This window comes from Crinia signifera, chromosome 6 (assembly GCF_055691185.1).
Source record: "Crinia signifera chromosome 6, ASM5569118v1, whole genome shotgun sequence".
Classification (NCBI taxonomy): Eukaryota; Metazoa; Chordata; class Amphibia; order Anura; family Myobatrachidae; genus Crinia; species Crinia signifera.
In genome coordinates, this window is record NC_139222.1 from 88,976,787 (window position 1) to 89,048,875 (window position 72,089).

At 45.0% G+C, this 72,089-nt stretch overlaps 1 protein-coding gene across 1 annotated transcript; it reads left to right on the forward strand.

Moving 5' to 3' along the window:
* Positions 1 to 2,324: 2,324 nt before the first annotated feature.
* On the forward strand, positions 2,325 to 46,464 carry PTGIS (prostaglandin I2 synthase). The gene is made up of 10 exons (XM_083146406.1): positions 2,325 to 2,405; positions 9,034 to 9,157; positions 17,428 to 17,606; positions 19,613 to 19,753; positions 19,861 to 19,997; positions 24,530 to 24,711; positions 31,587 to 31,749; positions 34,602 to 34,783; positions 41,874 to 42,025; positions 42,588 to 46,464. Exons 1-10 carry the CDS (start codon positions 2,335 to 2,337, stop codon positions 42,742 to 42,744), a joined length of 1,488 nt encoding a protein of 495 aa, XP_083002532.1. The 5' UTR covers positions 2,325 to 2,334; the 3' UTR covers positions 42,745 to 46,464.
* Positions 46,465 to 72,089: the final 25,625 nt, after the last annotated feature.

A 72,089-nucleotide genomic window follows, 5' to 3' on the forward strand; every position in this document is an offset into this window, starting at 1 on the left:
AGAAGCAAGAAACTGTTCTGACCCTCGTTACGAGTGTGTAACTAATCAGACAGCTTAACTAAGAACATCTTCTCTTTGTCCATATAATATAGCCTTTAATTCTCCAGGGTACATCCATGTTCATGTACAACAAGATATGAGTACATAATACTGTATATATGTTTGTTGGTAAGATGATATAAGCCTGTAGGGCACAGGTCTTCAACCTGTAGCCCTCCAGATGTTGTGGAACTACATGTCCCAGCATGCCCTGACCGTTTTGGCATGCTCTTATAGGAAAAAATGTGGCAATTCATGTTGGAACCCATGCTGTAGGGTAAGCAGCCCTGTATTAACACAGCATCTCAACATATGATTCCAGATTAACTTAGCAGTAAGTAAAATGGAGGACATCACCCTTTGACCTGTCACCTGGCAAAAAGCAGCTAAGCATAGGAAAACAAATATAGATCTACACAGAATAAAGTAGACTTTGGCAGCAAAGTGCAGAACATGACTCAAATAAATCACTAACAAGATAATATGATATGTAAAAATGCTGTGGATACAGTACAGAAACACTCGGTGACCAACTGGCCATTTGCTTGTTTGGAGGATAAAGAATTGGGAAGTAAATGCTGGGTCACAGAGAATTTTTGGAAATCCCAGATCAAAGATGTAAACAATGAGTTTAGGTCTCCTACAGCTGGGTGGATGTTAGAAAACACCACCTAGCCCTGTCGCAGGGATAACAAGTGGTGGAGGAACCGCTGATTACTCTCTTAGTGGACTCAAGGGGAGACCCAAGGGAAGACTTAATGGATTGTCCCAATGGGGACACTCAAAGGTTGAGTAATTTAAGGTACAGTTGTCCCTTCTGTTTACTCGCTATTGTTTAAAAGTGAAAAGTGAACTGATTGAGACCTGATTGAGATCTGGAGAAAGTGGCAGGCCAGTCTGAAAGATAAGACACTCTTTGCTAAATTGTGAGAGAAATGTGAATTGATCGCTATTTGGTTACCACTAGCCATGTCACATATTGCGATCCAGCGAATGATTTTCCGTATTACTTGGTGTGACTTTTCCACACAATGCTCATCATGTTCAATGCTTTGCAACTACCAAGTCCCAGAGACTCCAGCTGACAAAATGTGAGAGAACTAGTGCACCAAGTAGATGTAGCAAACAGTCAAGGACACATCGCAACCAAGAATCACAATCCAAATACATACTCCGAAGCCAAAAGTCAAACTAAGCAATAAGGTAAGTAGAATCTGTTTGTGGTTGTCGCTATTTAGCACATTTTCAACCCTCTTCCCTAAGGGCACCATTGGGCATGGATTCCATATTTAGGAATACAGGTAATCTACCAGGACCGTTGTTACCATGCAGTATTATGAATGCATCACCTGATTGAACTGTCTGTGCAGCTGTTCAGTGGCATCATAACTAACCTCCACACTCCAATATCATAGCCACTAATAAAGATGTACCAGTAGATCGGACATATCCCAGGGGAGATGCCGTCAAAGATTTCTATTGGCGCATCACATTACATTGTGGCCCTTATTCTGATCGCTTTGCTCGCACCCGAATTTGGCCAGTGTGCCGATGTTGTGCATATACGCATGCACAGAACCATTTCTGCGCATGTCTGTACGCAGGGAGCGAGCGAACTCAAGAGAAGTCCGATTGCCGAGTGCTCGCTCCTGGCCTTCCGAGCAGGGGGTGGAGAGGGGCGTTGCGGCCTGATCAGGGTCATTACCATTTGCGCAAGCCCTGCGTTTCATGGGCGTCCCTATTAAAACGCAGGGTGTGCATATGGAAATGTGGTTGTGACGTGCGCGCGCGGGGGGGGGGGGGGCGGACAGCTGACAACTGGATGTCAGCTGTCTGCCCATATCCCTGCTTTTCTTCGCTCATGTGTATGAATGGATGTTTACATAAAACATTCGTTCGCATGCCGACCGGCCAAATTCGGCGTGCGACTGGGCGTCGCCGGCATCCATTCACTAGACGGGGTTTGGTACATTCACTTCGGTCCAAGCAAAGCGATCAGAATAAGGGCCTCTGAGTAAACAGGAGAAAATTTCTTCTCTTCTAATGATTTCATGTTTCATGGAGGTGGGGAAGTAATTTGCTAATCTCACTGGTGGTGTGAGCCATATGAAAGTACCTTCTGGAATTTGGAATACAATGTACTACTTAGAGTTTCGAAGGTTCACTTTAAGCAAGTGTGACTTAGACCCCAATGTTGAAATGTGCATAGATATGTCCACGCCCCTCTCCTAATCCAGTATATACAAAGGATGTAACGCTGTTCACTCTCACATTCATCCTCACTCTTCCAGCACAATGATAGCTGCAGTATTACTCTGTGTTATCCTCACAGTACTCATCTGGGTGGCCTTTCTCAGGAGGTGCAGGTGAGTCACTATGTTTTACCCCTATATCCCAGCCAGAATGTACTGCAAGATAAGAGAGAGAGAAAGAGAGAGAGAGAGACAGAGAGAGGGGAGAGAGAGAGAGGAAGAGAGAGAGACATTAGGTCTCAGCTTCTCCTCTGTAGATGGACTCAAGATACTGGCCCTTATTCAGATCTGATCGCAGTACAAATTTATTCTCAAAATGGGCAAAACCATGTGCACTGCAGGTGGGGCAGATGTAACATGTATAGAGAGAGTTAGATTTGGGTGAGTTATTTTGTTTCTGTGCAGGGTAAATACTGGCTGCATTATTTTTACACTGCAATTTAGATTTCTGCTTCAAGACCCCCCAACCAAATTGAATTCTCTCTGCACATGTTACATCTGCCCCACCTGCAGTGCACATAGTTTTGCCCATTTGAAGAACAAATTTGTACTGCGATCAGATCTGAATAAGGGCCACTGTACGTACACATCTAGGGACTAACTGCAGGAATACAGCAATTTAAACAACTGTTTGGTACAGTATTTGTGGGTTTTTTCCTGCACACATTTATATTAGGTTTACAATGTATATTTTTAATGTATAAGAGATAAGACTGTGTGCACAGAGATATGTATTGATTTCACATATGTCTACATATATTAGGATAACTATTATCAATTGTATTATTGTTATTGTATAAGAAATGATAATATTGAGTACATTTAGCCATATAAATGTACCCGCATATGGTTATATGTTGTGTGACAAAATGTCAAAGCTTTTTAGCAGGTGTGTGCGGATGAAGGATGTGATAAATCAGGTTATAAATATATTAATACATAAAATGTCACTGATCCAACATACAAGAGATTCAAAATATAGGGACTAGTTCAGCATGGTTCACTAATTTGGGAAAACGTATATCGAGTGATTATCGTCTGACTGCGTACATATTGGGCCTTATTTTGATTCATTCGAACGCACGGAGGACCCCGATAACGGGGTTTTTACTGCATTTCTGTTTTAGAGAATCTCCCCCCTAAAGGATATAAAGCACCAGCCAATCAACTCCCAACTGTCATTTTTAATCAGAGTTCATTGGCTGGTGCTTTATCTCCTTTTACTTTATCTCCAGTTTATCTCTTCTCCAGGCTTAATATTCTGCCCCATTGTATGTTTTATCCATGGAAAAGTTCCTATACAACATTCTAGTGTAATCTTTTCTTATATAGATTACTAGTAAGCCCGTTTGAAGCAAGTGCTTCGAAAGCTAGATGTAGTTTCACTTGCGGGCTCGCTACGCTAACCACCTATTCTATTCTCCCTCTATGAGGGTCGTGGACCCCCACGAGGGAGAATAGCCGGTGGCCGTCGGGAACTCGTGTGTCTGTATTGTAACAGTCGGGATCCCGATGTCAGGTACAGTAAATGACTGTCGGGATCCCGACTGTCGAGACCCTGTCCGGCACCCATATTAAGTGCAGGTGCTTTTTGACATATGGTGTGCACTTAAGCATTTATTCATTTATTTATCACAAATGTAGTGCCAGTGGGTACCTGGTCAAGTATTCATGTAGTTTTTGTGGCCTCCATTCTGAGATGGCATTAACAGAACAGGGGTTTTGTGGACATGAATCTGTGCTTCCCGGACACAGGTGAGGGGGGTCGGTGCGGTTCGGCAGGGGTCTGTGCGGGGTGGCGGTGGGTCGGCCTCTATGGGGCATCGTCAGATTTTTCTGGCGATGCCCCCCGCCGCGGTAACCCGGCAGGGGATGCTTAAAGCATCCCAAAATGCGGTAAAAACACAGATAACGGGGTTTTTACCGCATTTTTAATTTATAGAGAATCTCCCCCTTAAGATGGAAAGACACTGGACAATATATCTTTAACGATATGGTCGATATCGATATCGTTGATGATATTGCGTATATATATCGTCCAGTCTGTACAGTCAATATCATTATCCATGCCTGCGTACTTGGGTCGTTAACGCCCCTATCATCTGTACATGCAGTTAAATCTGACAATATCATCAGCAACTGCATATATGGAGTAAGGGGTGGGTGACCTCACTGACCGATATAATGAATTATATTGGCCAGTGTTTACGCTCAAAATCACTCTCTTGCGGTATCGCCAATATGGTTAACTATATATATATATGGGCTGCCATGGGACCCCTTTAGTGTGTACCCTGCATTAAGCCAGTGAGAGGCATCATGAAGTGGGTGTGGCTTCATGTCCCGACCCCTGTTTTTTGTCACTAAAGGAGTCCGAGAGATGTGGGCTGCCTCCTGCTCGCCTGTGCTTCCCGGCTCCTACACGTGACAGGAGCTGTGTACTGCATGTGATGTTACAGTGCAGCACCTGACTACTGTTACTGAGCAGGAGACGGCTTTTTGGTGTCACTCTCCTGCACCCCCTGTACTAGTGACACCATTGGAGCTTTTGGAGGGGACACTGTAGGGACTTTTCCTATTTGTCAAGCTCCAATTCACTGGTATTGCTGGCGTGCTGGCAATCGGAGCTTAAAGTGGTCCTGGAGAGGTGGTGGAACTAATTTCTCCTGTCAATGAAAGCCCACAGGAGCCTGGGCCAGTTCCAGGGTTTTTGGCATCCCTGCAAACTACAATACCCTATCTCCCATATTTTATATAAAGACGGTGGTCTCCAATGGCGGCTGGTACCTTTTTGGCACATGTACAGGCACTGGGACCAGCACATGCGCAGTACAGACGTGGGTACTGCGCATGGGCAGACTCTGGATTTTATTGGCTGCTGAATGGCAGCCCATAGAGAGACGTCCAGGAGGTAGGGAATACCTCCCAAAGGGACTGGCTTGGTGACTGGCAGGTTGGACTTCCAATTGGAAGTCACTGCCAATCATAGTGAAGCCAGAGCAGTCTCACGGGCTGCATCTGGCTTCACTACAGTGGCGGGTTTTACCTGGGGGGCTGCAGCCCTGCAGCCCATAGGTAGAAACCACCACTGGTGGTCTCACAATAATATCCGCAATGCACAATCATATTCACATTTCACATTACACCACATGTAGTGACCCTAAATCATATTACACCACATAGTAGTGCCGCTTATTCACATTATGACACACATTAGTTCCCCTTATTCAAGTTATGCTACACAGTAGTACTCCTTATACATGTATACCACACAGTAGTGTCGCTAACACATAATACCCACAGCAGTATTGCTTATATACATAATACCAAAAGCAGTAGTATCAGTTATACATACAGTACCTTTCTCTGTCCGTCGAGCAGTTTCCTCTCCTGTATTGTTCACTTAAGCAGTGGGGATGGCATGACATAACAGATGACTGTGAGAAAAGAGAGCCACTGGGACAGGATTTCTGGTGGAATTATTGTGCATGGCTGTGGTGGAGGTGTAACTGAGTTCACCCCTACCATTAGAGGCAGTGGAACTCAGTCCCCCCCCCACCACCACCACCACCACCACCACCACCACCACCACACACACACACACACACACACACACACACACACACACACACACACACACACACACACACACACACTTTAACCCCTGCTGGCGATAGACCTTGCTGGCTGCCTTTGACCATATTTCAGAAATATCAAGGCGTTCCATGTATATATCATTAACTTCAGATAAATCTGCTTTTATTAGCCCAAGTCCTGTTATCCATTGCAGTATGCATGAGTGACGCAGCAGCGACAGATCACACCTGCAAACTTTTATTGATAAATTGCAGCATCACAGATTTTCTATCACTGCTGATAGGCAGCAGTACAAAACCTCTTCTATTGCCACATTGCCGCAGTGCACTTTAACCGGTGTCCATGTTGACGGTGTCGACATTCAGGTAAAAAAAAACAGTAAAAAAACCCATGTCGACCTTTTGACTGTTGAAAGGTTGGGATTTTAATGAATAATATCTGACTCCATTATCTCAATTCTATGGATCATACGAGATCATTTATTCATCAAAGACAGAAATAATACATAAGGTTATGGAGGCATGGGGAGCCAGGCTGATGGGGATCGCTCCTCATCATGGATTACTCTGGGAAGACTGGTTGCATCGTCTCAGCTGCAGGTCTTCAGCCCAGCCCCCTTGCCCTTCAAGATATGGCATCCGACCACCCAGCCAAAGCTGTCACAATGGTGGTGATGGCTTAGGGTTTGTTACAGTTATATACCTGAAAACCTGCTGACTGTTACATATAAGGAATCACCCTAACTAACCAGTTAAAAATACATAGACATATATAGATGATTGACAAGTCTCCTGTAGGGTTTCTCTTTAAATCCACTGAGGTAATAGGTTTCCACTGTCGCAATGCAATGTATACTGGGATATCTTTGGATCGCCATATGACTTCTGACAGGAATAGAAAATGTCCTTGATAGTCTTAGAAGAAATGTTTTACAACTGATGCACAATTAATATAATCGAAATCCATTTTATCACTGTCGACCTAACCCATGTTGAAATAATGACCCTGTCAACCTAACCCATGTCGACCTAGACTCATGTTAACCTTCCTGCATGTCGACCTAGACAAATGTCGACCTAAATGCATGTTGACCTAATGGTGTCGACCTAACAACTTGCTGGTGACCCAATGACCGTATCTCTCCTGTACAATGTTGGAGCTTCTGTTTAGCGTATGTTTATACTGAGAGCAGTCTGTGATGTATCTGTATAGCGCTCCCGCCAACTCATTTATTATGGACTGCTAGAAATAGCTCATGTGTTTACGCACTGTATACAGTCACATTTCACAGAGTACACAACTGTAAGGGCACATTATCAGCAAACTCTTCCTATGGTGCTGTCAGCAAGTCACTTGTTACAAATATGAGCTTCATTGTAGACTAAACAGGCTGTGACCGAGGAGTGGGAGCAATGGTACGGAGTTACCCTCATGGATTGATAGGTCTACAGGGTGAGATTTAATAGGATGGGAGATTCAGAAAGTGAGAGATTTGGTAAGAAATCTCCAGTTGTTTTAAAACGGCAATCATTTACACTGCAAAATCAAACTAGTTTTGCAGTGTAAATGGTTGCCACTTTAAGACAGTCAGTAGGTCGACAGCAAAAGGTCAGCATGCAGCTGGTTGACAGGGTAAAAAGGTCAACATTCAAAAGATTGACATGAGTCATAGGGTCGCACTGGGAGGCCCCTGCCCTCATGGTTGAGGTTTCCACATGTGCATCTGCCTGGGCGATTTATAATGTTGCCAGGCCGTTCACAGTGGGAGGGAGGGATGGGGGCGGATGGGGCGTTGGCTGCACTGGGACATGTGCGTCCCCATTAAAACGCTGGGCGTTCCCATGGGTATGTGGGAAGGCCGATGCCTACCGTGGGCAGGCGGCTGATGTCACATGAAGTCAGCCGCCCGCCCGGTCTCTGTCCCGGTGGCCATAAATATAAGAGACTGACATATTTGGGAAGTCAGGGGAAATCATTGAATGTGCTGCGGGCACATGCGAGGTGATGTGGCTTTGGAACATATCCCTTTGCATGGTTGCGAGGGGAAATGGCGGCGAGGAGGGGGGGGGGTATTTGTAGCGGCGTCATCACATGGAAGTGATAAGCTGCGAGCTTTGCAGCTTACTGAGTCCATTAGAATGACCCCCTGGGTGTCATAGTGGTGAGTGATGCTCCTGTCCTCACTGATATAAAAAGGGAAATAGAGCACTCACCAAAAATACTACTTTATCACATTTACTGAAGAAAAAAAACATTATCACAATTATTTCACTAAATTATCGCGTTGATTTATTCGAGTTATCACTTCCAGTTTCCCCGGAAGTGATGCTGTGCACTCCATCAGGCAGGAAATGCTGATGGGCATGCTATTGACTAATTGTTAAGGGTATTTATACCGGGGCCCGGTGACTGTGATGTGGGCTCCTGCTCTCTAAAGGTGGGTATACACGGATAGATTTGGCAAAAGATCTGGGCGTTCCCAATCGATCGAAAAGACCAATCGTTCAAATCGTTTCGTGTTTAGGAACGATATGGCCAGCGATGCGCGCACCCGCCAGTCGTTAGTAGAGGTCACTGATCTTTCCTGCATGCAGAAAGATCAGCGACCAATCGTTAACGATGTGTACCAATCGTTTCATGTGTATGCACGATGAACGATTTGGTAAGGCTAATTGACTGGCTCCCTCTCCCTCCAAAATCGTTAAAGATCAATCTTTCATGTGTAATCGTTTGCTCAATCGTTCATCATTTGTCACCAAATCGTTTGTGCAGGAGGTTCAGAGGAAATCGTTAACGAGATTGAATCGTTGGACAAATCTATCCGTGTGTACGCACCTTAACACTAGAGAGTCTATTTGACATCAATGTTGTATGTTGGATCGTTGGATTAAGCTTAATATTGATATTGGAATTTCCTTGACAAACCGTCCATGAATATAGGATCGAAACTTTTGAGTGATATTCAATTTATTGACAGCATCACTGTTTTTTTTCTTCAATAGATGTGAAAAAGTTTTATTTCTGGTGAATGCTCTATTTCCATTTTTTAAGGGATCCCTATGGACTATATATTTATATATGTGTATATACATTTATTTATTTTTACTGCAGTCGCACTAAACAATATATTTTTCTATCATTGCAGACGGCGGAATGAGCCCCCCCTGGACCGTGGATTTATTCCCTGGCTTGGACATGCACTGGAGTTTGGGAAAGACGCAGCCACTTTTCTTACACGTATGAAAACAAAATATGGCAACATATTCACAGTATGTAACAGCTGATTGGCCAGCATTATACACTTTTTATTGTCAGATACAACCATCACAATGTGCACCTGATCTATGGCAGATGCAGTTACTTCATATGAATTTGGTCCCCGACATTAGCAGCTGTGCCTCCCTGTATGCATCCACTGTTGGCAACATTCCTGCAACACTCCCGTAACACACCCATAAAATAGACCATCCCCATGTATCCACTACTGTATGCCACATTGCTGTCACCACCTGAGAAAGCCTTATAGATTCTTAGATAATACATACCTCCCAACTGTCCTGATTACAGTGAGACAGTCCCGCTATTTGGAGACTGTCCTGCTGTCCCTCCCGCAGCTTGCAGAGGGCAGGGCAGTTGGGGGGCACTGGAGATCAACGCTGCTCTGCCAGTGATCGCTGGAGAGATGCCGTGCACAAGCCCGCCCCACAGCATCTCTTCAGCGGGAGGGCATGGAGGGAGCCAGGGGCTTCCCAGTCGCTAGGGGAGTGCTGAGCACTCCCCCTGAAAATGCTAAAAATGGGGGTTGCAGCACTAGGCCATGCCCCTTTTATCCAATGCCATGTCCACTCGCACCATAGATCCAACCGCTTGGGGAAATAGAAAAGTTGGGAGGTACGGGAAAGTCCTCTCTGGAAGTATATGAAGCCTCCTTGCCATTAGTGATGCAAAGAATAAATGTGATACCCCTGATCCTGTGTGTCCCTACACATGCTAACATTCATGTTATATTTATCTGTATGGCTATATATAATATTGTATTTGTGTCTGCCACAGAAAGAGTGAGTGATAAAGTGGTGGTCCAACAGATGGTCACATGATTTAGAGCAGGGCTGAGCAACACCGGCCCTCCAGATGTTAGTGAACTACACATTACAGGATGCTTTGCATTAGTTTTGCTATGGGGCCATGCTGAAACTGATGCAAGGCATGCTGGGATGTGTAGTTCGCTAACATCTGGAGGGCCGGTGTTGCCCAGCCCTGACTTAGAGGCTGCTGGAGCCAGGACATGGGGCTGATGGGAATTGTGAGGGCAGTTAGTGAGAGCTTTGTGGTAATGGAGAATGCGCTGCGCTGGGTGTGACAGAGCAGCACAGGCCGGCCATTGAGTCCTCTGGTGGTTACATGCAGGTAGCTTCCATGTGTCTCTCTTCTTTAATTTGATTCAAAAAACATACCGAGCGTCTCTGTTGTATCATAGGCCTTTATTATTGAAGATCTATGACTGCTATTGTGTGCTTATTGGAAATCAGCTTCATATAAACACGCAATCCGCCTCAAAAACTGTAGTACGGGATTCTCAGTCCCTGCCACTGATTTAATGCAGCTTTTTCCCTGTGTTTGTATATCTCAGCATGTGACAGATACATTCCCTTTATATACTGCCCAATGCATAAATACATGCACAATTGTCCATGTATTGTATGTTATATTAATAAAGATTAACCCCTTCAGTGGTGGGTTGTTTTTTTTAGGTGCTCCCCACTGGGCGAGTGTTTTCTGGGGATCGCTCTCTAAAAAAATCCCCACCACTGTATCACCGGGTCCGGGCAGCGCAGCTGAAGAGTCTATCAGCCGCTGCCCGGCCCTGCCCCCGGCAACCCGACTGTGTGTGGTGTGACGTTACAAGGTCACGCTGCACACAGCAGGGGGGAAGGAGGCAGGGCCAGGCAGCAGGAGCCGGGCAGCCTCTGAAGCTGAGTGCGGCGCTGATCTCAGTGCTCAGCTCAGGTGCACTGCCCGGAGGAAGGGAACGCAAGCAGTGGCACTCCCAAGAATTTTCCGGTTTTGCCAGTCTGCGCACTGAAGCAAAACCCGGGAAAATCTCGGAAGTGCGACTGAAGGGGTTAAAATCGGATCAAACATTTTTTTTATTTATTAACAGTTTCTTATATAGCGTACACATTTAATCACACAGATGATGAGTTTGCCGCAAGGGAATTTGATGAATCAGCTTCATTAGGTTCTGCAGACTGGTCGCTGTTGCCACTGGGGCTGATGAACTTATTTAGAGAGATTTATCTCTGGGATTTTTGGCTGACACATCTGGTGTCTTGCATGGAGAGGACTGAGAACTTGAAGCAGCGCAGCTGAGTTGTTCCAACCAATTATCTTCCTCTTCAGCAAGGAACTGTAGGAGCTTGTGATTCCATAATGGCCAGGAAGTTTAAGTCCACTCTTGGCAGAGCTTTTATCCTCAGGGCTGTTGAGTGGAGTGGTCCTAGAGCGGTCACCCGATTGTTGCTCATTCAGTCTTCTCGTCAAGTTGTCTGGCAACAAGGCAGCATTTGCTACAGGTGTTTCAAATGAAGACGTCTCAATTCCACTGCTGGCTTGTCTCGTTCTCCAATTCTGCACTAGCGCTGCATTCATCATCCTCTTTCTTTCTCTTTCTGCATTCCTGTAGAGTAGGCATTCCCAACCACGGTCCTCAAGGCACACCAACAGTGCAGTTTTAGTGATATCCAGGCTTGAGCACAGGTGACTTAATTAGTACCTGAGGGATTATGATTAAACCATCTGTGCTGAAGCCTGGATATCACTAAAACCTGCACTGTTGGTGTGCCTTGAGGAACGTGGTTGGGAATGCCTGCTGTAGAGCATTGAGAACAGATTCTTTTGGGCAAGGATCTGGGACACTCGGAACAGAAGCGAATGCTGGAACTGCTCGTAGCAGCTTATCCAAAATGGGTGACCGGGCGATAGTCTGGTCCGGACATGGAAATTCACAGCAACTGTACTGTGAACCATAGTATTTTTTCACAACTACAGAGGCTTTCATTGGTACTCATCTAAATTCACCATTGTAAGAGATCTTGGCAAACTATATTGGGGCTGGTGGTTTGGGTAACATCTGCGTGGACTTGCGTAAAATTGTATTATAAAAAAGTCTAGAGATTCCTCAATACAACATTCACACATCAAAGTAATGTTGGCAGGGGCGACTTCAGTGTGTATGAAACCTCTGGCAATAGCTAGCATTACAAAGAAAAAGTCCTTTCCAGAATAGTCCATATAGTCCAGTTGGGCCAAAAATGTCAGTAGCCCAGAAACCACAAGTGTTTTTTTCTCACACCAGCCAATCATTTAGCAGACAGTCAGAAAATGCTTGTGATTGGCTGTGCTTTTAATTAAGGGCACGGTCATTCAGCATTGGAGCTCTTTGTAATTCCTATTTCCCTGGCCATGAGAGTCAAGGTAATGGCTAAAACATAAACATTTATTAAACTTGTGGAACAACACGTACCAATATCACTCTGTGGCAGACATTAAATATTTGGGAATAATTACATTTATTTATTTCAGTATCTGCCAATATCCCGCCCTCAAGAAATGGGAGGGGCAAAACAAATCCATGTATATAAGGGTTAATGTTTCCGCTACTCTTTTATTGTGCAAAGATAATCTATTATTTTTTGTCCTCATTTCATTGAAATGAGGTTATGTACAGTAAATGAATAACTGGTCATGTTAAATACAACTAGCTGTCAATTTCCAAACATTCCAGAATTGAACAACATTTCAATCAGCCATTGGATGCGTCATTGTTAATCCCAAAGGCATTTCACTGAGGCCTACAGAATGTGTTTCTACATAACTTCGCTTTGATCCAATTCATTCTACATACAAGATATGGCTGTGTCTTAAATTCGAAAAGGAAACACAATGTAGAAAAAATACAACTCATTTCCAAAAAATGTGTAGCTTAAAGGGAAGATTTAGTAACAATTACAGAGCTTTTAGCTGTGAACACAAACAAATCCTACTAAGTGGAGGAGGGACAGCACAGTTTACATTCTGGCACTACACGTTTTCCTTGCTGCAAGCAGTCATGTCATGCAGGCGGATAAGTGCAACACCCTGATGGTCATCTATGAACCATAGGAAACCAGCCCCCGCAGCACAAGTGCAGACCACATCCTGGTGATCCCAGAACATGCACTAAGCTCCCAGCATTGCAGGACTTTGAAATGCTATATCGGTAGTAAACATAGGCAAATCTAGGGGGTGGTCCGGGGGTGCACAGGACCACCCATTAGCCCATATTGTAGCTGAGGGATGGAGCTTTCCAACGAGCCCAGCTCCGTGTCTCTAGCCCCCTGGGAACCGGAGATACGACCAGGCAAAGCTGGAACGTTTCCCTATAGGATAACATGGGACCCACTAATTCCGACCCCCTCCCAGTTCAACGGCTGCCAGTTCCCCCTTCGGCATCACTGAAGCTCGAAGTTGATCTCAGTCTAACCCAAATCGCTGGGCCTTCAATCTGATACCAGGCTGGATCCATATGGGTTAATTGGTTCCAGGGATATTGAGGTTAAACCATTTTTTTTTTTCATTTCTTAAATGCAATTTCATGACTGTTTATGTTCTTTGAGGGCAGATTTCTCTGGAACCAAACAGCCCAGTTTCATGGGACCAAAATCATTCAAAGCCAACTCAAAAGTTCTTCAATATGATACTGGTCTCATGTAAATGGGTCAGTTGGTTCCGAAGATATAGCTGGTTGGTTAAAGGGGGGTAGGGAGAGGGGAGTGGTTGTCTCTCCCCCTCACACCAGAAAATGCAGGGACTAGGCTGGTGTATAAGGGGTCAGCCTGGGAATGTCCCTGCATGATCCTGGGACCATATTCCCGGGTAAATCCCTGAATTTTCTGTTGTGAAAGGGGTATTATTTCAAACAGCCGTGACCTGCAGTGCTCTGAATACAGCCGGGCAGCCCCCTGCTCTCTGCCCAGCTGTCAATGAGTGTCACCCCTGCAGCTTCCACTCCAATTCTTCTTCCCACTTTCACCTCAGCCTCCCCCCCCCCCTTAATCATGTGGTGCGCCCGGCGTGCTCCCCGACGTCACGCACAACAACAGCGCGCACAATATTTCAAATGTCCACTCGGACACCAGAGGGGACACCAGGAGGGGAGTGGGAGCGTGCTCTGCGCTGTGCTCTGCTCCTCTCCCCATAGAAGCAGCTGCACCGCTCTCCATCTCTCCCCGCAGCAGCAGCGAAGGCTCATAAAAATTTACAGTAAGTGGCACTTTTGGGGGCATTGCTTAAGGGACGCTACAAGTGGCGGTATGTGGGGGCATTATGCATAATGTGTGGCTTAATGTGTAAGGGGCATTACGGTGTGCAGCATCATGTGTAAGCGGCATTATGTGTGCAGCATCATGTGTAAGGGAGATTATGTGTGCAACATCATGTGTAATGGGTACTATGGTGCGCGGCATCATGTGTAATGGGTACTATGGTGTGCGGCATCATGTGTAATGGGTACTATCAAGCAAGAACCCCCTAGCAATGAGCACGTAGGTAAGCAGCACTTATGTAGCAAATATGTAATGGGCATTACGGTTTGTTATATAGTATGTAATGGGCATCATGATGTGTGGCACAATGTGTAATGGGCATTTTAGTGTGTGGCCTTATGTGTAAGTGGCATTACGGCGTGTAGCTTTATGTGTAATGGGTATTACGGAGTTTGCTAAAATGTGTTATGGGCATTACTGTGTATGGTCTAAAGTGTAACACCACACCCCTTTTTGTGATGCCACGCCTCCTTCCCATGGGGCCACGCCCCTTTTTGCCGTGCGGCTGCGCCGCGCAAAGGTCCCCTGCTTTTATGTCTAGATTTGGGACCACCCATTACCATAATTCTAGATTCGCTTATGGTAGTAAACACACCACTAATACACCGTTACCAAAAATAGTACTGTGCAGTACTGTATCAAATTAAATGCGATCACCAGAAAAATGGCCTGATATCATGATTTATGACCGATGGTCATTATCATGATATCCAATTAGAGGCCATTTTATTAGCTGAAATGGGCCCTCGATTGCGCAATAACAAATTAAATAAATTCCTGATTCCTTGTGTTATCATGGGTCCCATCTCTGCTTATCACAGATTATTCTTCAGGTGTCATATATACAGCGGTACTCTGGTGATAAAGAGTCCCTGGAGCTGACTACTAAACAGACGTCTAGTATCATAGCTCTCAGATACTACCAGTGGTGCAGCAGGTGGCAGTGCACCAGGGCCCCATGAGGACTAAGGGGTCCACTGCTGCCACTGTCACCCTCTTCTTGTCACCCACTAAAGGGGGCGTGGCCTCATGGAAGGAGGAATGGCATCACAAAAAGGGGCGTGGTTTTACACTTAAGACCACACACTGTAATGCCCATTACACATTTTAGCAAACTCCGTAATACCAATTGCATACTATATAACAAACAGTAATGCCCATTACATATTTGACACATAAGTGCCACTTACCTATGTGCTCATTGCTAGGGGGTTCTTGCTCAATGCCAGGGGCTTCATGCTCACTTCCAAGGGGGAATACAAGCTTGTTGCCAAGGGGGAATACATGTTTGTGGCCAAGAGGGAGATAAATGCTCATAGTAGTGATGTAGTCTAAGCAGGAGCATCAATATTTTCAGTTCTCCTGCTAGACTGCGAGCCAATAGGAGCTCGCAGTCCGGAAGTCAAATCAGGAGACGCTACCAATACCACCAATTCCGGAGAATTGGTGGTATTGGTAGAACTGAAAATACCGATGCTCCTGCTTAGAATACAGCCGGGCAGCGCACAGCTCTCTTTTCCCGGCTGTCATTTCTTTAAATTTGGTGCGTCCAGCAGCTGTCTCACATTCATAGACGTGCGCAGCCCATTTTATTAGAGGGTGCACAATTTGAGGGGTGTGTATCACCCCCTACTGGGCGTGTCTATCACCGCCTACTTATCAGATCTACCCCTTGGCAACGAGCAATTCCCTTACTATACAGCCGGGCAGAGCACAGCTGTATAAATTATATGCGGCTGGTGGTCTAATGGGTGGTCCGGTGCACCCCCGGACCACCCCTTAGATTCGTCTATGGGTCCATGTTGGCACGCCCGGTGAAGAGAAGGGGGGCAGTGGTGACCCAGCCGAAGCAGGGGAGAGCCAGGTGCACTATCTGGATTCTATATAAAATGTCTGTTACACTCACAGGCTGCCACTGCAGCGTCTACCACCCAGCTCCCAGGTCCTGGCTCACTGCTGCTTCAGTGACAGGCTCACCCGCGCTGGCTGTGGACTGCCTCCTGCCCGACTCCCGGCTCCTCCTCACTTTTGGCTGGCTCTCACTAGATCAGGCAGCAGGCGGATGTCAGGCCACTTCCACAGAGTAGTGAGCAGCCAGCAAAGTCACAGGTGACAGGGAGGGTAGGGGCGCCGCACCGCGGCCACTGCATACAATAAGGGTAGGGGGGAAGGGGGCGTCCCCGACGCTACTGCAGGCAGCACCGCTAAATCAAGGGTTGATTAGCAGAACATCGGGAGGCAATGGAGCCAGTGCCCCCCTTTAAGGCTGGCACCCGGCGGCAGACGACTCCATTCCCCCCGGGAGTTCCACCACTGAGAGAGTCAGAGATTTTGCGAGAGTTTTCCTATTTTTTAAAGCAGCAATCATTTTTACTGAAAAACAGGTTGATTTTGCCATGTAATTGATTGCCCCTTTAAAAAAATTAGTAAACTCTCCCAAAATCTCTAACTTTCTGATTCTCACACCCATTTGACCCTATATTTAGCCTTTGTATTTTTGAGACCCAAATGCGTGATTTTCCATTTTTCTGGCATTAAACTGTAATTGCCATGCTAGTCTTGACCATTCCGCTTTTCTACCTAGATCATCAACCATTTACCCCTCCATGTGTGTCTATCCTGTTGCAAAACCCTTTGTCTTCTGCAGTGGCGGCTAGTACCTTATGGTAGGAGGGGGCTGCAGCTGGTCCAGATGCCGGCACCCCCCTGATGCCGCCGCTCTTCCTGGTCCCTGACACACCATTCCCGGCACCTGTACAATGATGACAGGCACCAGGACTGGCGGATGCGCAGTACCGACCTCTGTACTGCGCATGCGGCCAGCTTCTATGGGCTGCTCCGGCAACAGCCCACAGAAGTGAAATGACGGTCCTGGCGCCTGTACAATACAGATGACAGGCACAGCTAACAAAGAGGCCAAGGACTGGGTGACTTGCAGGTAGGACTTCCAATAGGAAGTCACTGCCAGTCACAGTGCAGCCAGTACAGTCTCACAGACTGCATCTGGCTTCACTTCAGTGGTGGATTTTACCTGGGGTGGCTGCAGCCCATAGGTAAATACCACCACTGGTCATCTGCATTAAGGCATACTTTCCCTTCAATACCAGTTGCAATGTCACCAATAAAGATATTAAAAAGCACCGGTCATAGTAACCTGTCCTGTTTGTTCCTGCTAGATCCAGGTTGCTGGGAGATTTATTACAGTACTATTGGATCCCCATTCCTATGATAATGTTGTCATGGAGTCGAAAGACAAACTGGATTTTGAGAAATATGCAAACATTTTAAAGGAAAGAATGTTTGATATCAGACTCCCTGAATATAATGTGGGCGCAGAGAAGGCAATGCTAAGATTGTAAGTATTAATTATGTAACCAATAAAAAGTCCAGTGATTATAGAGCAGTGACAGTGAAATGGGCATTTATGGATTTACCCTTGTTTATTCTCTGTCAAAGTATCTTTCAATATATATATATATATATATATATATATATATATATATATATATATATATATATATATATATATATATATATATATATATATATAATGTGAATACTTTGTAGCCAGTAATTTGCTGTTGTTGAGGGTCAGATCCAGGAACATCTTATAAGACTGGTTGAAGACTTTTTCTTTTATTCACAAACAGGACCATCTAAAAATTGATCAAATATAATATTAACAAATACTGGACAACCTGCAGTATCAATACAGCAATTTTGTATACAACATCACTCCTAGGGACTGGCCATAACATATGCTTGAAGAATACATACCATTTTAGCCAAATAACATAGCAATGCTTATATGAGCCTTATGAGATCACTATGCCAGGTGTCTATGCAGTATGGCAGAGTTATCTCAAAAGGTTCATATAATCAACATGGAGGTTATTTATTAAATCTTGGAGAAAGATAAAGTGGCTAAAGTATAAGCCAATCAGCTTATGTCCTTTTTCTAGCACTACCTGTAAAGTGACAGTTAGGAGCTGATTAGCTTTTACTTTATTTCTCTCCACTTTATCTCTCTTCAGGATTTGATCAATCTCCTCTAATTTCTCGACTTCCACTGAGTAGTTTATAATCACAAGCATCACAAGGGGTGGGTGTGAGACACACTTGGGCATCACCCTTCTAATCTCCTCCACAGTGACAGGAGTTTGATGCTGCAATGTGACATTATCCTGTAGTAACCAGCTCCTGTGCCTTAGAAATAGCCAGCATTTCAGGCACCAGAGCCTACCCTAACCAATTTCATTCCCTAGGCAAGATCATAGCTGATGCCCCCCAGCTCCACCACTAGTTCCACCTCTGGCCCAGCACCTACCACCCACCACCCAGCAGCACAGGTCACAGCAGCAGTCCGTAAAACCTATCACCCCACAGCAATTATTATTTTGGTACCCTTCCCAGCAAGAGCATTGACACCCTCATCCCCATATTTTAAAAAGGCACAGTGCATGCTGAAGGTGTGCGGGGCAAAAAAGGGGTGTGTTCTTGCTGGGAAGGGTTGTGGTCACACATTAATTATTATGTCCTAGGCTTGGCATGCCCCTAGGCATTCCAAATGCCCTAGACATTTGCCTAGTTTGCCTATGCCTAGGGCCTGGCTCTGGCAGGCACATCCCTGGAGTGAGGGGTGCTTCCAGCAAGGACTTGTCTTAGGGATGGCCATCGACCATCAATAATTAGAAAACATCAATGGTTGATGGCCGAATAGTTTTGCCATTGATAGGGGAGAACCAGATGGTTTCCCGCCATCGATGACAAGGTTAAACGAATAGTTTTGTTTTCCTTTTTCCTGATACATGGAGCATAGCTCCGCCCAGGACACCCATGCAGCCCTGCCCCCATATTTTGATTGGCCCACAGGCCAATCAGTCAGAGAAAATGGATAACCATCGATATGTAAAAACATCGAAGGTCAGCCATTGCATAGTTATGGGCCATCGATGGTCAGTTGCACTTTTGCCATCGATGGTAAACATCGATGGCAAAGGCAATGATGGCCATCCCTAACTTGTCTCTGTTATAAAAGCAGGGGGTGCTGACACTGTTTTCTACCATGTTTTTCACATTTGTAGTTCACCATAAAGCCAGGCCCTGTAGCAATTCTGTTTCTTGAGGTTTCCCCATCAGCTGGGTGTCACGTAAAAAAAAATAATAAGTGTTGGTATTGTCCACAGCAACCAGATGCTAGCTATCATATTATTGCATCCATAAAAATCATAGACATAATCCGATTGGTTGTTAAGGGCAACATCTCTTAAATCTGCTTATCTGGAAATCAGAACCTAATTTCAGTAACAAAAAATGTAATTGTTTATTTCTTTTATTTTCTTATGTTTTAAATATACTTAGACATCTCCAAAACCAGAGTTTGCCACACTTGACAAAGTCAATGTTGTACAATCTGTCTATAATACTAAACGACAGCAGCGTGTCAGGGACAACATGGAGGGAAGATGGATTATTCAACTTCACGTATGGTACCATGTTAAGGTACATTTTATAATAAGTATATTTTATTTAGTTTGTTTATTGAAATCATCTGAATGAAATGCTCCATTGAGTGATCTTCCTGCAAAATGTTGGTTACTGTGTTTCAGGGCCGGGTATTTAACCCTGTTCGGTTCAGAGTCAACATCTCATGTAAAGAATATAAGTCATTCCAAGGAGGTCTACAATGAATTCAGAAAACTTGATCAGCTGCTAATGAAGAGTGCACGCGGCATATTATGTGCAGGTAGCACCATTTCTTCAATGATTACATTTTCCAAGGAACATAATAGGTTTCGAGTGACATGTATAAAATATCCATATACCCCTCCCACCAAGACTCAATGAACCAAGTGATTGGATATACTGTATGGTGTTTTTTATCATCTAGTGCAAGTGCAATTTTTATTCTCAGGTATCTTGCTCCCTGTATTGTATAGTGAGCACTAGAATGATCCCTGTATTGTATTTTGGTCAATAGAATGCGTTCTGAATGATTACACTATGGACCTAATTCAGCCACTAAACACTGGCTGCCTGTCACACAAATAGCAACTTCTATGTAACTGCAATGCGTACTGCTATTTAGTCGCTAACTGTGGCCATGCGTGCACAATGCGGACGCAGCGGACACGCGGTTGGTCGATAACTGAACGGATTGCAATTCCTCTGATTATTGAGCCATGTTGAATTAGGCCCTATGTGCAATGAGTACATTATTAGCAGCCCATTTTGAGAAAGGAGTTCCATCACAGTTAGAGAGTCACTATTTTCCTAATCACTAGCACCAGAGAGCTGTGGCTCCACAGGGCCACAGATGGCTTCTTTTACAGAGAACTGTTTGCATGTGAATGGCGGTGGCAGAATGCAGGGAGCCAATGGAAGAATTTGCCTTCAGGTACCAGCTGTCATGGGCACAGATAAATCCTATAACCGCTGCATGCATCCTACTGATCACTGCAGTGGCACAGGCAGCAGCAGTCATAGCTGATCTATCTCTGGCAGGGCCGGATTATAATGGAGGCACAAGGGGTCAGCACCCCTGGGCCCCCCTCTAGCAGTGGTTGGAATGTATTTAAAAAAAAAAGTTTTTGTGCCTGGGAGTGGGGTAGTGCTGCAGCTTCACCTACTGTATCTGCCAATGTGACAATGATTAATGGTGCTGACAGTGGCAGAACTCCTGGAGGCAATGGAGTCATCTGCCGCTGGGCGACAGCCTCAAAGGGGGCACTGTCTCCATTGCCTTCTGTTGTTCCACTCAGTAATGCTTTATTTAGAAGTGCTTCCCGCAGCCAGGCGGTACTATTCTATGCAGCAGCGGGGCCCGGGCCAGTACCGTTATTATATTCAGCAGCCACGGCCGCAGCACCCCCGTTCAGTCTTCCTTCCCTGTCACCTGGCTGCTCACTGCTCTGCGGAAGTCGCCTCGCTGACATCCGCCCGCAGCCTGAGAGCAAGTGAGAGCCAGGCCAGCAAACAGTGACGAGGAGCCAGGAGTCCGGCGTGAGAGTAGCCACTGTCTCCACTCCACACACAGCCAGTGCGGGTGAGACTGCAGTGTAGTCTGAAGAAGCTTTGAACCGGGAGCCGGGTGGAAGACGCTGCAGCAGCAGCCTGTGTGGGTGAGAGACAGTCCCGGGATTCCGCTTTCAGCGCAAGTGACGGCAGCATACTCGGCTACATAGCCGGGCCATGCTGTAAATAAATACAAATACGTACATATGAGCAGATTTATAAATCTGTAAGCTGCTTTGACAGAATAGTTTTTGCCCAGACAATGCGCATTTCTAACTGTAGTGTGTTTTAGATATTTGCTTCACATATGCTTATCTGCATCTTTTATGTCAGGTTCTTAAAACTTTTTTCACTGCTCATATGTACATGTTTGTTTTTGTTTACAGCGTTGCCACGGCTATGCGGCCTTGCATGCTGACATCACTTTTTGTAGTTTGCTATGGGGGGGGGGGGGCAACAACATGTATCTTGCCTCCGGGCAAGTGGGATGAACTTATGCCACTGGGTGCTGAGCATGGGGAGCCAAGGCACACTGATTGCACAAGTGTGCAGTGCATTACTGGGAGTTGACTAAGTCCCATGACACTTTGCACCAGAGGGCAGATGCTGAGATATTTGTGCTGAGCTCTGATTGGTGGAGCTCATTACATGCTTCTCAGGCCCATGGAGAACAGCAGCAGCAGTAGCCTAGTCATGGGAGGGTTTTTATTTAATCAGAGGCAGCACTGGGACTGTGAGGTCTCCTACAGAGTAAAGTGCAGAGGGACAAACACAGGCTTTTCATGTGGTATGAATTTATGTGTGTGTGTGTGTGTGTGTGTGTGTGTGTGTATGTGTGTATGTATGTATATATATATATATATATATATATATATATCCCCTGCAGTTACCCATTGACAAAGTTTATACTGCCTTTACTCTGTGTTTTGACAGTGTAATATTCTCCCATGCAGTTAGCGGCCAGTAATGACAAGTGCAAGGGGGCCCCCCTGTCTAAAGTGCCCCGGGCCCCCCAACGGCTTAATCTAGCACTGCTCTCTGGCTGCCTGGTACAATAAAGTGTTTTTTTATATTGTGATATCATGACGTCCCACGCTCCATACATCTAATAGAGGAGAAGCTGCCTAGAAGTCAAAGAAAGTGAGAGTGTAATGCAGGTGTCTGGTTGGTGAGACAGCAGGAAGGGGTCCGATGCAGTAGCTGGCTGGAGAGACGGGCTGACTGGAGAGATAAAAGATGCTGGCTCGGGAGACAGGGGGCTGGCTGGGGAAACAGAAGAAGGGGGCTGGCTGGGGAGACACAAGTAGGAGGCTGGCTGGGGAGATAGAAGTGGTCTGGCCGAAGAGACAGAAGAAGGGTGTTGGCTGGAGAGACAGAAGGGGCTGGTTAGGGAGACAGAAGAGAATGGCCAGCAGGGGGCACTACCATCTATTTTGCATTCGGGAGGTACCTAGTATAAACGGTATGCGGTCACTGGGTAGACAATGTCTATCTCAATAGTAACTAGGTCAACCACTAATGGTCAACAGTGAGTAGGTTGACACCTTGAAATCGTGGACATACCCAATGTCGACATTGACAAAATGTCAACACAATCTTATGATCGACATAGACATGATCAACATGAATAGGGTCAACGTTAGTTTTTCTTTCTTCTTCACAAAAAAGGTGGGTTTTCATACTTTACTATTGAAGTGGGCCTAGAGTGGGAATGTACCCGAAGTGTGGCGAGCACAGCGAGCCATGCAAGGGGGTGCATCACACTTACACCGTGTCCATGTTGATATATGTCGACATAGACACAAAACCCATGAATATATTGACCCTGTCGATGTAGACCATATGCTTGTGTCGACCTTATTATCCTTTAAGATAGTGAATGAATGAGAACCTGCTTTAAGTAACAAATGGATACAACATTAATATTATTCCATTAAGATCCATTGGTTCCCAAACTGTGTGCCTAGGCTCCCTGGGGTGCCTCAGGACACTTGCAGGGGTGCCTTGGGTTGGTGGACCAGGATCAATTCATAATGTTAATGGTCAATGTAACAGGCAAAACTAGTGCTGGTGGCTGCCAATCATAATATATGTGAACAAACCAGAGCAAATCCTGTCCCTCACCACATAACTGTGACATACTGTATACACACAATGTACTTAATTTAATATTATTTTTTCTAAATTTCTCAATAAGAAACATTTGGCCTAGGGGTGCCTTGAAAACATTTTTGATGCTCTAGGGTGCCATGATTCAAAAAAGTTTGGGAACCAATGATTTAGGCAATGCATAAAACTATTTACAATAGATGTGTATTTATGTATCAACAATCCACTAGGGGGAAGCATTGTATCATATCTCACATCATTTATACATATGAAAACCTACAGACAGATTAAAGCTTTAGGCATACCAGTCTTCTTCTGTATGTAAATCTGTTTCAGGATTCTAAACAACTTCCTGTAAGTGGTGCTCAGGTGAGTGACGCTGCTGAATAGGAGTGCAGCACTACATATACTGCCTGCCAGGTAGTTTCTCTGGTGGAGTTTGACATTTAAAAGATGGGAATACACCATGAGCTGACTTATGTGAAAACAACTTCTCATCAGTCAGGGCTTATCTCGCTTTCATAAATAGGTCAGTTAGGGAGATAATTCATTTTCATTAAATAAAGGTGGAATAATCTGAAAATGTTTTTATACATGTTCAAAGGAAAAGGTCAACATAAGTGTTCACCATTTTTGTGTCTCTATTTTCACATCTGTCGACATGGGCCCCTATTAGTATAACATGCACATTTTACCATCCACAATTGTAGTCCTCATGGATGGTATAATCACATTATCAGAAAGAAAAAAAAAAAAACATAAAAAGGTCATGTCGATTTTTTTCATGATTTAACAATTTGTCCATGTCAGCAGAGGTGCCGATTTATGTTTTTGCTGGTGGGTGCTCAAGCCGTTGAAAGGCTCAACAAGCAAATACAGTGGCCCGGCATTGGGACTCTGGAGTTATGGGCACTTGGGTGCTCATTAATTCCTGTGGGAGCTCGGGCCCTTGAGCACTCACAGAATCGGCACCTATGCATGTCAGCATTTTGCCTATCAACCAATAGTGGTCAGCTTATTGAAAATCAACCCAGACACTGTCGACCATCAACCGAAACCAGTCGCCAGACTTTGTCATTTACTCTCCGATGTGAATTTGTGTCACTCACAGCAGTGATGTTTTATTGCTATTGATAAGGACTTTTGTGTTTGCAGAAGAACAGAAGGCAATGATCTTGGTCAGAGAGAACCTGTGGCATATCATGAACTCTCAGACACTGAAGAGGAAAGAAAGGAAAAGTAACTGGCTGGAATACTATCTGCACCACTTAGAGGATCTGCAAGTGCCTGACGAAGAACAATCCAAAATGATGGTGCTGCAGCTATGGGCAACGCAGGTACTGTAGGAGATGAATCATCGTGCACGTGTCCCTGTCATATAGGCCCTTATTCTGGTTCAATCAAAGGCAAATTCCTTCTCAAATGGACAAAACAACATGCACTGCAGGGGGGGGGGGGCAGATGTAACAGGTGCAGATAGAATTAGATTTGGGTGAGTTATTTTGTTTCTGTGCAGGGAAAATACTGACTGCTTTATTTTTACACAGCAATAAAGATCTCACTTTGAAGTAAAACCCCACCCAAGTCTGATTCTCTCTGCACATGTTACATCTGCCCCACCTGCAGTACACATGGTATTGTCCATTTCAGAAGGAATTTGCCTTTGCGAGTGAACCAGAATAAGGGCCATAATGTATCATATATAGAGAACACATGGCAATCAGCCAGGTGATGTGAGACACAATGAGAAAAGGGCCGTTTACATTTAATAATAACACAGTGCAGACATTATTCTCTGCCAGAGATAGATCATATTCTCTATCTATGACAATTCATTATGTTATTATAGTGAGTACAAATAGGTTATTCCATCACTATAGTGTACTGTAAGTATACTTTTAACACCTGATGTGCACCTAGCACAAATAATTCATATGTGTACCCTCTGAACGACCTGCAATGTGTCACCTACAGAACACACAGAGCTCTGGATATGTGGTAGACAAAATACAGAAAGGCCAACTACATATCAGAACGATGTGTAGAGGTCGATCTCGCAGACAACGGGACCCTGCATTCGCAAGTGCACACACACTTGTGCTCTTTAGCCTGGCATAGTTAGAAATGTGATATGGTTGGCACTGCTGCAGGGCAGAGGAACTAAGTACAAACCGGACCGGTAAAGTCCCCGGAACACCGGACCGACCATTAAACTCTGCATTCCGGAGCTTGTAGTGTCTGGTCTGGGAGGTGTCCTGTCCAGGGGTGACTTGTCCGGGGGTATGCCTGTGATAGCTTTCACCAGGGACATGGGGAAGGGGAGATTACAGCCTCCCCGTGTGGTCCAGACCGTTTTGGTTTTTGCTACATGCCCATACCCCAGGGCCGACCACAAAATATCTCCAAACGGACCATGCACACTGACGCTCTAGCCAATATGTTGTTCTGATTTTGGCTGGAAACAACATAGAGTTGAGATAGTATTAGACCAGGTAAATACTAGAACAGTCTATACAGGGGGCCTGGTTTTGGGTTACTAGCTACTATAGTAGGGGGAATTCTTCATTATTTATAACATGCACACACTTGCCAGTAAAGAAGAGAACCAGGAATGGAAGAGGGTAAGTATTAGTAACGGGATGAGAGTTGGCCATGAGCAGAAAGCAGAGGGCGGAACGTGGAGGCAGAGGGCAGAGAGTGGGAGGAAAAGGGAAGAAATTTGAAGGTTAGAGGGTGGGAAGTGGGAGGGAGAGGGCAGGAGGGTAAGGGCAGATAGTGGGAGGGTAGAGAACGAGGGGGAGGTGGCTGAGAGCAGGAGGCAGAGAGAGGAGAGTGGGAGGGCATGGGCAGAGAGTGGGAGAGAGAGGGCAAATAGCAGAAGAGAAAGGGCAGAAAGCGGGAGGGAGAGGGCATGTGAGATGGGGCTGAATTTGGAATAATTTGCTGAGCAAACCAACAATAAATTGTAGTACAGATACAGGGGGAGATTCTCTAAGAATCTCCGCCCCCCTTCGCCGCCCATCGCATATTTAATTATCGCATATGTTGTAACATATGCGATAATTAAGGCAAAGGACAGCTCTTGCGTTAAGAGCTGTCCTTTGCGGTGAGAGTCACCGGGTCCCAGCAGGTCCCGGCGGCTCCCCCCTCCCTCACACACCCGACGCTGCTGCTGCTGCTGCGCCGGGCTCTCCTCCTCCCTGCACCCGGAAGAGGATCAGTGCAAGGAGGAGGTCACAGGTCCGGGCAGCACAGTTGTGTGCTGCCTGGACACAGGTGAAGGGGCGATGCGGGGCGGTGGGGGGTCGGCGCGGGGCGGCGGAGGGTTGCGGTAGAAGCCCATTGGCGGTTGCGGTAGAAGCCCATAACCCGGCGGGGGATGCTTACAGCATCCCAAAATGTGGTAAAAACCCGATAACGGGGTTTTTACCACATTTTTCGCTTAGAGAATCTCCCCCACAGTAACTCCAAAATGTTTGTGTGCATTCACTGAAATCAGTGTAATACCCTAGATGTCCTCTAGACACTCAGGACTCCTGCACGGTGCATGAGCAGTTTTAAAAAAAAAACGCATACAACTATGACCAATATCAGCATAGCATAAAATCTTGAATCGGGTACTAGATCTGTAATATTATTCTGCACACAGGACAGGACACAAACCGGTCAGAGCGAAACATATCTGATTAAACGCACTGTACATCTGTACTGATACAGTATGTACTTATGGAAAGTTTGGATTCTTGCCACATGGTGGCGATATGTCACCTATCAGACAGAGATGTGCCCTTGGCCAAGGTGGCAGTTTCCCAGGAGAAGTAACACTTACTCTCTGGCTGGGATTGTAGATGACAGTCTGTCTCCAGATATTCTTATGTCCACATTTTATTACTTGTGACTTTGTTTGACTTCCGCAAGTAAAAGATCTCATCTGGGCATTTGTAGATTCCACTTCTGCAAAAGATAGTCCTAGAATGCAGATGATCAGATGCTGGCACTACCAATTGTTTCCCAGTAAATACCAACAGTACTCAGGGTCGGACATTGATTTACGGAGTACAGAGAGGTGAAAATTTGTCTTCGAATGACCATAAGGACCTAATTCAGCTAATCAATGGTTCACAATAAGAGCAATTATTGAATTACTGCATGTGCACATCGGCCTCATTGCGCTTGCTGGCTGCAATTAGCGTCAATATACCTGAGCGCTGAAAAATCGCAGTTTGATTGAAGTAATCACAATTTGATTAAAAGAAAGCCGGCGTTTCTGGGTGAAAACAAGACATTTTCTGGGTGTGTTTAAGAAAAAACACTGGAGTGCTCAGGTGTATTTGGGGCCAACTGTAGTGCTCAGGAGTACTTGGGGAGGGTCTCTGACGTTAACGATGACCACTTCCTGCCCGTCTCAGTTGCAGATTAGTGGTAGCCTCAGACCTACTCACATTTGCACAAATGGCAAAGACTCTTCGATGTTCTGGGATTTGCGAATGGATCTGCAATCGGTGATCCAGTCAGAAATTTGCACAGGGCGTTATTCAGCTTAGGCAGCGGCTTTCTACTCGCAGTCAACTGCAACTTCTCAAATTAATTGAATTGGGTCCAAATTCCTGTATGTCAGTCTTATCGTACAACAGTCAGTCCGGCAACCCCCGTCCAGGGTTGTCGTGGACAGCCTCGGGCTTCAGCCCTGTACGGGTGAAGCCTGGGGGAACCCATTTATTGGAGAGGGTCCCACTCCCCCAGGGACCCTATCCAGAACTGACCAACCAGAGTGTTAATGTTTTGGCCGAGGGACTTTTCGGCTATAGTATTACCCCCATATTTTTGGAACAAGGACTAGTCCAAGAGTGCAGTGCTGGTTTTTTAAATACAGGGGGACCCCAGTTAATTTTTCCTCCATATTTTGGAAACCAGGATCAGCTCAAAGAGCCCAGGGCTTGCTATGTTTGGGGAAGGGGGGCGAGACATGCCTAATAATTTTAAATATTACCAAATTCCTGTTGCTTTTACAAAAATGGCACATGTGACGTGCATTTTGGTGCGATTTTTTAGCTGTCTAAATAATCACACCCTAATACATCTCGCCCCTGATCTCATGGCTATGAAATAGCAGGCTGGATGATTATCAGTGGACTGCTCATGGCTACGGCCCATAGAAGCAGGGCCGGAGCTGCCACTAGGCAGCCTTACGCATTTACCTAGGGTGCCGGCCACTGGAGGGCGGTACTGAGCCGGCGAGGAGAGGTACCATAGAAACCAGGGAGCGGGGAGCAAGTGAGTCAGTGAGCATCAACGCTGCCCCCTTCCTGGACACAGTATCGCCTGCACAGACTGCACACACTGCAAATATCATTTGATTTTGAGCAACTTGCGAATGAATTTGCAGCTATTCACAGGCCTGCAATATTTTCACAAGCCATGCTAAGCAATTTGAGGGCTTCCACAGGGCAGGATTTCACTCGGGTGGTGCAGCAATCAGGTCTGAATCAGATCCATAGTGAGAATATTATTTAGTTATGAACAAATGATTTTGTGAAAGCAGCAGCTCTCTCTGTTGCGCTTAATTAGTGAGAGTGCATTTCTGGAAATAATGGTTAGATTTTACTGGAAAGTAGATTCACACTATGCTGAATGTGTTTGAAATACACAGTGAGATAAAAGCTGCGTTATGGGAGATAATTGAAGTAGGGACATTGAATGCAAGGTAAAAGACTGTAGCTGCTTTCTTCCTTCACTCTACACAAGTCCATCGGCTGAAGCTTGCTGACAATACTCTGGTTCCCCTTTAGCACCGCACCTTGGACCCGGGCAGGGCTATTTTTCAGTAGGCTCCAGCAGGAACTGAGGCCCTTATTCTAGTTCACTCTTTCTGACAAAATATTTCTTAGATGGACAAAACCATGCGCACTGCAGGTGAGGCAGGTGTTACTTGTGCAGAGATAATTAGATTTGGGTGGGGTTTTACACCTGCCTCACCTGCAGTGCACATGGTTTTGTCCATCTAAGAAATATTTTGTCAGAAAGAGTGAACTAGAATAAGGGCCTCAGTTCCTGCTGGAGCCTGCTGAAAAATAGCCCTGGACCCGGGTAATTGTGAAGTGCGGTATTAAAGCACCAAAGCTTATAACTAGAGATGAGCGGCGGGCACTTTTTCGGGTTTTGGTTTTGGATCTGGATCTCCCTTCGTGTTTTGGATCTGGATTGGTTTTGGCAAAACCACCCTTGCGGGTTTTGGTTTTGGATCTGGATTTTTATTTTTAATTTTTTTGAAAAATGCTAAAACTTGCTAAAATAACAGATTGTGGGCCTGTTTTTGCCCCTAAAGTATTATTAAGCTCAACAACATTAATTTCCACTCATTTCTAGTTAATTTTGATCACTTCATATAGTCCGTCACACTGGACACTGGATATAGTCCGTCACACTGGACACTAGATATGTATGCCCTCACACTGGACACATCCCGTTACACTGGACACTGGATACAGCCTGTCACCCTGGACACAGCCTCTGGACAATGGACACATCCCCTGGACACTGGACACAGCCCCATGACAGTGGACACAGCCCCTGTACACAGCCCCTGTACACAGCCCCTGTACACTGGACACAGACCCTGACACACTGGACACAGACCCTTGTATTATGGACACTGCAACCCCTGTACACTGAGTGTAGTCAGCAGCACTGCAGCCCCTGTTCACACATAACACTACGCTGTATATAAATTGACTTCCCCATGAGTAAGGATATCAAAATCCCCCCTCCCCAGAGGCTCCTGCTGAGATAGCAGGCACCAGAGCGAAGGAGGTGGGTGTCCTGGGTCCAATACACCAACGCGTTTCGCTCTTATAGCTTTTTCAAGGTGATGGAAACCTTGAAAAATCTATAAGAGCAAAACGCGTTGGTGTATTGGAGCCAGGACACCCACCTTTGGACCCCCCAATCAGTCCCCCCCCCCCCCCATTGTGACCGGACCAGCTTCCTGAGCAGTCCCAGCCGTGAGAATTGGGACAATAGATCATCTGCACACCAGGTTGAGCCCTACAACAACCGGCGCTCCCTGGGCTGGAGGATGCCATTTCTCCTAACAAGTCCTTTCTACAATATCGGCCTCATTCTATTGGGACATTAACTAGGAAGCGTATCTAGGACATTGCTCCATTGGAAAATTGGGTGACTATCCTAGCTCTATTCAAAATACCAGTACCAGCATTTTACTATGGAATGTTCATATCATTACAAATTTGTTTTTGAATCTTTCACCTGTTGCATGTTACTAGATAAAGCGCGGTTTCACATCCCTTTCTTTATTGTGTTCACCTGCAGAGCAGCTTTGATAAAAAAAAGGCAAATTACTGTAGTTACTTCATTATAATTTAATATTTAAGCACTTGATAAATAGAAACAATGGGATTTGCATTTAGTTAATGGAAAAAAATGCCTTGTGTACGTACCGGATCTCTAAAATATTAAACTGTGTAGTAATTTTCCATTGTAGCACACAGCTCATATTTGACAGCATTATGACGATCAATATTTACAACACAAAAGCACTTCACTTTCTAAGCAACATACAGTTGCCTGCTATGTATTTCCCCTAGATTCACTTGTATTTCCCACATGACCATTCATGGTCCTTACTTCATCTACAATTACTTCGCATCTGTCAAACAAACCATAATATCAATGTATTTCACATACAAAAGGTGTAATAATCCATAATAAGAATCTATTTGTAACATAGGGGTAGAGTATGAAGCAGTGATAAGGGAGAAGTGATAAAGTGCCTGGTACTTTATCACCGGCCAATCAGTCCCTTTTTAAACCCAGCCTGTAACTTAACAGTCAGGAGCTGTATCACTTCTCCTCCCTTGTCACTGCTTCATACATCTACTCCACATGAGGCAGATCTCATAACAGGATGCAGTCAGGATTCCGCACCTAACCCAGAATAACTATATCATAAACATCCATTCGCAGCCTTGCGTGGGGCGCAAAATCATCCGATGGTCGTAGACCATCAAATGATTTCAAAAGCGCTCACAGATCTAAGACAGCTCTTGAATCTGGGCGTTCCCGTGGGTGCGACCCCTCGCCGCCACGAATGCGCAGGGGAGCGTGCCCACTAGAATAAGGTCCATAATGTGTGATCCCAGGTATGGCCTTGGTGACGAACAATCTTTCATCATTTACTATCTTTCATTTTTAGGGCAATGCAGGTCCTGCTACATTTTGGCTTTTACTCTTTCTGCTTAAGCATCCTGATGCCATGGTAGCTGTTCAAGGTGAATTAGAGAAGGTCTTCCAAGCACGGAGCATAAAAAAAATGGGTGATCTCAATCAGGAGCTTCTGGACAGCGCAGTTATCTTCAGTAAGTACAGAGAGCTTATTACTGAACTTAATGAAAAACAAAATGTCCAGGTGTATCATTTTCTCTTAACACTTCATACTTAAATGATTGAAGAAAAATGTAATAAAATGTAATGAGACAAGAAATAATTGTAGACGATCATAAGCTCTTGTGTAGTCAGCCACATTAAGTTACGTTGGAGGATTTTTATACAACAGAATACCATAAATCTAAATTGCATTCAGATAGAGGAGACACGTATGTGACAACTCCCTATGTGACACAAGTACAGCAGTCTACAAAACTGCAGATTAGAATAAATACATGAAACTTGAAAAGTGTGGTGTATAGCACAGTAGTGTTCCTCTCTCTCAGCATCTTAATGCCTCTTTATTACATGCACTCTGCCCCCATTACACTTACAGTACCTGTATTCCCTTCAACCAGGGATTAAAGTGTGTGTGGGGGGGAGGGGGGGGGGGGGACTGGGTGGAATTGAGTTCCACCACCTGTAATGGTAGAGAGAACTGAGTTCCACCACCACCCTAGCCCTGCACAGTCATTTCAACAGAAAAGCCCATTCCATGGGGCTTCCTTTTCCAGTGCAGCGTATGTGATGTCACGTGTCAAGTGTAGATGGGCTACTAAGAGCAGCAGGCTCTGTGCATGCTGAAGACAAGGCGAGAGGGGGGGGTGGAGGGACACAGTAAGGCGGCAAAGCTGCTGGAGGGACACAGGGCAGTGATCAAGGTCAAACTCTACAACACAGGTTCTTAAACTTGGGACCTTATGCTGGCCCCTTCGCATTGGCCCCTTCGTTGGCACGGGCCCGATGTTTTGCATCTGCGCATTTGCAGACGCTGGGTGCGTGCGGCCATGGTGAACAAACTGTTCACCAGGTGCACGCACCCAACATTGCTAGTGGGGGGGGGGGGGCGGGCAATGGGGCAGTGGGCCGGCATTCTCCGGGCAGGGTTTGGTGGACTCACAAGGCTGCAAATTCACAGCCTTGCTAATCAAACAGAATAACCCCATTGGCCCTAAGGACCCCACACAGTGCATGTTTTGCAGGTCTCCTTGCAGAATCATAAGTAAATTAATTAGCTACACCTGTGGATCTTTAAAATGTGTCAGTGAGTACTGAATGCACCTGTGCACCTGCCGGGCGACCTGGAAAACGTGTACTGTGTGTGGTACTGAGGACCGAGTTTGAGAAACCCTGCTCTATATTATAGTAAACCCCCTTCCACCTGTGAACCAGTTTAGGTCTCCCGTGCTTACTTATACTGTCATTTACCACTCTAATTGCACACTACTGTATTTAAATATTGCCATATTCTACACATTTGGGAAATACTGTCTGACCTACCAACCAGATCTTTAAAAAAATAAAAGAGAGAGCGATTCATAAATGGAATCCTCCCTAGGGTGTAACTATCTTAGGGGCAGAGGGCGCAGCTGCTATGGGGCCCAGAGCTGAAAAAGGGCCATCTTCCCATTGTAAGGTACATGGTATGTGTTATATACATTTATCAGGGGTCCATACAAACTCCTGCCTGTAAATATCACTGAATCCACCAACTAGATTTAAAAAAATATCTTACATTTGGGTAACAAAACTTATTGCACAACCCAGAAAATAAATTGACAGCAATTATCCCTCCCAACTCTTGAATACTACAGAAGAAATGAAGAAAATTCCAGTGTCCATCTCCAGCAGTAATTGAACAAAGTGATGTTGGATAATTAATGTTACTTATCTAGGTTTTTCTAAACGTATAGGTCGCCTGGCCCATTCCCAGACACTAATTACACTAATGAGTAACTGGAGCACTCCCTTTTGATGACTGAAACATTATAAACAATTTTGTGACCAGAAGATGAAAATAATAAAGATTGCTGCAGTTTACTTTCGTACTCCAGGCTGTAGCGCTGACAGCATAAGAATTTATGACACAAATTACACTTTTGGTGAAACTCATAAATGTTTTATGTTTCTCGACTGATAAAATAATGGTTTCCAGACCGCTACCTTCCTACTGCCTTATGGGAAAAGTAAAGGGCTAATCCAGTCAAAAATCATTTTTTAACTGTGTGGGTGAAAAATGTAGTTATATATGTATATTCCCTTGCATGCTCCTGTAGCTACACAGACTCGTTGCTTGGCTGTGCTTGCAGACAGGATAGTGTATGTAAATATATAATAGAAAGTAGTGTATATGTTTTTTATGCTTCAAAACATTTATTTTGGCTCCTCTTTAACCGTTACACCTCTGTATAATTGAGTGTTAACCCTTTTAAAGAGTGCATTAACAAAGTAACAAAAACAAATGCAAAATTAAACACAGACCGCAACATTGGCAGGAGTACCAGACAGGCTGTGGGTGTGGCCAGAGCTACAAGGGTGTGGCCAAGGCCACATGGGTGTGTAGACTCCAGACGTTATCATCCCCACTATCTCACTAAATTCGTAAACATATCAAATGTTTTGGGAAAACTACATAAACTATTGAAATACTAGATTATTGGTTGGCTGTGTGAACAGTTGGAAATCATGCTGCCATGATGATGGGTCTAAAGTAATGTGAGAGAACCCAAAACATGTTCCATTACTATCACTTGTGTGTTCAAAACCAATGAAATGTTCTTGAGTTGAGTTGGCAGGTGACCACACTAACAGGTCCCTGCGATGCTGCTTGGTTCAAGCGCCAACAGGACAGGCCTTGTACAATTTGAACACTTACATGTGAATGCAGAATAGCAGGATTTGTCTGTGAGTGATCAGCATAGCAGAGTACTGCCTTACTTTATGATAATAACCCTTTATAAACAAATATGCCAAATTCCCAGGGTCCTGTGCTTTATCCCTACAGACAGCGCATTGGCAGAGAGTCTGCGTCTGACCGCCGCCCCCTTCATCACGCGAGAGGTCCTTACGGACCAGCTTCTGAAGCTAGAAGATGGTAGAGAGTACGTATTGAGGAGTGGAGACAGACTCTGTCTTTTCCCATATGTAAGTCCACAGATGGATCCGGAAATACACCAAGACCCCCAGGTATTTCTCTCTCCTCTGACAGCCTTCTACACACAGATTGTGATACCCATTATACACATACACATACAGGATAATATCCCCCCTACTGCTAAATATAATATATAAGGAGTCACCCATGAGTTTCACACCCACATTAACATGTTAAGCTAATTGTGACCAGTATAATCATGTGAAATAGTAACACTTACAATAGTGTTACATGTAATGCAGGCATTCCTGGTGTCTCAGTCTCATGAGGCTAAACAGCTCAGTAATCTAAAAAGAAAACAGAAATTGTTTGTAAAGGGCTATAATGGTCCGCCATGTTGACCTACAGCAAGTATGTGCAAGGTGGATAAATAGGCGTAAGTGGGAAGAATAAAATGAGTCCATGTACCAGTGTTACAAGAAAACTCTAATCTGTCAACTGATTACATATTACAGTATATACAGCCAGGTACACCACCAATAATCCGGCACCTTTGGTACGAGCATTTTGCCGGAATATACATTTTGCCCGATTATCTGTGGTAGATTCAGCAGAATCCCGATGGCATTCCTTCCCACCTAACAAGTGTTAGATTGTAGCGCTCAGCGCCTGTCTCCATACACTGTCTAGTGTAAGGCTCACAGTCTGCCTTGTCCCCTTGCAGCAACGTAGCTAGGCGTCACCCTGAGTGACAGCTCGCTTAAGCGTATAGCAGGGCAGAGACCCCTGACCCTGCTGGCAGCGTTCCCTTTCCTGTTAGGAAGTACCCGCGTAGTGTGTGCCTCAGAACGTGTGTGACTCCATCCATGCTGTTTGTAGCTCCACGTGCACCGGAGCGCGTAAGAGCAAGCCCCGCTGTAATCCCGTTACAAGCGTGACCTTTGCACAGGGAGATCCATCATCATTGGCAGCAGCGACGACTGGGAGAGATACCGCCAGCGTAAACCAGTTGATAGCCATTAACCCTGCACAAGCCAAACGCTACAGCTAAGTAACAATCAGACACTGTGATTCCCAATGTACCAGTTGTATTACTGCCTGAAGTTAACTGCAAAAGTACTGTTGTATCCTACAAGCCTGCCACTTGAATAAATCCTTCAGTTGGTTATATCTTCGGAGTGTGTTGTCTAACAACCACCCTGCACGTACTTATAGACACTCTGCCAATAGGTTATGGGCCCAGCACGTCACGTGCGCGAAGATTAACCCCCTAAAGACAAAGTGCTAGCGCAGTACATAAAAGAACACAAAGGAATTATTTCTGAATTGCCATTTGTGGAAGAGTTAACGAGAATGCACAGTACAGGGCATAGCATGAACTTTCCAAAGCTCAAAGGCTCAGAGAATTATACTACATGGAAGTTCGCTATGGAAATGCAGCTTAAGAGGGAGAAGCTATGGAAAGTCACAATAGCCCCAGGAGATAGTCCAAACCCAGAAGAGGTAGACAAGGCCATTGGCACAATAGGCCTGGCTGTGGAGCAGCATGTTTATTCTACTATCTGTGGGAAGGAGTCCGCTAAGGACATGTGGACAACTCTACAAGGTGCTTATGAGAATAAAGGCTTAATGAGAAGGATAAGTCTGAGACGCACACTGTATGGAACAAAGCTGAATGCATGCAAGGACATGAACGATTATATTGATAAGATACTATCGATAGCTCAGCAATTGGCATGTGTAGGAGCAAAAGTGGATGAGGAAGAAGTGGCGATGGTAATGCTGCAGAACTTGACAGAAGAATTTGACTTTCTGGTTGTCGCACTAGAGTCAAATGAAACCAAGCTTACAACTGAAGTTGTGAGAGCCAAGCTACTACAGTTCCAAGAGAGAATCCACAAGGATGCCATAGCTGAGGGTTCTGCCTTAGTAGCAAAGGGTGCGAAACCCAAGAAATGCACGTTCAAATGTTATGTGTGCCACAAAGTAGGGCACAAGGCTTCAGAATGCAGGATGAAGAACACTAGTGGCATGCACAAGCGGCATGACAAGAAGAACGAGTCAGCACTGAATGTAACAGACAAGCCAAGGAGGGATCTCTGGTACATGGACTCGGGAGCCTCTAGACACTTCAGCTGCAACAAGGAGTGGTTCAATTCTTTAACACAGTGTACACCCACAACAGTTACCGGGATTGGAGAAAAGGTCCTTACTGCATCAAATGTTGGGACAATCACAGTGAGACTAAGAATTGAGGGACAGACAGTAGTCACAGATATTCAAGACGTCCTGTATGTACCAGAATTGGGAAGTAACCTCATCGCTATCAGCGTACTCGAGGCAAAAGGCTACAGAGTCCAGTTTGCAAAGGGCAGGTGTATGGTGCATAATGAAAGAGGGACTGTAATTGCTTCAGCAACCCGATGCAACCAACTATACGTCCTAGACACAAATGAATGTGTAGCTTTGGCAGCCTCTGCTGAAAATGAGTCGATGGAACTCTGGCACAGACGTTTGGGACACTTAGGATATGATAATGTCCAGAAACTAGCTGATGGGATGGCAACAGGAATCACAGTGAAAGACACCGGAAGACCTGTGTGCGAGAGTTGCATAAAAGGCAAGCAGACCCGCAACCCATTTCCCAAGTCAGCAGGCAGAGCAGAATCACAATTAGCTCTGGTGCACACAGATGTGTGCGGACCAATGGAAGAGGAGTCAACCAGTGGTTACAAATACTTCATGACTCTCATCGATGACGCCACAAGAATGACACACGTATACTTCATAAGGAAGAAAAGTGAGGTGATCAAGAAAATTGTGGAGTACAAGAACCTAGTGGAGACTCAGACGGGCCTAAAGCTAAAGGTCCTGAGATCCGACAATGGGGGAGAGTACGAAAATGGAGAAGTAACCGACTTCCTAAAAAGGCATGGCATAAAGCATCTGCTGACGATGGCCTATACGCCTGAACAGAATGGCGTAAGTGAAAGGGCGAACAGAACAATCGTTGAAAGAGCACGAGCGATGGTGAATGATGCTGGCCTAGAGAAAAGTTTTTGGGCAGAAGCTGTATCTACTGCAGTATACCTGAAAAACAGAACACCTACGGTGGCCGTGAAAGGGAAAACCCCCTTAGAGGCCTGGTCTGGGAAGAAGCCAGACATCAGTCATCTCCGTGTCTTTGGGAGCAGAGCTTATGCGCATATACCAAAGGAGAAAAGGAAGAAACTTGACCCAAAATCAAGACAGTGCATATTGCTAGGCTATTGTGAGGAGAGCAAAGGGTACAGGCTCTGGGATGCAGAGAACAGACGTCTTCTGAAATCAAGAGATGTGATATTTCAAGAAACAGCATCACCCACAAAAGCAAAAGAACAAGAAAAGCAAGCACTAGTAGAGGTGTGTGAAATAGAAAGCATACCTGAAACAGAAAATACTGAAGAAAGAAGCGAACCAACAAACAGAGCTTCTATAAGGAGAAACAAAGGCATACCAGCCAGAAGATATGAGGAAGAATATGCGAATATTGTTTTCAGTGAACCTCAGAGTATTCAAGAAGCGAAAGCGTGCAGTGATTGGGAGAAATGGAAATCTGCAATAGACACAGAGCTATCAGCACTGAGAGAGAACGATACTTGGACCATAGTAGATAGGCCAAGCAATCGCAAGACAGTCAAGAACAAGTGGGTCTTCTGCAAGAAGTTAAATTCAGACGGAGAAGTTGCCCGTTACAAAGCCCGTCTTGTTGCTAAGGGATACACACAGAGATCCGGAATTGACTATGGGGAGATATACTCACCTGTTGCGAGGTATAACACTCTCAGGTTAGTAATTGTAGTCGCCACCTTACAAGACTTACTGCTATACCAACTAGACTTCGACTCAGCGTTCCTAAATGGAGAACTACTTGAAGAGATCTATATGGAATCGCCAGATCATTATAATGAGGATGAACTTCAGACAGAAAAGGTGTGTCTTCTGAAGAAATCCATATACGGCCTGAAGCAGAGTGGTCGTTGCTGGTACATAAAATTGGACACAGTACTACTTGAAATGAATTTTATTAGATCAGAGACTGACCACTGCCTTTATCACAAAACTCTAGGAGAAAAGTTGTTCATCATAGCAGTCTATGTGGATGATATACTTATAGCAGGTCACGAAGATCACATTACAAGTGTGAGAGATCAACTAAAACAGAGATTCAAGTTGAAAGACTTAGGTCCAGCCAATCATCTGTTGGGCATGAGAATTGTTCAAAACTTGCAAAAGGGAACAGTCACAGTCGACCAACAAATGTACATCGAGGCAACAATCTTGAAGTATGGAATGGCAGACTCCAAGTCAGTAAATACACCAATTGACAAAAGCATCAAGATTACAAAAGGTATGTCACCAACCACACTAGAAGAAGCAGAGGAAATGCAAGATGTTCCTTACAAGAGCGTGGTTGGAAGTCTTATGTATGCAAGTATTGGAACCCGTCCAGACATCACTCATGCAGTCAGTCGGGTGAGCCAATTTGCAATAAATCCTGGAAGACAACACTGGATCGCAGTGAAGAGGATCCTGAGATACCTAAAAGGTACAAGTTCCTTGAAATTAAAATTCGCCAAGACAAGCAATTCAAATTTGAAAGTCTTCTGCGATGCCGACTGGGGAGCAGATGAAGATGATCGTCGTTCCCACACCGGTTACCTGTTCACACTGGCCGGAGCAGCAGTTAGTTGGGCGAGTAGAAAACAACCAACCGTTGCCCTCTCAACAACTGAGGCCGAATACATGGCTCTTACAGAGACATCAAAGGAAGCACTCTGGATCAAAGAGACTTTGTGTGAGGTAGGTCTACTTTATGAAGAAGAGACTATCAGTATCGCATGTGACAACAGGGGAGCAATAGATCTTTCCTGTACTACCAAGCATCATGGAAGGTCAAAACACATCGCGATAAGACACCACTTCATCAGAGAACTAGTGGAGAACAAGTCCATCGATGTTGAATACATTGCAAGTGAACAGAATGTTGCTGACATGCTCACTAAAGGACTGTCGTCAAACTTGCTTATTAAGTTCGTGAAGGACTGTGGACTTGTCTAAGTTCGAAATGTTGATTTGAAGTTTTGATGTTCTGAATGTCTTTTCTCTCTAACCATATTTTCGGTTACAGGTATCACAAAAGGACAAAGCATTGTATTAAGTTCTTTTATGTAGCCGAAGACAGCCTTGAGCGAGGGGGAGTGTTAGATTGTAGCGCTCAGCGCCTGTCTCCATACACTGTCTAGTGTAAGGCTCACAGTCTGCCTTGTCCCCTTGCAGCAACGTAGCTAGGCGTCACCCTGAGTGACAGCTCGCTTAAGCGTATAGCAGGGCAGAGACCCCTGACCCTGCTGGCAGCGTTCCCTTTCCTGTTAGGAAGTACCCGCGTAGTGTGTGCCTCAGAACGTGTGTGACTCCATCCATGCTGTTTGTAGCTCCACGTGCACCGGAGCGCGTAAAAGCAAGCCCCGCTGTAATCCCGTTACAAGCGTGACCTTTGCACAGGGAGATCCATCATCATTGGCAGCAGCGACGATTGGGAGAGATACCGCCAGCGTAAACCAGTTGATAGCCATTAACCCTGCACAAGCCAAACGCTACAGCTAAGTAACAATCAGACACTGTGATTCCCAATGTACCAGTTGTATTACTGCCTGAAGTTAACTGCAAAAGTACTGTTGTATCCTACAAGCCTGCCACTTGAATAAATCCTTCAGTTGGTTATATCTTCGGAGTGTGTCGTCTAACAACCACCCTGCACGTACTTATAGACACTCTGCCAATAACAAGAACTAAACCTTAACCTACTACCAGCCTGACTCTCTCCCACAACCTAACCAAGCCCTCCTGCAGCCTACCTGTGCCCTCCCAAAGCCTAACTCCCCCTGCTGCACCTAAACCTATCGCTGCCTGACTACCTCTGCAGCCTAGCTCTACCCTGTTGACTAACAGCCTTTATGCAGTCTAACTGAGCCATCCCTCAGTATAACTGAGCCCTCCCACAGCCTACATTTCCCCAGCAGCCTAAGGGCCAGATGTATCAAGCTTCACAAAGTGATAAATTGGAGAGTGATAAACAACCAGCCAATCACCTCCTACCTGCTACGTCACAGGCTGGGTTTGAAAAATGACAGATGGGAGTTGATTGGCTGGTTGTTTATCACTCTACATTGTATCACTTTGTGAAGCTTGATACTGTACATCTGGCCCTTACTCCTCCCTGACAAATGATGTGCCAGTATTAAAAGTAGTACCGGACCTTCAGGTGCCGGATAATCAGTGGTGTACTTGTACTGTCTGATATACACTATAATGGTTGTATACAATAAATTATTCTTCCCAGCTATATGTAGAGATCACTCAGCCACAGACAGGACCACATTGTCATGGTCCCCTTTCACTGATGTGTTGAAAAAAATCATTAATGATAGGGTATCCTTATGAGGGCTCTGAAATTTGTCCTAAATTCACCAATAATTGTTATGGACAGTGATTGCTGTAAATTGATGGACTAAACATTCTTCAAAGCTAAATCTTATGACATTCGCACACAAGGAAGATACTATTGCTCCCTACCATAAAGTGTAGCCACTGTAGCGCACCCTAGGCTGGATACACATTAGTATGACCAGCAATCCCGACGATTCCCCTTTGCCCCAGACCATTGGAGATTGCTGTTACACACTACATGATTTACTGAAAAACGGACCAACCCTTAGTTCAGTAATCCATTAAATGGCACCGGGTCGCAAGTAATATCTTCTACTTGGCCGGGCAGCATGGCCAACCAGAAGATACTGCATGCGGCCTTGTGGGAGTGCCCAATCGGGCATACACTCTACATTAAATGCACGTTATATCATTGCGATTTGGCCAGAAACTGTATCGTGCCAATATCGGCATAGTGTGTACACAGTCTAAATCCATACAATTTCTCCATTCTGATGGTACAAATAGCGCAAACAACAACAACTTGGGTTGCAAGTCCATCTAACCATAACAACTGTCATTTGTGCAACAGTAGGCACTTGATATCATAAAGTAGCATTTGACCACTCCACTCACACTTTGTATATGACGTTATGAAAGTGGAACATTCTGCGTGTGATATATTGGGTGATATTGGCATGTTTACTTTCCCAGGTCTTCCGTTATAACCGATTCCTCAATGCTGATGGGACACAGAAGACTGAATTCTACAAGGGTGGCAGGAGGCTGAAGCATTTTACTATGCCATGGGGGGCTGGCAATAATGTGTGTGTGGGGAGATTTCATGCAATCAACAGCATCAAACTGTAAGAAACTCTTCTGTATGTCAGCACATACTGTACAATGGATATGGCTGCTTTGTGTGTAAGTGGCTGGGGGAGTTGGCCAATATGAATGACAATGCAGTCTGCAGGGGGATACATGCCAACATTGCAATTTTTGGAGCTGCACCACTGTGGGTCTTGCTTGTGTCAGATTTGTTTCAACTTTTTTTCTTCTTAGAAACATTGAGGTAGATGTATGAAGCAGTGATAAGGGAAGAGAAGTGACAAAGTGCCTGGTACTTTATAACGGGCCAATCAGCTTCTAACTGTCCCTTTTTTAAACCCAGCCTGCTACTTAACAGTCGGGAGCTGATTGGCCGCTGATAACGTTTTTTTTCTATTTTTCTGAAAAAAATCCTACAGTACTTTCAATGTCCGTTCATCAACATTTTTTAATTGTTCCCTTATATTAACCTTTCTTAAGAAGTTAATTTTGGGGTGATTTAAATTTACATTGTAAATCTAGTCTTCTATAATCACCTGGATATAAAAGAACACATTTGGTCTGTGCCAATTTATTTACTTGCAACTATTTCTGTTTTAGGTTTATATGGTTCCTGCTCCTAAATTTTGAATTTGAACTGAAAAATCCCAATGAGAAAGTGCCTGACTTTGACCGAAGTCGATATGGATTTGGAGTGGTACAACCAGAGCACGATGTTGTATTTCGGTACAGGAGACGGTTACATGTCAGCATGTGAACAAAACTTTATCGATAAACATGGTTGAGAAGTCCAACATATCAATGCACTCACATTTACTTCAAGCTAAAGGATCAATACCCCTAACCTGCAAACCCCACTGGGACATAACAATATTACCCACTTTATAAATGAGATTTTGTCAGTGAACCAAACGAGACAATCTACAAAAGGGGAGGGAGGAAAGAATCCTAGGGAAATGCCAGCAAAATATGGCACATGCTGAGTATGATCAATATTAGACTGCATGGATATTTATTTAAACATGGGGCGGGATGCTCTAACACGTAAATGCGGTAAAAAACCCAATTATCAGGGTTTTTACTGCATTTTTGTATGCTCTAAACCCCCTCCGTCAGGGCAGTGAGGCGGCGTGAATACCCTGTAGAAGTCTATGGGCTTCTCTCCGCAGAGGGATCCCTCACGAATTGCTCCCAGCATGCCCCATGGCCAGCACCGTCACTCTGCACATGCGCAGAGGGACTACCGGGTCTCAGACCCAGAAGTTCAGGCATTGCAAAGGACAGCTCTTATCGCAAGAGCTGTCCTTTGCCTTACTAATAGCATATGTTAGACCATATGCGTTTAGTATCGATTTGGTAGCCAGCGGAGAGGGGCAAAAATGGGTGGCGGATGTTAGAACATCCTGCCCATGGTCACTGCAAAACAGGAAAATACACAAATAAATGGTTTGTAATTTGTGTTTAATCATAGGCATATTTTAGATGTGTATGCTTCAGGATTGCTGAGACATACAGGGGGTATGGCCAAGTCCAGGAAGTGTGGCCACACAATCTGCAAAAAAAAACATAGAAAATACCTTGTGTGCCTCTGCAAAATGATGACGAGCACTGCAGAGGGGGTGCACTTGTCCTCCACAGGTTGCCTGAACCCCCAATGGGCCTGTTTTAGCACCACTGGTGTGGTGTGGGGATGGTATGCACAAAATTCACAAGTGACACTCACCATTGCAATAAAACAATATAATTGTAGTATTTGAAAGCAAGAGGTTAAAAAAAACAGGAATGGATACTTCTTCAATTAAATTTAAAAAAATAAAACAGCGGTCTTACACAAATGATTGGTTGAAACTCCACTGACAAGTGTGGTTGGGTATTTCCTTCATTGAGCCTAAATTCAATCATCTCTGATGTCACTACCATGTGACGCACAATGTCTGAGAAGGAGCAAGGTTGGCCCAAGTTTAGAATATGGGGTCCACAGAGCCGGTGTAAGGATTCTCGGCACCGTAGGCAAAATGTCAACCTAATGTCCCCGTCCCCCCAATGCTGCCACCAATCCAAACTTCCCAACCCCCTAGGCATACTTGCCTTAGATGTTAGTACAACAAGGATCCTCATAGACATCCTTGATTTTTGGATAGGCAGACTTGGTGGCGCCCCCCCAGATCCCAGCGCCCTAGGCAGCTGCCTAAAGCAGATGTCATCAACCCGGATGTCATGGGTCACGAGTATTATAGTTAGAGATTAGCAAAGATGCACAAATATTCTGTGCAAATCCTGTGAAATGGGTTATTTGGAAAGGAGCAAAGTTCTATATGATCATAGAGTCTTCAAATATGCACAATACCATTGAGCCCTTGTAAAGCCAAATATATCTGTTTTATTTATTCTGTAGTCTAAGAAAAGTGCTGGAATGGCAGTGGTTCATTAGTTTTGTGTGTGGTATGATAGGGATCAGACTTGGAACACTTAGAAACAAATTATGTCAAATTTGGAATGAGGAGACTACGCTGGTAAACAAGAGAATGTCTCTTTATCTATAGTTGTTATAAAATTGGCATATGGCCTCAGTGAATAAGTCGGTGGGTGGTTGTTAAATGTGTCTGTGGGTGGTTGTAAAATATGTGTGGTTATGGTAGATGGGGTCAGAGGCATGGCCCATTGGTGCCTTAAAATTGCTGGACAGCTCTCAGCTTCACCCTTAAAAACACCTCTTACTGCCACCTGAAGTAGAAGGTGGAACACATCTTTCAAGTGTACTCAACAAAATTGTAGTAATTGAGATAATGGGTCTGTCCCCTCAAATCAGGAAACATAGAAACATAGAAACATAGAATTTGACGGCAGATAAGAACCACTTGGCCCATCTAGTCTGCCCCTTTTTTAAACATGTTACCTCAAACCATATTTGATCCTTATTTTTTTGTAAGGATATCAATATGCCTATCCCAAGCATGTTTAAATTGTACTACTGTATTTGCCTCTACCACCTCTGATGGGAGGCTATTCCACTTATCTACTACTCTTTCTGTGAAGTAATTCTTCCTCAAATTTCCCCTGAATCTTCCTCCCTCTAGTTTCAGTGCATGTCCTCGTGTTCTGCTGCTCCTCTTCCTGTGAAGAATGTCTCCCACCTGTACCTTGTTAAAACCCTTGATATATTTGAAAGTTTCTATCATGTCCCCCCTTTCCCTTCTCTGCTCTAAAGTATACATATTAAGATCTTTTAGTCTTTCCTGGTACGTTTTGTGATGTAGGCCATGCACCATTTTAGTTGCCCTTCTTTGTACAGTCTCTAATGTATTTATATCCTTCTGGAGATATGGCCTCCAGAACTGAACACAATACTCTAGATGAGGTCGTACCAATGACCTATACAGTGGCATTATTACTTATTTCTTTCTACTGCTGATACCTCTCCCTATGCAACCAAGCATCTGACTTGCCTTCTTCATTGCTTTGTTACATTGCCTACCTGCCTTTAAGTCCCCTGAAATAGTGACACCTAGATCCCTCTCTTCCTCAGTAGTTTCCATTATAGTGCCATTTATACTATATTTAGTCTTTGGATTTTTGCAACCCAAGTGCATGATTTTGCATTTTTTGGCATTAAACTGTAGTTGCCATGCTCTTGACCATTCCTCTAATCTACCAATCAGGTCTGAATTAGGCCCAATATCTAGGTAGACAGTCAATAGACCAACACCAAAAAGGCCGACAAGCAAAAGATTGACATGGACATGGTCTACGCATGACAGGTTGACATGAGTTTTCTGGAATTTTTTTTTTTTTTCATTTTTTCCTGCCTAATTTGCTGCAGTGTACCAACCATTGTCAGTTTAGAATCATTTGACTAATAATAGTGATCAGACCTTTCAGAGATGGAAAGTTATGTTGTTTGTTTATTCAAGAAAGGTATATTATACAAACACAGGTTGCTACAGTATGGTCCTTATTCTGGTTCACTCGCAAAGGCAAATTCCTCATCTGCCCCACCTGCAGTGCACATGGTTTTGTCCATTTGAGAAGGAATTTGCCTTTGCAAGTGAATCAAAATATGGGCCCATGTGTGTAAGACTGAAGGGCAGAAGACTGACAAGCAGAAGATCTTGTAAAGATTTCCTGAAGGGGAATATGGGAATTTTTTGTTTTATGAAAATTGGACTCAGATGCACGCCCACAAAACTACCACAAGTCTGAACAGTTCTATGCACCCATGCTGTCTCTGCCAAGTCCCCGGCCAGAAATGCCCATTTCATGAAATGACAGATCCCGCCAAGTGCTGTCCAACCTAATAGAATGTGGGCATGCTAAAACTCACCATATGCATCCGTGCACAGATCTGTGAACACAAATGTTTTGCTGATGACTTCTATTAGTGCTCAGGATAGGTGAGCTGTCATATAAATAATAAAATCAAAGAATCCAAGATCGCATAGGACTAAAGTAGTACTATTGAAAAGACTTAAAATATATACCCCCCCCCCCCCCACACACACACACACACACACACACACACACACACACACACACACACACACACACACAAACTCTTAAATTCTAGATTTCTATGTAACTGGAAGAAATACACTTTAATCATGGGCTGATTTTTAGTGTAGACAATAATATTATTGTGGTGCGAGTAAATGCAGAATAATATGTAATTCGGGAAACACAGCAGTCAATCACAAAATAACCAGCAAATTGTTTGAGTGTATAAATAATTGCCCTCTTTCAGGCGAGTATGTCACTCTTACAGTTTCCATTCTGTATTATGCCGTCTAATAAACAATTGTGTTTTCTGTAGCTGCTAAATTACTTTCCTAGATGTATCTATCTACCATCCCTGGATAAAAATAATGTAGAGCAGGCATGTCCAACGTTGGCCCTCCAGATGTTGTGAAACTACACATCCCAGCATGCTTTGCCACAGTTTTGCTATTAGAGAATGCTAAAACTATTGCAAAGCATGCTGGGATGTGTAGTTTCACAACATCTGGAGGGCCAACGTTGGACATTCCTGCTGTAGAGTGAATATATAATTGAAACATTAAGGGGCCGAATTTGGATGACACTACGTGTCATCCGAATTCGACCCCTGCCCAGACGGTCGTCGCGGTTTGCACATGCACAAACCCCGACTGTGATTGGCTGCGGCGAGTTGCTCACTCGCCAGGCAGTTTCCAGAGGAGAGGGAGGAATGGGGGCGGATAGGGGACATGGGAACACTCAGTGTTTTATGGGCGTCTCCATGAAAGCGCTGGGCGTTCCCATGGGTACTTGGGCGAGCTGAAGCAAATCTTCGCTAGTCAATAAGAATCACCCCCTAAATGTAAAACCGTGAGGTTGAAATGCTAATACCAATTGTTATGTCATTGTACACTTTGGTATCCGGATGGTTCACAGACAATGGGCCTGATTCAGACCTGATTGCTGTGAATTTGCAGAGTCCAGTGATCAGGTATACGCCACCCCGCAAGAGTGAAATCCTGCCCTATGCAGGCCCACAAATAGCTGCAAATCCTTTTGCAAGCTGCTCACCATTGAATAATGTTTCCACTGTGTGCAGTCTGTGCATAGCCCAGGACTTACCCAGTGCCTGTTATACAAACAGGCTGTTTGACATCGCCCGCCTTCCCCTAAAATGCCTGACACTCCCAGAAACGGTCAGATACCCCTCCCCAAACGCTGGTTTCTGTCAATCACTTCACTTTGCGTATGGCCAGTGAAAAAGTAGCAGGATTTTATCTCAGGATTGCCTCGCGCATGCGTAATATGGCCTGGACTGCAAATTCGCAGGCATGCAATCAGGTCTGAATTAGGCCCAATATCTAGGTAGACAGTCAATAGACCAACACCAAAAAGGCAGACAAGCAAAAGGTTGACATGGACATGGTCTACACATGACAGGTTGACATGAGTTTTCTGGAATTTTTTTTTTTTCATTTTGTCAACCTTTTTATACCATCTACATGGACTCTGAACATGAACAGTAAATTGTCTCTGATCAGGAACAACTCCTGCCTCAAAGCATGGCAGGCAAAGCGAGCCATGTGAGAGGACGCGGTACACTAATTGGATGTCCACATGCTCAGGTGTGGACATTGACATCAAGAACACGTGAAAAACTTATGTCAACCTTTGAATGTGTCGACCGGCTGTCTTTTGTCTTTCTTTGACTGATGTGCCATTTCTACTTTACGTCTAAGCATTGTCATCTTACTGGATTCTGTGTTCATCCTCAGTTGTTCTGTGAAAAGCACAAGTGGCTATTACCCTCTGTTCCTGCCTAATACAGATGTGTCCTCATACAACTAACATACAGCATAAGATACCCAGCGTGACTGCGCTAGTTTTGATTTAAATAAAATTTATTTTCTATTTTAGCTCAGTGTCTGTTGTTGTTTTTATGTTTATTTTTATGTGGTCTGAGTACCCCCATCCCACGGAAGCTTGAATAGAAAATCTATCTTGTTATCACTTGTTTGAGTCGACACACTGTGCATTTCTAGCGCATGGCCACCATCCATTTTTTTCTTCATATGGAATGAACATTACAGTGTGTGGTAAAATATGTTTTGGGGATTATGATGTGGGGCGTAATGTGCATTACTGTTTGTGGCATAATATGTAATGGGCATTATGGTGTGTGGCATAATATGTAATAGGCATTACAACGTGGCATAATGTGTAATGGACATTATGATGTGGCATAATGTGTAATGGGTATTATGGTGTGTGGCATAATGTGTAATGGGCATTATGGTGTGCATAATCCTGGCACAGTGTGTCTGAGGGGCTCTAGCCGGAAGAGTGTGTCACTTATATTACTTTTATTAAAAGGGGCCCCCACAGACCTTAATCTGGCCCTTGAGTGTACCATCTGTTTCTTTTTATTTTGTGACTTAATTGCAGGTGCAGCAAAATACAGTACAACTCAAAGTATATGAGAGATACTGAGCTGCCACTTTAAATTAGAGATGTGCAGACTCGGATTTCAGAGATCCGAGCCCCCCCCCCGGAGATCCGAGCCCGGTTCCGAGCAGCGCTCGGAGATTCCCGCCTGTCGTCAGACCGTCCTCTCCCGGCGCCGGGTTTCGCGAGGCTTTAAATAGCAGTGCTGCTGTGTAGTCTAACCGTGTACTTGTAGTACTACTGTCTCCTCTGTGCGGTCTACCTCTGGTGTGCTGTGCTGTAATTATTTTATTCGCTGGGGCTGTCTCCCTCAGTGCTGCTGTGTACTCTGTTCTCCTCTCTGCTTAGGGTGGGCTCTCCCTAGCAAGGAGGACAGTCTAACTGTGTACTTGTAGTACTACTGTCTCCTCTGTGCTGGGGCCTACCTCTGGTGCTGTGCTGTAATATTATATATTATATGAATAATTAATTATATTATATATATATAGTCCACTGGTGCTGCCTGCACTGAGGGGGTTATTCTAGTTCACTTGGAAAGGCACAATCACTCTCTAATGGACAAAACCATATGCACTGGAGGTGGGGCTGATGTAACATGTGAAGAGAGAGTTAGATTTGGGTGTTTTAATGTTTCTGTGCAGGGTAAATACTGACTGCTTTACTTTTACACTGCAATATAGATATCAGTTGAAAGTACAAACCCCACCCAAATCTAAATCTCTGCAAAATGTTACATCTGCCCCACCTGCAAACATATGGTTTTGTCCATTAGAGAGTGATTGTGCCTCTGCGAGTGAACTAGAATAACCTCCTGAATCTGCCAGTATTATTTAGTTACTCGGTCCACTGTTGCCACTGGCAGTGCTACTGCCTACCTAGTGTACCTACCTAGTACATACTAGGCTGCTATATATTATTTAATTAAAAAATAATGCTTGTGCTGCGTGAGACTGTAAAAAATAATTATATGCTGCTGGTGCACTGACGTGTGCCACTGAGTGCCACTGCCAAGCAGTACCTAATAATAAAATTAATTATTATAAATTCTGCTGGTGCACTGCATAAAGCTACTGGTGATGTGTATCTACCTTTTGTGTTGACCACTGGCAGTGCTACTGCCTGCCTGCCTGCCTACCGACCTATTAGTTTATTTTCTCTACCTACTAGGCTGCTATATTATTAATACTTAATTAATTGAATTATATATAGTCCACTGGTGCTGCCTGCACTGAATAGTGTGAATAGAGGTTGCCAGTATTATTTACTCAGTCCACTGTTGCCACTGGCAGTATTACTGCCTAAGTGTACCTACCTACAACTACATACTAGGCTGCTATATCTAATTTAATTAAAAAATAATACTTATGCTGTGTGGGACTGTAAAAAATAATTCCATGCTGCTGGTGCACTGACGTGTGCCACTGAGTGCCAAGCAGTACCTAATCATAAAATTAATTATTATAAATTCTGCTGGTGCACACATACTAGTATTGCTGACGTATCTACCTGTCTTGTGCATAGTTATCCAGCTACCTCGGTGCATCCTTTTGCCCTAAAAACAATATTGTGAGGTGTTCAGAATAGACTGGAAATTAGTGGAAATGAATTTTATTGAGGTTAATATAGCATAGGAGCAAAAAAAAAAAAATCTGCGATTTTAGCAGTTTTTATGCTTTTTTAACAAAACAATCAGAACCCAAAACCCAAAAAATCCAATCACAAAACACTTAGGAGGTGTTTTGCCAAAACCCATTAGAACCCAAAACCTTAAGGCAGGCATGCCCAAAGTCAGGCCCGGGGCCAATTGCGGCCCGTGCTGTAATTTCAAGCGGCCCGCAGCCTCCAGCTGGAAGCGGGTAGAGCATCAGATGTGGGAACCACAGGACACTAAATGGTGGGGCCCCGGCGTGCGTGCCTTTACCTTGCTCTCTGCAGCAGTGAGGAGGTGCCGGCCGCCACAGTGAGATGCGTTTGGCGTCCTACCCCTGCTGCTGCAATTGTATATCACCCTCCTCCACAATCACAGTGACAGCAGTGTGTGGGGAGGGGGGTGACCAAGGGGGAAGCTTGCTCCCGTAACATGCAGAGCAGAGGAGGAGGGCAGCAGCGGGAGCCCAAGCATCTCCTGTCCTTGCAGTTCCTGCTTTGCCTCTCCTTCCTCTGGCTCACACAAGGGGCTGGGAAACATACAGAGAAGGGAGGGGGCAGAGTGGGGGACATACAGTGAAGGAGGGTCAGGCTGGGGGACATACAGTGAATGGAGGCAGTGATGGCCATTCAGAGAAGGGGGAGCAGGGGCAGGCTGGGGGACATACAGTGAATGGAGGCAGTGATGGCCATTCAGAGAAGGGGGAGCAGGGGCATGCTGGGGGACATACAGTGAATGGGGCAGAGTGGGGTACATAGTGAATGGGGGTCATACAGTGAATGGGAGTCATACAGTGAAGGAGGCTCAGGCTTGGGGACATACAATGAATGGAGGCACTCATGGACATTAAGAGAAGGGGGGCAGAGTGAATGGGTGCAGAGTGGGGAACATACAATGAATGGGGGACATACAGTTAAGGAGGGGCAGGCTGGGGGACAAAATGAATGGGGCAGTCTGGGGGAAATACAGTGAAGGGGCAGGCTGGGGGACATCGATTGAATAGGGGCAGAGTGGGGGACCATTCTGATGCGATTAATGATTCAAAGAATGTCAGGCTGAATGGTCGGCCCCCACACATTTACACTTCACCAAATCTGGCCCTCTTCGCAAAAAGTTTGGACACCCCTGCCTTAAGGCATTCAGAACCCAAAACCCGAAAAGTTGCCGGTGCACATCCCTACTTTAAATGCACAAACAGAGCCGGCCCTAGCCTAAATGACGCCCTAGGCAAGATTTTGGCTGGTGCCCCCTAGCACCGCCACTAGTTCCGCCTCTGACCCTGCTCCCCTTTCCCAGCACCATGAACCCTCATCATAGCAGTCAACATTTTGGTGCTCCTACCCTCAATATTTATATAGAAACAGTGCACACATTCGGTGCGCAGCCCATACAGGGGTGTGTTCTTGCTGGGAAGGGGCATGGCCACCCAATAGTACACCAAATTCAAATTATGCCACACAGTAATGCAACTTTATTCACAATATATCATGCGATGGTGTCCCTTATTCACGTTACATCACACAGTAGTACCACTTTACCTTATGTACATTACTCCTCACATTATTCACATTATACCCTTAGAAAAAAATCCCTAGAAAATATTGTATTTTAAGCACCTCCATGGCCACACTGCAACCCAGCACAAAGCAGTGTGTGCTGGGCAGAGGTGAAGAGCTGCAGCTGCTGCAGTCACTTAAGGGGAGGGGGCCCAGGGCCCCCACTTGGCCCTTCCATCACACTTTGGCCTGGGTAATTTGTACCCCCTACCCCTTTCTCTCCGCACCCCTGATAATAAAACACAGTAATGCCCCTTACACATGACACACATTATTAATGTCCTTATAACCATAATGCCCCTTACACATTATGCCAACCATTTTTAATGCCCTTCATACACATAATGACACACATAATGCCCCTTACACATATGTTGCACATTATTAATGCCCTTATACACATGACACACATAATGCCTGTTACACATATGTCGCACATTATTAATGCATTTATACATGACACACATAATGCCCCTTACACATACACTCGCACAGCCACTAACACTGTGACCTCTACCTCTGCTTGGATACAGATGTTTCCTCATACATCTTGCCTCAATAGGCCATGCAGCTCCTGGCCAGTTCTGCTAATGTTGGGTGCATTTTTTGCTGAAAATTTGTCTTATTTGCAGGACACACAAGGAGCTTCTGATGATTAAAATTATATGTGGCATGAATATATTCTGTGTGCGACTGTGGCTGTACCTGCATACAGAATGCTATGTTATAGTGATTTCCATGAATACACTATTTCAGAATATAGTCATGCTGCATATCATTTTAATCAGCAGAAGCTGCTGATGCCCCTAGGCATTCCAAATGCCCTAGGCAATTGCCTAGTTTGCCTATGCCTAAGGCCGGCTCTGTGCACAAAGATTACTTTGAAACACATACATACACACAGAGGGGAACATTTACTAAGTTGGGCGTTCTATTTCTCATGGAATGTTGCTATGGGCAACCAATCAGATGCTATCTATTATCTTCTAAATAAATAAGACGTATATACTGGTTGACCATAGCAACATCCCATGTGAAATAGAACTTCCATCTTAGTAAATTTCCCCCACAGGGATCCACTCAGTCACACATATATAGAAGGTACAAATGTAGCACATACAATTGATCAGTGTAATCTAGTAGCTTTGTCACTTCCAGTGGTTTCATTTGTGTGACAAGTCGTCCAGGACCTGAGGCGCCAAGAGGGACTGTCAGTCATGACTGAAGCCAAAGTGTATCTGGACACATCTGTATTTTCTATACCACCTGTGGAGCATGCTCAGGTTTGTCTCAAACATGCATGCCCAGTGCATTGGGTAACTGTACACCCCCTCCAACAAAAGATGCCAGTGCTTGGTAAACTGGACAGACCTACTGTAACCTAGGAGGAGGAGCTGACTGGCTGACAGAAATGGGGTAAGTTCATAAAGGGGGAATGAGTGATGCTGGGGTTGGAGGGGATAATGGATGCAGCAGGGGTAACAGCATCTAGAACTAGGGCAAGAGTGAACATGGAGGGGGCATATGTTAGGTCCCTTATCTATTTATTTATATTACTAGAATCAACAAGAAAGAAGACTCTTTGTTAGGAGGACTCTTATATTTCTTTAAAGAAAGCATGAGGAAAGTTTGTATTTAAGATGTAACATTTAATACAGTTATGTTAAAAAATTGGTGGTCTGAGATACAATTGGATCACTAAAATTTATATCTTTCTGTGGTTGTGACCATATACTGTATATATAGTATAGCATTAAATTCAGCGGGAAGAAGCAAGTGTGGAACCTAACTCTGGATGTCTTATATTATATAACTGGCACATAAAGGCTGCTTTCCATTCCAGTTTTATTATAGGACTTTATTTGATCAGTGGATGCCGGTGTCTATGAACAGCATTATTAGGTGGCGTGCATGTGCGTGTTTTGTTAAACTATTTGTGATGGATGCAGTAAGATAAGAAACAGACACAGAATGAACAATCAGTAATAGGGCCTACCAGGGGTTAAAGTGGTCATGTAGAGGTGGGGGAACTCATTTCTCTATGTCACCTAATTACCCCCCTCCCCCCCATTAAGCAGAGACAGGGCCAGTGGTAGGGTTTTTGGCAACCCCCTGCAAACTAGCATGCTTTTCTGTGAGAAATACTGTGCAGGGCCAATGTGGAGGTTAAAATGTTCCACCTCACCATGGCCCTTATTCTGATCGGTGCGGATATATCCGCGTGCGTTCGGCCCGCCGATGTTTTGTGTCTGCGCATGTGCAGAGGCGTCTCTGCGCATGTGCGAGCGGGGCGTACGGCCAAATCCCGCATGATATGTGAACACTCCGAACAGGGGGTGGAGAGGGGCGTGAAGGGCTATTTGGGCTCATTACCATATGCATACGCCCCGCGTTTCATGGGAGTTCCCATGAAAACGCTGGGCGTACGTATGGTAATGCGGCCGTGACGCACGTATAGGGGGCGGACATATGACATTGCCGGATGTCAGCTGCCCGCCCAGATCCCTGCTTTTGCACGGAAAAATTTCCGTGTGGTCTGAGGTTGCGGGTGCTGGTGGAGCACACGGTCCTGCAATCGATGGTCTGCGACCATCGAATGATGGGGGAGGTTCCCTTAGATGGAGGAGGCGTATTCCGTGAAAAATACACGTGCGGTCCGTTCGGACAGCTTCTTACCGCATACGGACGGAGTTCGCGATCCGTATAGAAGGCGGGGTTTCGCACGCACGGTCCTGGCCGCATAATCGGCTCCGGCCGCACCGATCAGAATAAGGGCCCATTAGAGGTGGTGGAACTCAGTTCCACCCCGTTCCCCCTCACTTTAACTCCTGGGGCCTACACACGGGGCGATTGGAGGGCATTTTCTAAGTGATATTTTATTTCTTTCAGGTTACCTATTATTACCATAATTACTAAATTTATCTGCAATGATAGACAGATGAAATACAGTATTGTCTAATCAGTGGAATACATGTACAGGAAGCCTGAGCTGAAAGTACATTTACACGACAAACAGCAACAGTAGACAAACAAAAGACCTGATAATGCTAATGAGGTCTATGATGAATAAGTAATAGGATAAATTAGGAAAACTAAAACAACATTAAATGGATACAGATATTATAGAAAGGTTCTACAGAGGATTACAAATGTAATCACTGCAGGAAGGTTTTGCACATAATAATGTTTGGACAGCGAAGTGAATCTCTGGCGTTAGTGATATCACATTAAACTTTAAGGTGAGATTCTAATACCCCTTTCACACCAGCCAAACTTCCCGTGAAAATTTGCTGGGATTTCAACCCTGCTAGCTAGCAGGGTTGCTCCCAGGACCAGCCCAGGTTACTGGCTGGTGTGAAAGCTACTGACCCGGCTTGCTGTTGCTGGCCGCCCAGTGATGCGGCAGCAGCATCTCCAGATCTCAGGGCAGGTGGCGGGCAGCGGGGTACAGGCAGTGGTGATCCGGGTAGCCGCGGCTGGGAACTTGTAGTTCTATTTGCGGGCGGCGGGGCGGGAAGCGCTGCTGAATTTCAAAAATGTTTTCAAATTCAGCAGCGCTTCCCATCCTACCCCCGGCAAAATAGTGCTACAAGCTCCCAGCTGCAGCTGCCCGGATCCCCACTGCCCCGACCCCACAGCGACGCAGGCACCCTCCCAGCGCTGTCTCTCCCCCCACACACAAGAAAATGCAGAGACTAGGCTGCTGTGAAAGGGGCAAACCCGGGAATGTCCCGGTTTGATCCCTGGACTGTATTTCTGGGTAAAGGGGATATTTTTGCAGCAGCCCGGGGGAGGGGGTTCTGGCGGCGTACCAAGCAACAGCCAGGGGCTTACCGCCTGAGGAGATTACACGTGCAGCCAGCAAGGGGTCCGGAACAACGGAGGCGTACAGTGCTCACGCGGCCGACCAGCATTGAGTATGCCATAGCCGGCCGCGGCCATCTTTACTTTGGGCAGGAGAGTCAGACGGACGCCACGCCCGCTAACCGCAGGGCTAGCGCGGCCCGCGGCCAGCATTGATTATGTCATAGCCGGCAGTGGCCATCTTTACTTTGGGCAAGAGTGTCAGATGGATGCCGCGGCCCGCGGCCAAGCAAGGGGGAACAGCGGCGGTCCATGCCGGGGTGGGGAAGCTGACAGGTCTGGACCGGCCCACCGGGAAATGGCCCGGTATCCCGGTGGCCCAATCCGCCCCTGTACAGAGGGGCCTTAGTGGGCTTTTACTAGGTAAATCTGTGGATGATTTCTGTGGAAGGTTTCAGGCCTTATTCCAAGATACCCAAAGAGATCACTAATGAGCATGTGTGAGAGCCATTAAGAGAATGTGTGGGTCTGTATAGACCAGGCATGTCCAAACTATGGCTCTCCAACTGTTGCGGAACTACACGTCCCAGCATGCCTAGCAATAGTTTTAGCATTCCCTATTAGCAAAACTATGGCAAGGCATGATGGGACTTGCAGTTTCTGGTGTAAAGGGACATGGTGGGAGACAGAAGTCTCCTGCTTAGCTCATATGAAACACCTGGTGAATACCTTCATATAAAGCTGTTCCAGTATTCCTGCTCCTCTGCCTGTTTGCAGCATACACTCAGCGGCTGTAAGCTACATGAAAACTTACTACATTCAAGCTCCGCTCATCAATGTATATATAACAGTGAGTACGGCTGTACCTGCTATATATTTTAAACCCCAAACCATTTGTTAAATAACTGGGCTGTTTATAGTTTGTGAAACCAGTGGTTTGTGCCTATAAAACTTCAATATTAACACCTGTACACACATCACTTCTATTAAGAGCTACAGTACTCCCTGAATGGATGGAATTCAAACCAGTTTAATTTATTTCCAGCTGCATTCTTACCTCAAGAAAGCCTGTCATACGAACCAAACAGAACAAATAAGGGTATTTCTGCACAAAATAATAAAATGAGAAGCAATGCATTAACAAATGTTACGTCTTGCCAAAAAATCATTGCTATGAACAACAAAAAATGAAAGAAATAAAATAAAGGAAGTAATGTAATGAGAACAGAAATTTGGAGTCAACTGCTGCTCGGTAGATGATAGAAATGTGATCATATCTAATTTATGACAGACAGCACAATGCTTTCAAATAGAGGAGCCATGAGTTTCCGATTGGCACCTGGTTATAAAGCAATGGTCGTTAGACATATTAACTGAGGGCCTAATTCATGTTTGTAGCAAAGGCTGCGTACAGTAACTACTAATGTTAGCAATACTGCTTCCACACAGAAATTAAAAGCACTTTGAGCACAGGTTCTCAAATTCGGTCCTCAGGACCCCAAACAGTGCATGTTTTGCAGGTCTCCGTAGCAGAACAAGTGAAATAATTAGCTCCACCTGCAGATCTTTTAAAATGTGTCAGTCAGCAGTGGTGGCACTCCCGAAGGCAATGGAGTCAAATGCCGCCGGGCGCCAGCCTCTAAGGGGGCACTGGCTCCATTGCCTCCTAATGTTCCGCTGATCAGCCCTTGATTTAGTGGTGCTGCCCCCCCCCCCCCCTCCACCCACCCTTATTGTATGGAGTGGCCACGAAGCGGCACAGCACAGCGCCCCCTCCCTTGCTCCGAGTCCACCCTGTCACCTGTGACCTCGCTGGCTGCTTACTGCTCTGTGGAAGTGGCCTGACATCCGCCTGAGCAAGTGAGAGCCAGTCAAAAGCGACGAGGAGCCAGGAGTCGGGCGGGAGGCAGCCCACAGCCAGCGCAGGACCGGGTGAGCGAGCCTATCACTGAAGCAGCAGTGAGCCAGGACCTGGGAGCCGGGTAAGAGACGCTGCAGTGGCAGCCTGTGAGGTTGAGAGACATATTTTATATAGCGTCTCTCACCTGCCAGGTCACTGCTGTGCCCCCCCCCTCATGTCTGGTCTCCTGGCTCTCCCCTTCTGCCATGTCCCCACTGGCTCCCCCTTGCCGGGCGTCCACATTTTGTGCGCCCGGCTTTCGCCTGCTCATGTCTGGTCCTCGCTGGCTCGCCCCCCCTCGCCGGCATGTACTATGCCCGGCTCTCCCCTGCTACCACTGGCTGTCCCCCTGCTCCTGCTGCACTGGATCCTCTCGCAGGGCGTCCGCTGGCAAGGTGAATGCTCCAAGCCCCATACATATATGTATAAGAATATGTGTTGGGAGATGGGGGGGCACCAGCATTCATCTTGCCTCCGGGCCCCTGGGACAAACTTACGCCACTGTCAGTCAGTAATGAGTGCACCTGTTGGGTGAGCTGGAAAATATGAACTGTGTGGGGTCCTGAGGACCGACTTTGAGAACCACTCCACTAGAGTCATCCCAAACTCATTTGCAATAGCATACACATTCGCAGCCTATATGCCAGCGGTTCCCAAACTGTGTGCCGTGGCTCCCTGGGGTGCCTCAGGACACTTGCAGGGGTGCCCCGGGTTGGTGGTGCAGGACCAATTCAAATTATTTATGGTTAATTATTTATAGGCAAAACCAGTTCTGGTGGCTTCCCATCTTAAAATGTGTACAAACAGAAGCAAATACTGCCCTTTACCACATAACTGAACATAAGAATTGCATATAAACTCAATCTATATGTATTGTTTGTTTTTTTATGGCCTAGGGGTGCCGTGAAAAAATTCTGATACTGTAGGATGCCGTGATTCAAAAAAGATTGGGAACACCTGCTCTATGCACAAACTAGGGGGGTTATTCTGGTTGATTTTGCAGCCTTGCGAGTCCACCAAACCCCACCCGGTGAATGACGGGCCGCCACACCACCTCGCAACGCGGGTTGGCCTGTACAGGCTGCGAATGGATGTTTAGCATAAACATCCATTCGTATGCCGCGGGTAACCCCCACATCATGGTTGCCGACCATCGAAAGTTGTGGAAGGTACACGCATGTAAAAGTGACTTTCAAGTCACTTCCATATGCATGTATGCTGGGACGGGTATGGGTGGGCAATTGAAGGATATAAAACCAGAATAGGGTATGCACGTGTGAATCCTCCAGCACCTTTTCTGAAAAGGTGCTGGAGGATTCACACGTGCATACCCTATTCTGGTTTTATATCCTTCACTTCTTCATGAGTGCCCTGCCGCTTTTATAAGGGCCTTCAATAAAGGTTCTTCACCATCGGATCTTTCCGATATTTAAAAAAAAAAAAGGAAATTCTGTTTCTGGTCTCAGACCTAGCATACCGCCCACTCCCGTGTACCCCTGAGGAAGTCTCTTCGGAGACGAAACGCGTCGGGTCTATCCATGCGGTCTCAAAGATTATAATGTGTCAATGTTTTTATGCATATTTTTAATAAATGTTAATAAGAACGTTTGATTGTCTATCTGCCTAAATTTTGAGCACTTGACAAGGTGGTGGAAATCATATCAGCGCCCTCCACATTTCACTGTCTGATATATATATATATATATATAATCACACTCACCCCATCCACAGCAGCGGCAAACGGAGCAAGAAAACGGATCAGCACTCAGTTTTTGGTGAAAAAAAAAATATGGTGTTTATTTATATTACACGCATGTTATAACAAACAGTGCAGACAGCTGTCCCAACAGCTGTTTCAACCGGGGTGTCCCGGTTTTCATCAGGGGTGACACATAGTACATTGCAGGCAATATATATACATAAGAAAAAGGCGCCAGTCCCTCCTTCAATGACCCTGTCAGCTGGTCCCAGTGGCAGGGTCAGCAGTGACTGACAGTTGTTCTCAGACAGCTGTGTGTTGCGGGTGTGTCGTCATGTCTCTGACGCATATGTGGGTGTCAACTACTGCTAATATCCTATATGAGCGGCTGTCTGTGCTTGTGAAAGTGAGGTAACACAGCTCCGGTTCTCCCACAGGGTCCCAGCTTAACACTTTGCAGCTCATTGCACTACATGCGCTTGAGCGTACACACCATCCAATTTATTTAGGTTGCTCAGACCGGAGCTGTGTTACCTCACTTTCACGAGCACAGACAGCCGCTCATATAGGATATTAGCAGTAGTTGACACCCACATATGCGTCAGAGACATGACGACACACCCGTAACACACAGCTGTCTGAGAACAGCTGTCAGTCACTGCTGACCCTGCCGCTGGGACCAGCTGACAGGGTCATTGAAGGAGGGACTGGTGCCTTTTTCTTATGTATATATATTGCCGGCAATGTACTATGTGTCACCACTGATGAAAACCGGGACACCCCGGTTGAAACAGCTGTTGGGACAGCTGTCTGCACTGTTTGTTATAACATGCGTGTAATGTAAATACACTTCATCTTTTTTTTTCACCAAAAACTGAGTGCTGATCCGTTTTCTTGCTCCGTTTGCCGCTGCTGTGGATGGGGTGAGTGTGATTCTACATTACCCTTTCTGGACCTTGCACCAACCTGTCTACTTACAAGTGAGTGCCATCTTGCCTCTTTTCATATATATATATATATATATATATATATATATATATATATATATATATATATAATTTTTATGCAGCATTGTTATATAGCAATAACAAAAATAGTGCCACCCTGGCGAAAAACACATGCAAAAACACACTTACACAATTTTTTTGTTGTGCGTAGGTCACTTTAAATATTTTATCGACCTTGAGATTAACCCCTTCCCGACATTTGACGTACATTTACGTCATGGTCGGGAAGTACTTCCCGACACATGGCGTAAATGTACGTCATGGCTTTAAACTGTCACCGCGTCTATAGACGCGGTGACAGTTTCAACATGTCTGCTGTCCCTGACAGCAGACATGTCCCTGCATGCCCAGGGGGGGCTGCGATGCCGCCCCCCCCGTCGGCGATCGCTGTGATTGGCTGTTCAGTGTGAACAGCCAATTACAGCGTTTTCTGTGTCACCGGCGAATAACGTTCGCCGGTGACACGGGATCGGAGGTGATTGGTGCTGTAAAGTACAGCACCAATCACCGCGGGGTGTAAGGGTGACACTGGTGTCACCCCACCTCACCCCGCCCGCCCCCAAAGGCCGTGATTGGTTCGTCGGACCGACGGATCAATCACAGCCATGGAGGGGGGTTTAAACTAACGGTGACTGCACTGCAGACGCCATTCCGGTCTGGAATTGCGTGCAGTGCGGTCACCGTGCCTAGCTGCCGCGATATACTGACCAGAACCTTGCAAAATACTTACCTGATCACTGCTTGGGATCTTGCTACTTGTTGTGACTTCCAGTGTTGTGCTGTGCTGTGTTGTGCTGCTGCAGTGTCATCGAGTTTTAGATAGAGAGATAGAGAGAGAGAGATAGAGAGAGATAGAGAGGGCTAGTGACAGAGAGTGCTATATTTTGTGCTGCTGCAGTGTGATAGAGAGATAGATAGAGAGAGAGATAGAGAGAGATAGAGAGAGATAGAGAGATAGTGACAGATTGTGCTATATATTTTTTATATAACTGACTGCTGCCCCCCCTTTTGTGCTGATCAGTATAAATTAACTGATCAGCAACTTTTTGGGGGCGCAGGGTTTTTTTTATATATATATATATACCTGTCAGTGCTGCTGCTGCAGTGTCATAGAGTGATAGATAGTGAGAGATAGAGAGAGATAGTGACAGAGAGTGATAGAGACTGCTATATTTTGTGTCTGCTGCCCCCATTTTGTGCACCCCCAGCAACTTTTTGGGGGTGCAGGGGTTATTTTTCATATATATAACTGTCAGTGCTGCTGCTGCAGTGTCATAGAGTGATAGATAGTGAGAGATAGAGAGATAGAGAGAGATAGTGACAGAGAGTGATAGAGAGTGCTAAATTTTGTGTCTGCTGCCCCCACCTTTTGTGCTGATCACTATATCTGAGGTGCTCAGCAACTTTTTGGGGGTGCAGAGGTTTTTTTTTTTTTTTATATATACCTGTCAGTTGCTGCCAGTTGCACTGTCAGTTGCACCAAAGGTTGTGCACCTGCTGCCCCTCACTGGTAATCAGTGTCGCATCACTGATCACCTTTTTTTTTTTTGAGGCTGCTGCGGGGTCTTTTTTTAATTTTTTTTTTACACACACTGTGATTTTGTGGGTGTCCTGTGGCCACTGTGCGCTGATCAGTGACGTACATCACTGATCAGCTTTTTCGGCACAGGGTTGATCTTTTTTTTTATCAAATTCCTGTTGCCTTTGAGCGCTGTTCAGTGACGGACGTTACTGACCAACATCTGTGCTCAATTTTTGGCGCAGGACCTTTTTTTTTTTTTTTTTTAACCCCTTCAATTTTTTTTTTTTTTTAACCCCTTCAATTTTTTTTTTTTGTATAAAGTATTTTTTTTTTCTGCACTACATACACACTACACACTACATACCCCCCGGGTTGAAATAAAGTTTGTACCCCCCCTACACTATACACGTGTTGAAACATTTCACTACCAGTAACACAAAAATAAAAATGGCATCCCAAATGTCATCCCAAATGTCATCCCAAATGTCATCCCAGTCATCCAGAAAAATGTATTCAGCGGAGGAGGCATATGCCATGCTTGCCTCTGACTCTGACACAGCCAGTGATGCAAGCGGGGAATTTGAAGGATTCATCTTAAACTCCTCTTCCTCCTCTAGTGATGAGGGACCCCCTCAAAGACGCCCCCGTAGAGCAGCTGAGACCCCCCCCCCAATAATTGATCTCGTATGGACCCCACCACCAGACAATTTTGAGCCCCAGGTTCCTGAGTTTTTGGCCATGCCAGGAATCCAATTTGATTCCACAGGTCTCAGAGAAATTGACTTTTTCAAATTATTTTTCTCTGATGATTTTATAAATTTAATGGTGGACCAAACTAATTTATATGCCCAGCAGTTTATTGCTCAAAACCCCACGTCATCATTTGCTAGGTGGACCCCTGTAGATGCAGTAGAGATGATGACGTTTTGGGGTCTGGTGTTTCATATGGGCATAGTAAAAAAGCCAGAAATTAGGCAATATTGGAGTACAGATGTTCTGTACAGCACCCCACTTTACCGTATGGCCATGACCCGGAATCGTTTTGAGTTAATCCTTAAATTTTTGCATTACAACGATAATGCACAGTGCCCACCCAGAGATGATCCCACCTTTGACCGGCTATTCAAAGTCAGGCCGGTCATTGATCATTTCAGTGCCAAATTTGAAGAGCTGTACATCCCAGATAAATTCATTTGCATAGACGAGTCCCTTATACATTTTAAAGGAAGGGTTAAATTCCGCCAGTACCTTCCCAGTAAGAGGGCAAGGTATGGCATAAAAATGTATAAGCTGTGTGAAAGCACCTCAGGGTACACCCACAGGTTTAGGGTATATGAAGGGAAGGATTCAAGAATTGAACCGCCAGAATGCCCCCCCTCCCTCGTAGGTGTTAGTGGAAAAATTGTCTGGGATTTAGTGCACCCCTTCCTGGATAAAGGTTATCACCTCTATGTGGATAACTTTTACACCAGCATCCCCCTGTTTAAGGCCCTTGGTTCAAGAGGTACAGCAGCTTGCGGTACTGTGCGCAAGAACCAAAGAGGCCTCCCAAAAACGCACATTGCCCAAGTAATGAGAAGGGGTGAAAGCAGGGGAATATGCACCGAAAATATGTTGTTGGTCAAATATAAGGACAAGAGGGATGTCCTTATACTGACAACAATTCACGGAGACAGTACCACCTCCGTCCCTGTACGAGGTACCAGTACCCACATCTCAAAACCTAATTGTATCCTGGATTACAATAGGTACATGGGCGGAGTGGATCTTTCAGATCAGGTACTGAAGCCGTACAGTGCCCTGCGGAAAACAAAAATCTGGTACAAGAAGCTGGCCGTGTATATCATCCAGATGGCACTGTATAACGCTTACGTGCTATTCCGTTCTACCAGCCAGAGGGGGACATTTATGCACTTTCAAGAGGAAGTCATAAAGGGCCTAATATTTGGGAACCAGCAGGCAGAGGGCCCCAGTACTTCTAGTACTGGCCCCCGTATTGTACCAGGGCAGCATTTTCCTGATGAAATCCCCTCCACTGGAAAAAAGGGCAGGACACAAAAAAGGTGCAAAGTTTGCTATAAAAAGGGAATAAGAAAGCAAACTATTTTCCAGTGTGACACTTGCCCCGACAAACCCGGCCTATGTATAAAGGAGTGTTTTAAAATATACCACACATCTATGGATTTTTAGGTTCATCATTTCACCGTGCTTCGGGGGTCTTGCTAATGCCACATAGCACCCACCATTCATTCCACCAGAATCTGAGCCGCAAAATCCAAAAATCACTCCTTCCCTTCTGAGTCCTGCCATGCACCCAACTGGTATTTTTTGGTCACATGTGAGGCATTGCCGTACTCGGGAGAAATTGGGGCACAGATTTTGGGGTGCTTTTTCTCCTTCATACCTTATGAAAATGAAAAATTTTGAGCCAGAACTGCATTTTTGTGTAAAAAAATGTAATTTTTCATTTTCACTGCCCAGTTGTATCAAAATTGGTGAAACCCCTGGGGGTTTGAAATGTACACTATACCCCTAGATGAATTCCCTGAGGGGTGTAGTTTGCAAAATGGGGTCACTTGTGGGGGGGTTCCACTGTATTGGTGCTTCGGGGGTCTTGCTAATGCGACATAGCACCCACCAAAATTCCACCAGAATCTGAGCTGCAAAATCCAAATATCACTCCTTCCCTTCTGAGTCCTGCCATTTTTTGGTCACACATGAAGCATTGCCGTACTCGGGAGAAATTGGGGCACAGATTTTGGGGTGCTTTTTCTCCTTCATACCTTATGAAAATGAAAAATTTTGAGCCAGAACTGCATTTTTGTGTAAAAAAATTTAATTTTTCATTTTCACTGCCCAGTTGTATCAAAATTGGTGAAACCCCTGGGGGTTTGAAATGTACACTATACCCCTAGATGAATTCCCTGAGGGGTGTAGTTTGCAAAATGGGGTCACTTGTGGGGGGGTTCCACTGTATTGGTGCTTCGGGGGTCTTGCTAATGCGACATAGCACCCACCAAAATTCCACCAGAATCTGAGCTGCAAAATCCAAATATCACTCCTTCCCTTCTGAGTCCTGCCATTTTTTGGTCACACATGAAGCATTGCCGTACTCGGGAGAAATTGGGGCACAGATTTTGGGGTGCTTTTTCTCCTTCATACCTTCTGAAAATGAAAAATTTTAAACCAGAACTGCATTTTTGTGTAAAAAATTTAATTTTTCATTTTCACTGCCCAGTTGTACCACAATTGGTGAAACCCCTGGTGGTTTGAAATGTACATTATACCCCTAGATGAATTCCCAGAGGGGTGTAGTTTGCAAAATGGGGTCACTTGTGGGGGGCTTCCACTGTATTGGTGCTTCGGGGGTCTTGCTAATGCGACATAGCACCCACCAACATTCCACCAGAATCTGAGCTGCAAAATCCAAAAATCACTCCTTCCCTTCTGAGTCCTGCCATGCACCCAACTGGTATTTTTTGGTCACATATGAGGCATTGCCATACTCGGGAGAAATTGGGGCACAGATTTTGGGGTGCTTTTTCTCCTTCATACCTTATGAAAATGAAAAATTTTGAGCCAGAACTGCATTTTTGTGTAAAAAAAATGTAATTTTTCATTTTCACTGCCCAGTTGTATCAAAATTGGTGAAACCCCTGGGGGTTTGAAATGTACACTATACCCCTAGATGAATTCCGTGAGGGGTGTAGTTTGCAAAATGGGGTCACTTGTGGGGGGGTTCCACTGTATTGGTTCTTCGGGGATCTTGCTAATGCGACATAGCACCCACCAACATTCCACCAGAATCTGAGCTGCAAAATCCAAAAATCACTCCTTCCCTTCTGAGTCCTGCCATGCACCCAACTGGTATTTTTTGGTCACATGTGAGGCATTGCCGTACTCGGGAGAAATTGGGGCACAGGTTTTGGGGTGCTTTTTCTCCTTCATTCCTTGTTAAAATGACAAATTTGGAGCCAGAACTGCATTTTTGTGTAAAAAAATGTAATTTTTCATTTTCACTGCCCAGTTGTATCAAAATTGGTGAAACCCCTGGGGGTTTAAAATGTACACTATACCCCTAGATGAATTCCCTGAGGGGTGTAGTTTGCAAAATGGGGTCACTTGTGGGGGGGTTCCACTGTATTGGTGCTTTGGGGGTCTTGCTAATGCGACATAGCACCCACCAACATTCCACCACCAAAAATCACTCCTTCCCTTCTGAGTCCTGCCATGCACCCAACTGGTATTTTTTGGTCACATATGAGGCATTGCCATACTCGGGAGAAATTGGGGCACATATTTTGGGGTGCTTTTTCTCCTTCATACCTTATGAAAATGAAAAATTTTGAGCCAGAACTGCATTTTTGTGTAAAAAAATGTAATTTTTCATTTTCACTGCCCAGTTGTATCAAAATTGGTGAAACCCCTGGGGGTTTGAAATGTACACTATACCCCTAGATGAATTCCCTGAGGGTGTAGTTTGCAAAATGGGGTCACTTGTGGGGGGGTTCCACTGTATTGGTGCTTTGGGGGTCTTGCTAATGCGACATAGCACCCACCAACATTCCACCAGAATCTGTGCTGCAAAATCCAAATATCACTCCTTCCCTTCTGAGTCCTGCCATGCACCCAACTGGTATTTTTTGGTCACATGTGAGGCATTGCCATACTCGGGAGAAATTGGGGCACAGATTTTGTGGTGCTTTGTTACCTTCATTCCTTGTGAAAATGAAAAATTTTGAGCCAGAACTGCATTTTTGTGTTAAAAATGTAATTTTTCATTTGCACAGCCCAGTTGTATCAAAATTGGTGAAACCCCTGGGGGTTTGAAATGTACACTATACCCCTAGATGAATTCCCTGAGGGGTGTAGTTTGCAAAATGGGGTCACTTGTGGGGGGGTTCCACTGTATTGGTGCTTCGGGGGTCTTGCTAATGCGACATAGCACCCACCAACATTCCACCAGAATCTGAGCTGCAAAATCCAAAAATCACTCCTTCCCTTCTGAGTCCTGCCATGCACCCAACTGGTATTTTTTGGTCACATGTGAGGCATTGCTGTACTCGGGAGAAATTGGGGCACAGATTTTGGGGTGCTTTGTCTCCTTCATTCCTTGTGAAAATGACAAATTTGGAGCCAGAACTGCATTTTTGTGTAAAAAAAATAATTTTTCATTTTCACTGCCCAGTTGTACCACAATTGGTGAAACCCCTGGGGGTTTGAAATGTACACTATACCCCTAGAAGAATTCCCTGAGGGGTGTAGTTTGCAAAATGGGGTCACTTGTGGGGGGGTTCCTAACTTTTAGCATCTTATGGTGCCTAGAAACCTACATGGTGCCTAAAAAATAATCTCATAAAAAGGAGGCTCCAAAATCAAGTAGGTGCTCCTTCTATTATGAAGCCTGTGGTTTGGTCAACGTGCACACTAGGGCCACATATAGGATATTTATGAAAACAAAAGAATTGGGGGAATCAATTTTTAGTCACATTTCTCTAGTAAAATGTACTGTGTTCCTTAGAAAAATGTATTAAAAATGAAATTTTGAAATTTCACCTACACTTTGTTTTAATTCCTGTGAAACACCTAAAGGGTTAACAAACTTCCAAAATGCTGTTTTGAATACTGTGAGGGGTGCAGTTTTTGAAATGGCATCATTTATGGGGGTGTCTCACATTCAAGTCCCTCAAAGTCACATCAGAACTGAACTGGTCCCTAAAAAAATCAGTGTTTGAAATTTTCTTGAAAATTTGAGAATTTGCTATTCATATTGTAAGCCTCCTAGTGTCCAAAAAAATTAAAAGGAAGTTGAAATAATGATGGAAACATAAAGTAGACATATGGTCTATGTTAGTTATTAACTATTTTGAGTGGTATGATTATTTGTCTCACAAGTAGAAAATTTAACATTTTGCAAATTGCTAAATTTTCCATTTTTTTCCGACATTTTGGTATTTTTCACAAAAAAACACAGACTGTATCGACGAAAATTTACCACTAACTTGAAGTACAATGTGTCACGAAAAAACAATCTCAAAATCACTGGGATAAGTAAAAGCAAAAAAAAGTTATCCCCACTTAAGTGATACATGTCAGATTTGAAAAAAAGGGCTCTGTCAGGAAGGCAAAAACATGCGGTGTCAGGAAGGGGTTAAATAGAAGAACAACAGACCATTGTGCAAATATAGTTTCCACAATTTAACTAATCCAATAATATATTAATGCACTCACAAACGAATGGATGTAACAGGCATATCAAAAGGTCTTTATTCTTCATACAGTGATCCACGCAGATTCTGGGGAACTTAAAAAACAATCTCTAGTGCAACATTGTTTGTCAGAATAAAAAAATATACATTTATTGGACAAACTCACATGATAAAAGGAATAAAATCGCATATCACCCACAACAGGGTACAAGGATCCTCCAAAGGATGGATGTGCATCAAACAGGTTTTCTTAAAGCATACCACTGCTGCCGAACGGACCCCTGTGGACTGGATGATAAGAAAACCTGTTTGATGCACATCCATCCTTTGGAGGATCCTTGTACCCTGTTGTGGGTGATATGCGATTTTATTTCTTTTATCATGTGAGTTTGTCCAATAAATGTATATTTTTTTATTCTGACAAACAATGTTGCACTAGAGATTGTTTTTTAAGTTCCCCAGAATCTGCGTGGATCACTGTATGAAGAATAAAGACCTTTTGATATGCCTGTTACAGCCATTCGTTTGTGAGTGCATTAATATATTATTGGATTAGTTAAATTGTGGAAACTATATTTGCACAATGGTCTGTTTTTCTTCTATTTAATCTCAAGGTCGCTAAAATATTTAAAGTGACCTACGCACAACAAAAAAAATTGTGTAAGTGTGTTTTTGCATGTACCAAACATACAAACAGTGGGGATTTCCAAGACTGGCGCAATACTTGAATGAAGTGAGTCTGAAGGTCTTTTATCTTCAGGTATTTTCACACTTTTTCAAGGGTATTTTCAGTTATACATAAAAAGAAAGAGGTAATCAATGGTTACACACAACTCAGTCCCAATTTAGAGAGGAGATGATATGAGGTAAGTAGATGTAAATGTATGGGCGTACCCCCACTCACGGTAAGTAGGGAGATGTACAGACACGTAGCGGTTTCTTTTCTTCTTTTCTTCTCTCTTCTTTTTCTTTCTATTTCTTCTTTCTTTCCTCTATTTTCAACTTTTCTTTTTGGTGATTCTCCACTGAGTGGATGGGTTTGTCTCCGTGAACATGGAAGTGAAAATTGGAGGTTAATGAATAAATCTGTGAATTTTTTAAAGACACCCCGTGCAGATCGGATATAGAGAACAGTGGTGATCGTACCTTACTCACCCAAGAATAGAGCAAGATACATATATAAAGGTATCTTTTTAGATGTGACTGTGTCGACCAAGGTAGAAAAAATTATGTGCGTACCGCACTTACGTGGGTGGATGATGGGTATATACCCGTAGTGTGTTCTTTTCTTGTGTGGAATTCTGTCTCACAGTGGAACCAGATTTTCCTCAGGTGCAAGTATTGAGTGAATAAAGATGATAGATTAAATATTAGTGGATGCGTATTTATTAATTATTTATTTATAACCTTATACATAGAAGGTAAGTATAGGATGCAGGTGCCTTTAAATATTTAAAGGTGAAAATAGAGGTACTGATGGCGTACCGTGACTCAAACTCTGGTGTGTAGAGCAGGGCTCGACAAACCCCAGGGGCCAGGTCACCATGGCGACCAGATTCTGCTTCCTGGCGACCAGATTTTGTTGGGGAGGAAGCAGAATCTGGTCATCGCCGGGTGCACTTGCGGTAACAGGTCAAGTAGTCATTAATCTACCCGGCGGTATGAGACAGAGGCACATCCCTAAAGAGCAGGTCCGCCGCGGCATCGGGGGCCAATCACAGTTTGCGGTTCAGCAGCCAATCAGGAGTGGAAGCTCCTGATTGTCAGACCGCCGTGAGCTATGGTCTGGCGCAAGATCAAAATAGCCATGGTGGCAGGTGGGGTAACTAAAGTTGTAGCTGCTTGCGCCTGCCCCAGCAGCCCTGCGGTGAACCGAGCCTCCCCACTACCGTGGCGCAGCGATCAGCACCCCCCTCCTGTCTGCTCCCCCGGCTCTCGCTCAGCGTCAGCCAGGATTCAACTGCTAGACAAGCGGCACCCGACACCTGCTCCCCCCCTACCCCATCTTCGGCTTCCTACTGTCTGCCCAGTCCCTGCACTCGCACTTGGATCGCGTCCCTCAGACTCCGGCTGGATGTAGCCGACAGCCCCTGTGCATTCTTTACCACACTGGCAGGAGGCAGCTCAGAGTGACCGCTCCGGCGGGGCAGGCACCTTCACGGCGCAGCGCTCAGCACCAACACACCAGCAACCCCCTCCTGTCCCCCAGCTCTCACTCTGCGTCCCTCAGGCTCCGGGGTTCTCCGGCTGGCTGTAGCTGACAGTGGCCCCTGTGCACACAGGAGACGCGTCCACAGGGTTGGGAGCCGACCGATCCCAGACATGTGGGGAGGAGACCACGGGTCCCTGGGGGAAGGGGGCTTCCCCACTGCCACAGACAGAGGCTTCCCCACTGCCCCGCAACAGAGCCGGAGCCAAAGGGGGAGGAGAGAGCTGCATTAGTTGAGATATAGAAGTTGTGTGAGCGGTGAGGGGAGAGTAGTGTCAGGGTCACAGCTGCGTCCGGTATGGTGTGGGGGTGGGGAGCTGCATCAGAAGCAAAGCTTCATTGGGTATGGCATTAATGGGACAGCTGTGCTAGTATGGCATCATAGGGAGAGCTGCACCAGGGGTATGGCCTCAGTGAGAGAGCTGGGTCAGGGATATGGCATCAGGGGCAGAGCTGTGCTAGTATGGCATCATAGGGAGAACTGCATCAGGAGTATGGTGCCAGGGGGATAGCTTCAGGGGTATGGCCTCAGCGGAAGAGATGTGTCAGGGGTTAGGGATATATATAATTACTTAAATTTCACTGTTGCCAAGCTTTTTCGGCAGGGGGAGCAAAATTTATAGTTATGCCACTGCGCAGTGTACCTGCTCTTATACAGCCGGGTGGATTTTTGACTTCTCTGCCTGGCTGTTACCGTTACCATGGATGGTGACGGCAGGGGGGAGGAGGGATAATTCCCCATAGCAACGAGCATGTTAACCCCATTGCACCGCATGTTAACCCTATGGCACCACATGTAACTCCTGGCAACGAGCATGTAAGTAGTAAGTTGAACTAATGTGGCATAATATGTAATAGGCATTACGCCGTTTGATATTATATGTGATGGGCATTACAGCATGTGGTGTAATGAGCATTACAGTGTTTGGTATATGTAATAGGCATTATGGTGTGTGATCTATTTAATGGGCATTATGGCGTGTGGTGTAATATGTCATAGGTATTATGGTGTGTGGCGTAAGATTGTCATAGGTATTATGGCATGTGGTATAATATGTAATGGGTGTGTGAAAGGTATAAAAGGCATTACAGTGTAAATTTTGGGTGCGCGGCTTTGGCACGCACTGTTCCTATTTTTAGTTTGTCTGGCTCCTACTTTTTCATCCTGGCTCCTAGATTTTAAAGAAATTTGTCAAGCCCTGGTGTAGAGGGACACCCAAAAAGGTTTCTTTTATAGAGGATAACTGACTCCACCACGTGTTGTGCTCATAAAACTTGATTCTATATGTACCCAAATTCTTATCCAAAGTATAAGTGATATGCGTACCAAAACTTACAGCAGTGTAAGCTTTTCACCACCTATAGCGGTTTCTTTAGCTCTGAGTGGCGATCCGTTTGTGGGGCTATTTTTCCTCCCAGTTATATTTGAACCAGAAAAAAGGGATTTTACTTCATAAAAATGTCTTTATTATACCAAAAAACAAATAAAATATCCTCCATCCCAACAATGGAAGGATCATAACAAAGTTCCAATTTGTCCACAGATATCCACAGTAAAACCGAAAAAATTCCAAAAAAATAGATGTCTTGAAAAAGGTGTTCTTAGACACCGAAACGCGTCGACTATTCTGTG

Excerpts from the sequence above, each read along its gene's own strand:
- PTGIS (XM_083146406.1), top strand. The coding sequence starts at position 2,335 with ATGATAGCTGCAGTATTACTCTGTGTTATCCTCACAGTACTCATCTGG. Across the intron at positions 19,998-24,529 it reads ACGCGGCATATTATGTGCAG|AAGAACAGAAGGCAATGATC; the intron begins GTAGCACCATTT and ends TTGTGTTTGCAG. Across the intron at positions 42,026-42,587 it reads GCAATCAACAGCATCAAACT|GTTTATATGGTTCCTGCTCC; the intron begins GTAAGAAACTCT and ends TTTCTGTTTTAG.